At 33.9% G+C, this 70,260-nt stretch overlaps 9 protein-coding genes across 17 annotated transcripts in view; 4 read left to right on the top strand and 5 right to left on the bottom strand.

The window, feature by feature from the left end:
* The first annotated feature begins 4,213 nt into the window (after nt 1-4,213).
* On the top strand, nt 4,214-9,189 carry FIP37 (FKBP12 interacting protein 37). 3 transcript variants are annotated; one of them, XM_078292712.1, is made up of 14 exons: nt 4,214-4,439; nt 4,545-4,590; nt 5,225-5,286; nt 5,539-5,603; nt 5,707-5,743; nt 5,916-6,003; nt 6,099-6,163; nt 6,259-6,336; nt 6,467-6,514; nt 6,606-6,659; nt 6,780-6,941; nt 8,281-8,350; nt 8,552-8,607; nt 8,702-9,189. In XM_078292712.1, exons 1-14 carry the CDS (start codon nt 4,413-4,415, stop codon nt 8,873-8,875), a joined length of 1,032 nt encoding a protein of 343 aa, XP_078148838.1. In that variant the 5' UTR covers nt 4,214-4,412; the 3' UTR covers nt 8,876-9,189. The 3 variants fall into 3 exon arrangements, with proteins under 3 accessions (XP_078148838.1, XP_078148840.1, XP_078148841.1); XM_078292714.1 differs by lacking the exon at nt 4,545-4,590 and having other exon boundaries at nt 4,325-4,439; XM_078292715.1 differs by lacking the exons at nt 4,214-4,439; nt 4,545-4,590 and adding an exon at nt 4,657-4,679.
* A 378-nt stretch (nt 9,190-9,567) lies between these two features.
* LOC144544536 (Thioredoxin superfamily protein) lies at nt 9,568-12,159 on the bottom strand. 3 transcript variants are annotated; one of them, XM_078293061.1, is made up of 7 exons: nt 12,116-12,159; nt 11,189-11,278; nt 10,984-11,103; nt 10,786-10,864; nt 10,440-10,526; nt 10,281-10,343; nt 9,568-9,892 (listed from the first exon to the last, which is right to left on the bottom strand). In XM_078293061.1, exons 2-7 carry the CDS (start codon nt 11,242-11,244, stop codon nt 9,815-9,817), a joined length of 483 nt encoding a protein of 160 aa, XP_078149187.1. In that variant the 5' UTR covers nt 11,245-11,278; nt 12,116-12,159; the 3' UTR covers nt 9,568-9,814. The 3 variants fall into 3 exon arrangements, with proteins under 3 accessions (XP_078149187.1, XP_078149185.1, XP_078149186.1); XM_078293059.1 differs by having other exon boundaries at nt 11,189-11,290; nt 12,116-12,155; XM_078293060.1 differs by lacking the exon at nt 12,116-12,159 and adding an exon at nt 11,914-12,040 and having other exon boundaries at nt 11,189-11,290.
* Nucleotides 12,160-13,798: 1,639 nt separating this feature from the next.
* On the top strand, nt 13,799-14,203 carry LOC144544142 (oleosin H2-like). The gene has a single exon (XM_078292545.1). The coding sequence runs from the start codon at nt 13,799-13,801 to the stop codon at nt 14,201-14,203; it is 405 nt and encodes a 134-aa protein (XP_078148671.1).
* A 12,812-nt stretch (nt 14,204-27,015) lies between these two features.
* Nucleotides 27,016-33,854, top strand: MKK3 (mitogen-activated protein kinase kinase 3). Of its 5 annotated transcripts, none has more exons than XM_078292793.1 (11): nt 27,016-27,299; nt 27,370-27,572; nt 28,020-28,271; nt 28,969-29,187; nt 30,366-30,503; nt 30,793-30,960; nt 32,137-32,250; nt 32,347-32,454; nt 32,724-32,815; nt 32,977-33,368; nt 33,566-33,854. In XM_078292793.1, exons 2-10 carry the CDS (start codon nt 27,471-27,473, stop codon nt 33,347-33,349), a joined length of 1,566 nt encoding a protein of 521 aa, XP_078148919.1. In that variant the 5' UTR covers nt 27,016-27,299; nt 27,370-27,470; the 3' UTR covers nt 33,350-33,368; nt 33,566-33,854. The 5 variants fall into 5 exon arrangements, with proteins under 5 accessions (XP_078148919.1, XP_078148917.1, XP_078148915.1 ...); XM_078292791.1 differs by having other exon boundaries at nt 27,104-27,299; nt 33,563-33,854; XM_078292789.1 differs by having other exon boundaries at nt 27,104-27,299; nt 32,977-33,363; nt 33,566-33,693.
* Nucleotides 33,855-35,824: 1,970 nt separating this feature from the next.
* On the top strand, nt 35,825-37,500 carry LOC144544517 (peroxidase 5-like). The gene is made up of 3 exons (XM_078293039.1): nt 35,825-36,300; nt 36,407-36,916; nt 37,038-37,500. Exons 1-3 carry the CDS (start codon nt 35,890-35,892, stop codon nt 37,365-37,367), a joined length of 1,251 nt encoding a protein of 416 aa, XP_078149165.1. The 5' UTR covers nt 35,825-35,889; the 3' UTR covers nt 37,368-37,500.
* Nucleotides 37,501-37,602: 102 nt separating this feature from the next.
* Nucleotides 37,603-39,434, bottom strand: LOC144544551 (protein POOR HOMOLOGOUS SYNAPSIS 1-like). The gene is made up of 8 exons (XM_078293078.1): nt 39,320-39,434; nt 39,087-39,196; nt 38,770-39,002; nt 38,583-38,647; nt 38,421-38,457; nt 38,250-38,311; nt 38,113-38,140; nt 37,603-37,869 (listed from the first exon to the last, which is right to left on the bottom strand). The coding sequence occupies exons 2-8, from the start codon at nt 39,179-39,181 to the stop codon at nt 37,808-37,810; spliced, it is 582 nt and encodes a 193-aa protein (XP_078149204.1). The 5' UTR covers nt 39,182-39,196; nt 39,320-39,434; the 3' UTR covers nt 37,603-37,807.
* Nucleotides 39,435-39,525: 91 nt separating this feature from the next.
* Nucleotides 39,526-41,061, bottom strand: LOC144544552 (protein POOR HOMOLOGOUS SYNAPSIS 1-like). The gene is made up of 2 exons (XM_078293079.1): nt 40,664-41,061; nt 39,526-39,690 (listed from the first exon to the last, which is right to left on the bottom strand). The coding sequence occupies exons 1-2, from the start codon at nt 40,973-40,975 to the stop codon at nt 39,538-39,540; spliced, it is 465 nt and encodes a 154-aa protein (XP_078149205.1). The 5' UTR covers nt 40,976-41,061; the 3' UTR covers nt 39,526-39,537.
* A 21,431-nt stretch (nt 41,062-62,492) lies between these two features.
* On the bottom strand, nt 62,493-65,806 carry LOC144544432 (uncharacterized). The gene is made up of 4 exons (XM_078292942.1): nt 65,492-65,806; nt 64,435-64,965; nt 63,264-63,714; nt 62,493-62,931 (listed from the first exon to the last, which is right to left on the bottom strand). Exons 1-4 carry the CDS (start codon nt 65,739-65,741, stop codon nt 62,736-62,738), a joined length of 1,428 nt encoding a protein of 475 aa, XP_078149068.1. The 5' UTR covers nt 65,742-65,806; the 3' UTR covers nt 62,493-62,735.
* Nucleotides 65,807-69,314: 3,508 nt separating this feature from the next.
* LOC144544323 (uncharacterized) overlaps nt 69,315-70,260 on the bottom strand; it is a 3,226-nt gene continuing 2,280 nt past the window's right edge. Inside the window, exon 4 of the mRNA XM_078292797.1 lies at nt 69,315-70,260. This exon is cut by the window's right edge and continues 237 nt beyond it. Coding sequence (XP_078148923.1) covers nt 69,727-70,260 — 534 coding nt within the window. The 3' untranslated portion in view covers nt 69,315-69,726.

The raw sequence follows: 70,260 nt of genomic DNA on the forward strand, positions 1-70,260 counted from the left end.
CGATCTAAACCATTCAGCATCATATCTATATTAAAATGTGCCTAGAGATCAAATTTTATATTTTTTTTTACTATTTATTAAGTATTTTACAAAACCGTTGTTTTTCAATGGTCCAAAATTGTCTAAAAACAATAGATTGTAAAATACTTAATAAATAGTAAAAAAAAATATAAAAAAAATATAAAATCTACTCTCCAGACACATTTTAATATAGATATCATGTTGAACAGTTTGGACTTTTAAAATCACAAAACTAAATTGTAATAAGATGTTGTAACTTACAAATTTATAAGTGGATCCCTTCTCTGTATATAATTGGATAAACTAAAATATTAGAAAAAAAAAAGCTCTGATCTATTAGAGATGTAGACTAAATTGATTCAGAGAATATAATGTTGAAACTATATTCATATTCATATTCATATTTGATTTAAAAAAAAATAGAATATAGATATTTAAATCAAAATTAAAATTCAAACTATATCTGCACTGGTGAGAATACGCATGGAACAATAATTTATCGTTGAATTTGAATACAGATACAGCAAAAAAATTGAGAGGTGTAATATTTGTACTTCTAGTAAATGTTTAAGTATAGTATTTAAATTTAAATTTGAGTATACTATTTAATTATAAATATTTAAGCATTTTAGAATTACGATATTAGAATTTAAATTTATAAAATTGATAACAAATTGCATATATTATTTGATATTATATTTGAAATTATATAAAATATTATAGCCTTTCAACAAATATATATACATCTTGGATTTGAGATGGACAAATAAAAATTTGAATAATTTGGATTTCCGCATCTTTCCAAAAGTCTAACAATATTTTATTTTTACTTGTATCTGTATTTAATATATCTTTTAAAGTTTTAAGCCTTAAATCATTATTACAAACATTGAATTTGAATTATGCGACCTCTTAGCATATAATAATGCGCTCTCTCTCTAACTACTAGACATGATATGATTTCATCTAATATTATAAGTATTCGCACAAATACATATACAAATATTTATGCAAATAAAGACAATTCTTTTTCACAGATAATAACCTTTCTATCTAAAATCCTAATTAAATTTGTTTCCACCTAACAACTAGTATTTGATCTAGTGGTAAAGGCATATGGTGTGAGAGGTAATGTGTTCGAAATCCGATTGAAAAAAATCCTTTGTTATAATAACAAAGGTATTAAATAATTTGATAGCTTGAGCTCCAATTTTTATTAAAAAAAAAAAAAAATTGTTTCCACCTTTCATAAAAATTTACCAAACCCCATCATTTATGAATCAAAAGGCTACGGCTGCAGAGCTCATCATATGTAGATTAGAAATGCACTTTTTTTTTTGAGAGAGAGAACTTTGAGGTAGCCTTAATTACCATCATAAATTGAGGTAGCCTTCTGACCCAAGGAAACATTTTATTTTTTCACATTTGTAGCAATTATTATGTTGGTCTATGTGACCATGTGAGGTCATATGAAAACCCAATCCACCTTTTGATTGGTGGAGAATCCTACATAGCAAATAGGAACCAATATTAAATCATTGGCAAGATATATATATATAGCTCTAGAATAGCAGTTATGTATGTGCAGCTCCAAAAGTTTGGTCCAGGATTGGATTAGTTAGGTGGCAACTGGTAAAATTTATGATCAGTAACCTAATTTTGGATTCTATCCAAATTGGTAATGGGATATTATTATTGTTTCATTTAAAATTGGAATTAATATTAGAAGTGGATTCGTTCAACCTTTTCTTTTTTTAAACAAGAATAAGAGAAACACAAAACATAAGGATCCAAGTTTCAATTGCAATCTAATTTTTTGTTTTTGTTTTTGTTTTCTTGACTGTGGGCCCGTAGGCATCCATGTGAATTTTCATATTTGTTATATGATTTAGAAGCTGTGGTGAATCTAATAAGAATACAACAAAACTAGAGAGCATAGTCACAAGATTCGCGAATTAAATATGAATAATTTGTTTTTTTGGTGATGTTGAACCGAACGTTGAATTATTCGGTTGACCGAATTAAACCCGAATAATTCGCAAATTTTATGAATTATACGAATTATTCGCGAATTTTTCCAGAAACTTTCCTAGAATATTTTTTTTTGCTCTTTTGTAGAACTGAGATCTCTAATCCGGATAACTTCGAATCAATCTCGAATTATACCTGAATTATTCTCGAATCACGAATTTTTGACCTCGCCAAACCGAACCCGAATAATTCATTTGTGAATGCTAGAGAGAGACCACATTCCTGCATATATAGGCACAGCATACAAATGTGGTCAAATTGTAAATTAGCCCATCTTTTTTATCAAATTGTTGGAGGTGAAAGGCAGATAGGAACAGGAGGCATGTGGGCTGAATTTGCAGAGGCAATGAACAGAACCCACCTTTTAACACACCATCACGCGCACTAACTTAGAGGGACCATTTTTTGTGGGTTGGCCGTTAGGCATTGCTACCCCATAAGAACCAGGAAGAAGCTACTGTTTTAATTTTATGTAGGTAGCTACTACAAAAAAGTGAAATGATGGATATACATGTTGTTATTATCATGGTCAACACATTTTAAGGAATCCCAACATGAACAGTAAATCCATGATAACATGATGCTAGCTAGATATTTGGAATTAATTTGGAAAAGAAAAAATATTATGGAGATTACAAATGCTTCATGTCTTTCATGTCTCGTTGTGCCTCATACACTTTATGTACTTGGAGACCAATTTTTTTATATTTTTTAGATAGGTACAAAATCATTATTTTAAGATCGTTTAATTAATCATGACCAAGAGATAATAAAGGAAAAAAATATATATAACGTGACGTGAGTAACATGCTGTGATTTTACATGACGTGACTAAATTGGTAGGGGACAATTATGTCAAGCGTGGTCGTGCCGTGATCACACGTGACGTGACTAATCACATTTAAATATTGTTTTTAAACTTTAAGTTAGTTTAAAAAACAATAATAAACAAAAAGTAAGAAATTATTACAAAATAAATTATAATGTTGAACAAATTAGTCATGTAATGTGTCATATGATGTGACGTGACCGGATCAATTTGCATGACATGATGTGACATAACTAAGATGGTAGAGAACAATCATGTCACATAAATAGTCACACCACACAATACACAAATCACGTCACATAATCAACACACGTAACGTAACATGACATGACATCACTAATAACAGCATTACTAATTTCCTTCCCTACAAGAGACCATGAACCCTTATTTTCATTAGGCATTTCAAAATCCTCCCATATACTATGAGTCTATGACTCACTTCTCTTCCCTGTACAACCCAAAAAAAAAAAAAAAAAAACTACTTTGACGGTGTTTGACAAATAATTGGGATCATCCATCCATCCCACACCAAATTTTTGATGCCATATCTGAAAAATTTTTTCCTATAAAAGCCGACAGTCAAATCTGGTAAAACCCAAAAGTATCCTCGAACCATTCACTGATCATTTTTTTTTTTTCAAAAAAAAAAAAAAAAGTTGGTTCAACTCTTGTCCATATCTTAGACACCATCTCTTTAGAGGGGCAGTAAGGTATATTGGACCACCCCCCAATGGCCCATGTAAAATTGTAAAGCAAACCCAATTCTACACTAACCCTTACCCTGCTAATGACCAGCATCCAACAACAGTACAACACCCACAGACAATTCTGAAAGACAAACAGAATTAACCCTAATCGTACAACACAACCCATGACCCATCAACCATATATCTCTCAAGAGTTCTTAAGTTGTAGTCAAACAGTAATACAAATGCTAATTCCAAAACAGTTGCTTTCTGTAATCATACAATTGACCTTACAACATATGCTATTATTATTATTATTTTATTTTTTATTTTTACCAAGAAAGAAAGACAGTACCTTGAACAAAAAGAAAATATTTTCTGAGCTAGACTTTATACCGTTCACGATATCAAATGGCATCAAAAATAGGCCCAACCCAAAATTTCATATAATAATCCACTCGAATTTGGGCCTTTTTGTTGGGTCCAAATTAATATCTAAAGTATAAGAAAAGCCCATTAGAGAAGGCCCATATTATCCTGAATTGGTCTTTGATTCGCTGAAGAAAATTGAAAATTGACTTCAAGATTCGTGTGTAGTGCTTCAATATTCGTGCAGATCAAGCCGGTGCAAAGCGGATCGTCTGCGTCGCACCTGTCCTTTTCCAATTGTTTTAGGGTTTCTGGCTAGAGCTTGGAAATATAGTTTAGTTTCTACTGTTCTTCTCCTTTTCAAGAATTCGAAAGAGCTCGTCTATGCTCTAGTTCTTCGTTTTGTTTTGCATAGGAGTGGCACTGGTATTTTGCGAAGGAAAGTTCAAGTGCTGCCTCCTGATTAGATCCGAGCAATGTCGTCTTCTCCTCGGCTTGACGATGTAATAATCCCTTTCTTGTTTTTAAATTTTGCTGTTTTGCTCGTATCAAATTTATTACTAAATAAATTATTGTATTGTTATTATTTTTTTTTTTGGGGGGAACAGGAAGATGTTTTTGGCAGTGATTTACCTGGAGGTGCCAGGCGAACAGGTTATATTCTGTTCAATTTTCATTTCTTGGCACCCTTTCTAGTTTATTAAAGTAAATACAAAGATAAAAGCAGCATCATAAACTGCAAGGTAATCAAAATGGTATATTATTTTTTATGCCATTAAGATTTAGTGTTGTTGCTTATATGTCAATCACTTAATGCTAATGTATTCTGTATTTGTAAACAGCACCAATCATCTTTTAGAATGAAAATTATGTCAACTGAAAAATTGCCAAGTTGCCCTTGGATTTTCGTACTGCTTAATTTAGTTTTTACTTGTTTAGTTTTGTTTCTATTGTAGCTTAATCTCTTATTTCCTTCAATTTCATTTTACATCACCTCAAGTAATACAATATGGTGTCACTAATTTGTCAAAATAATGTACCTTTTCATTGTGATGTTCCATTCCATAAACCAAAGCTACCTATTATTATAGCAAATGGCTTTAGAAATGCTTATACTGATATGTTAAAAAATGTTGGGGTTATATTCATATAGACTTAAATCATGGGTCCGATTTCTGAAGTTCTATCATTATATATTGCATACAATACTGACTAATGTTCTTTGACACTTTACATAGAGTTCTTATTTGATGTCGTGTGATTATTTTATTTTTATTGGACTTTGTAGGTGGAAAAAGGGGCTTTGGAGATATAGATGATGAGGAGGATGATATGTTTGGTTCTAAGAAGGTATGGCTTCCTCTTATATTTTGGATGATTGTTTTAGATTGGTTCAAATCATACAACTCAAATTGTGTAATTAAAACCACTGACTATGCTATGAAACCCAAATCAGAGGTAACTTTTGTATCAATTTACTTCAAACCTTGCTTTATAAACCTGCAAGATGCTGAAATGTGATCAAACCCACAGTAAGGAACACCTTTATTGTTCCTAATTTTGCTAATTGAAAAGAGAATTGATTTTTACTAATTAACACAGGGAAAGGCAAATGCCGAGGAAGGTCCTGGTGTGGCCACTGGCATGATCCTGTCTCTACGTGAAAGGTTCCTTCGAACTTTTGTCATAATCTCTAATAATTAATCAATGGTTTATTACTTGAAATATTTTGTAATTTGTGTTTAATCATTGCCCTTCCTTTTGTTTTAGTCTGCAGAACTGCAAGGAGAGTCTTGAGAAATGCCAGGTAAAAACTTTTTTTTAAAAAAAAATTCTCTCTTTCTTTGTTTTGACAATTAGCATTTGGCTTTTCAATTGAAGGAAAAGGAGTGGTACTTAATTGTTTTTTTACATGATTCATTACTCTTTTTCTAATAAACCATTAACTGTTTGTAATGACAAGTTTCAATCCTGTGCAGGAAGAGCTGCAAGGGGCAAAATCTGAAATTCACAAGTGGCATTCTGCATTTGACTTCAGTCCTGCTACGCCTTCTGGTGCCACCCCAGGTTTGCACTTGAACTTGAAAATAAGTTTGCCAAATTATAAAATGTTTAGATTACCAGTAAGTGTTCTTTAATTTATATTCTTGGTAATATGATAGAGCCGGGATTGGTGTTAGCATATGTACAAAACCTCAAGTCATCTGAGGAGTCCTTGAAGGAGCAGGTTAGTTTTACTTCACACTTGAAGCATGAATGGAATTAGCTGATTGCTGTCAATTTGGTTAGATTTTAGTTCTTATTTATTGGTTTACATGACAGCTAGAGAAAGCAAAGAAAAGGGAAGCGGCATTTATAGTCACATTTGCCAAGAAAGAGCAGGAAATTGCTGAACTTAAGGTTATTTTCTTTTCGTTGTAGAAACATTTTTATATTTCTATTGTACCTCTATATTTTTTTATCTTCTAATTTTTTCTGCAATTTCACATGGCCTCATTATTATTTTCTGAAATTTATTTTGTACTTCTAGTCAGCGGTGCGTGATTTGAAGACACAACTGAGGCCTCCTTCAATGCAGGTACCTTTTAGTATTCTTGTTTAAATCAATTAATTAATTGCTATTGTAGACGTGCATCTGTTACATGTTGTTTTTGCAATGGATTGAATAGACAAGGAGGTTGCTGCTTGACCCAGCAATTCATGAAGAGTTTACACGCTTGAAGGTAATTCTACTTTTGCTCATTGACTTGTCATTTGGACAAATAGCTCTTTTCTTTTGTCTCCTTTCCTTTGTTGTGTTTTTTTTTTTTCCTTTTAGTTTTTAATTTTTAATTTTCGAACAGACGCTGGTAGAAGAAAAGGAGAAAAAAATAAAGGAGCTGCAGGATAATGTAGCGGCTGTAAATTTCACGGCATCAAGCAAGCTTGGCAAGATGCTGATGGCCAAGTGCCGCACTCTTCAAGCTGAGAATGAAGAAATTGGTGAAATGGCCTCTGAAGGAAAAGTGCGCTTTCTCTTTCTATGCTTTTGGCTTTCTAGTTCTCTCTTTTTCTTGTTTTATATGTCAAAGAGTGTAGATGCCTATGTATATGTAAATTATAATACAAGATTATGTGCCAATAGTCTCTTGCAATATCAATAGATTGCAGAAAATAGAGGTGCCAAACAGGTTAGGTTAGTTTTTGGATCTTTCATCATTTCTTTATTCTAGTTTTCAGGTTTTATTTTACTGGTCAAATCTTTTGTGGGCTGATTGGATTAGGGTCTGTTTTGGGTTTAAGTAGGTTGGGTATAATTCTTGTATCGGGTGAGCTTGTGCCAGTATCCCTAAGTGGTTAAAAAAACCCTAAGATAAGACCACTTTGTATTTGCTCTTATATACAAAAGAGCCCTAATCTATTTATTTGGAAAAGAACCCCAAACTAGTTAAAGAAAGTTAATATTGCCCTTGCACACGCTTTGCTTTAAACAACTCTGGTATTGATGCAGAGTAAAAATATAATGTATTTTTCATTTTGTTGATGTATCGATCTCGTCTGATTGGTACTAATTGGATATTGTATGATTTTCTGTTATATGAAAATCGGTGGCTAAGCCACTTCTTTCAAAAATAAAAAATATAATGTATTTCCAATTGGAAGAATGCTGTCCTCATCTTGTAAGTATCCTTATTGATAAGAAAAAATACAAAATGGTCCTTAAGAGTGCCACATTTTACCCGTTTTGGTCCCTAAAGTTTCGTAGTTCCCTTGTCGGGACATTCTTTAAAGAAATGGATAGAATTTCGTATTGTCGTGTCGGTGTCGGCTTTGATGATATAAACACTAACAGCAGCATCCGTGTCATCATACAATTACATGATGTTTTTTTAAATATATCAACAATAGGAGTAATTTGGTACCAAGTAGAAAATTATAGGGACCGATATAGAATTTCTGGAACTTGAAGGACCAAATGGAGAAAGAGTAACTCTTTATGGACTATCCGTGCAATACGCTAATTTACTCTGCTGATAACTGCTTTTCTTCAGCAATATTGGGTTGCTTTTGCAAATACTGGAAACTGTAGGGGCACTTTGGAATTTCTTGAAAATTTTGGAACTTTCTATTGCAGATATCTGTATTACATTGTTCCATCAATCCAAATTAAATATAGCATATGCTATTTTTAATCAATTGATGATGTTCATGTGAAGTTGATTTTTATTGTAGTTGTGTATACGAGTATTAAACTAAATGTATTGTGCTAATTTTGAAAAACATAATTGTTGCAAAGATTTCTAATGGTTCATCGTCTGTTTGACAATCAAATTGTCCACTAATGAGTGAAGTGCTGACATACAGATTCATGAACTGGCAATGAAGATTGCTATGCTTAAATCCCAAAACACTGAACTGAGGAACCAATTTGACTGTAAGTTTAATATTACTTTCCTGCCTTTTTCTTTTACCTTCTATCAACAGAAACAATCTTTTTGGAACATTATATCTGAATTGTAATAAAAGAAACTGGTGTTGTACTATTGAAATATTTTTCTTAGATTTGGTTTAGCACGGGAACTGAGAAAAATATGTAAGTTCTATAATTTTGTTAATTATTTTTTTAAATTTACAGCATTGTACAAGCACATGGATTTGCTGAGCAATGATGTGGAGAGATCTAATGATATGGTATTACCAATGTTTCTTGTACATTCTTTGTTTAAAAAACAAATTCAATTTGTCATCTGTTTAATAAATAATAATGATTGTCTTCTTGTCAAAGGTGTATATGATGCAAGAGAAGCTAGCAGCTAAGGACTATGAGATAAATAGGCTCAAGCAATTGCTTGTGCAGAAAGAAGGGATGGACTTTGAAGAAAGAGATGAACCAGGAGAGGATGAAAAAGGCGATAACATTGATTCCGCTGCTGCTGATTTGGTGCAAGCTGAGGCTTAATTCTACTTTTTCCCTACATTTTTTTCTTGAGAACTAATATAGATATTAGAAACAGGCCAAATGTTTCGTCTCTGAGCCGCATTTTCTGTTTTAGGTCCTGTTTTGTATGCTTTAAAGGAAGTTTCAGCGGATTAATTTTGCTCTTATTTTATTGATTTATTGTTGTGCATTTGTTTGAAGACAATTTTTGGAAAGCCCATTAAATCAAACATGGATTATGTATATTCTTTGTGAACAATTTCAGGCTTATAGGTATAACATGGAGTTGATTGAGATGGGTTATTAATAATATCCATGAGTTAAAAAAATAAAAATGGAAGCTGGAAAGGTCTTAGTATTGAATTTGATTTGCTACAGACGCCAATCTCTTTGTACCACACTTTGTTGCTTACAGTGAAAATATGTCCATTCTGATGGGGATTCAGTTCTTGAATATTACGAGATGTATTCCGAGCTCAATTTTTTTCTTCCATTATTGTGAATTCAGTTGAATGAAAAATTCCTGAGATGGATTACGAGCTTGAGTTTATATGTATTTAATAAAGTTTTCTTTGGCGTGATTTTTATCTTCAAACTTTTTGGAGCTACAATACTCTAGTAGATGAAAGACAAAGTTGGTACATAGTTTTTGCAACTATTACATAGCTTATTATAGTTCAATTTGCAACTATTACATAGTTTTTCTGGGAAGCTGGATTTGCAACCGTGAATACGTTTTTGTATTTCAAAAACTGCCCTAAGAAGTAAGAACCACTCAGAGGAAAGAACAATACTTGCATTTACAGTAAATAATTCACAAAGGATAGAACAAAGAAAAAAAAATCTGGTTAAAGAGCAAAATACAATACATGGATCATCAAGTACTAAATTCCAGACCAATGACCACAGAGAGAATGGTTGAAACTATCAACACATTGTGCTACTGCTATATTCAATGCCTCAGTTGGTCTCAGGAAACTTCAAATTGTGCTTCTTGAAATATTCTCGAAAGCCATATACACTCTGATCATAGTTGAACTGCAAGGGAATCAATAAAACAAGGAATTAATTGAGATAACTAAACAGGAACAAATTATTTATCAGCATCCAATTTCAGTTTTCTTTTTTTCTTTTACTGTTCAACTCGGGATCCAAATGAACCAGTTGGAACCAATCCATGCATAGCACAAAACCACTTTTCTTTTTCTGTTTGCTTAGTAGATTAGGGAAGAATTGAGCATCTGAGCGGCAATTAAACATAGGTTCTAAATTGTTATTAATCAAGCTCCTTTTTCTCCTTTCACTAGGCAATAAGAGTTAGGGTTAAAAACTCAGGATTCTTCGAACTTCAAGCAACTTGAGTATTAATTGTTACAAACTCAAATAGTATTTTGATATTTTACTAATGAAAGAAAGAGGAACTTACAGGTAACACCTTGACTGAGTATTTAGTAATATTAGGATCCACAGCTTTTCCCTGATTCTTTGTCTGATCAAACATAATGCACAATTATGGAAAAAATATGGATATACTAAGGCTATAAGCATATTGTAGGAAATAAAACCGTACAAAAAGTTAAGCTACCTGCTCAGGACTGGTAAACACCTCAATGAAGGGGTACTCATTTCTTGACCTTGATATGCAAAATCCAGGATATTTTGGGCACTCTACCTGTCATCATAAAATCCAAAAGAAGTCAGTTTCAGATATCAGTAAACAATATCAAAATCCTTTAAGACAAAATAAATTACATAAGAAAAATATAATTGAAGAGACCTCGTTATATCTGATTACTCAGATAAAAACTTTTCCAGGGCACTCCTTCAGCCTTTTAAAATATATAACTTAAAAAGACTTCAATAAAAGTACAACAAATATCAAGAATCCCAAGTATCTCAAAAAAGAATAACAAAAAAAGGAGCAAATTTACGCGAACAAACTTAATGTCAGGGTAAAATGTGGCAGCAGCTTCCTCCAGCACACTGTCAAGATGTTTCGTGTACGTGCACCTACAAAATACATTTTATCATATACAATTTTCATAACTTCTTTTACTCCATGTGAAGCTCTTAAACATTTTCTCCTTTTCAGGAGATAAAGAAATAACAAAGAGTAAAGAAAGCTATACTTGATAGTAAATGCAACAACAACAGGACGGCCTTCGTGTAGAAGTTGAACGAACTGGCGCTCTGACGTGAAGGGAATTATGCGAGATGGCCCCAAATCCTTTGGATATCCAGTGTAGTACCTAACATAATATTTGATACATTTACTCTGCACATCACATATTTGTTAAGTATCAAAAAAATTGAAGAACTAAAAAAGAAGTGCACCTGCAAGTGGACCTGAGATGTGAAAGCATCTGATCAAGAAATGAATGCTCTGCCATTATCAAAACAGACGCCTCTTCCTCAAATCCTTGACTATAAGTGTTCCTATTGTTCAAAACTTTATTAGATGGGAAAAAAGGATCAATTCATCCAATCTAGACATTGACCCACTAGCAAGTATAAGTTTGCTTGTTTTTGTGTGAGAGAGATCTGCAAATTGATGTCATAATCAGCGACATTGAAATAGTCTCCATTATATACTCATACAGGACCTAAGATAACCCGGTCAGTGTTTAGTTCACCCAATGTGGTTTGTCTAAAGAATTAAATAAGGTTCAGAGTTCAGACATTAGCAAGTGTACCTGCTCAGTGATCAGTGCAGAAACATTAGCAAGTATTACTAAATAAGGTTCAGACAGGATTATGGAAGCATATCAGAAATTAAAAGAAGCTAGTTTAGAGGGGGTAAACTCGTGTAGTTTCTACACAACCTGTCCCAAGCTAGAAAAAGGAGGAGGGTTCGTGACAGGCTTGGCGAGCCAGCGGTAAAAAAAAACAGCTTCTTTATGGAAATGAAACCCTCACGAATTGGGTAGGAGTAGTACTAGGATGGGTGACCTCCTGAGAAGTCCCTGTGTTGTTGATTCCGGTTGGGTTTCATTTCTAGCCTACCCCAACTTGTTTGGGAATAAAGGCTTTGAAGAAGAAGAAGTTTAGAGGGTTTAGACCTGACTCAGGCATTTCATCGAACACCTTAGGTACATACTTTCAGTGTTATTAATCTTATCATTCAGGACTAAACTCCTCAGAGGCACTAATAGACATGCCTGTCCATGAGTGCGAAGTGTGTGTGCGCGCACACACTCGCGTAATTATGTGTGTAAGTGGGGAGGTTGGATTGAGAGAAGAAAGTGAATAGTAGGGGCTGACCTGATCTGACCTGTGCAGTTCTTGAAGAACAAAATGAGAGAGAGGACTCAGAGAAGAGCCTAATAGATGTACTGTATTGGGTTGATTTATTGGGCCTTGAAAGTATTTATTGGGCCTTCCAAGTTTATGCACTTTATAAATGATGAGAGGCTGTTTCCATTTACTGGTAAGCGGAAGCAAAGAGAAGATTGTCAGATACAAACTGGTTTGAATTAATTTCAAATCGAATCTATTTCGAATCGAATTTTTTTCAAATTTTTTTCGAATTAAACTCGAATCGAATCACAAACTACGAATTTTTTGTGCACCCCTACAAGAAGTCAATAAATATTAAATAATTAATTAAGCTTGATCAATTTCTTGGTTTTTATTTATTTTTAAATCAATAACTCACAACACTCGATCTTTAAATAAGTGCTATTAACATCTCTTTTTCAATGTTCTAAATAGCCTATAGCGCATCTATAGCGGTTTCGGACCTAAAAAACTAAGCTACGAAGTAAAACTGCACTAATCAAGCTACGGCCACTATAGCGGTAATAACGGTCTGCCTTAGCGGGTGGCACATAGCAGCAATAGCGGTCCGCTATGCTACACGGGCTTATTATTATTATTTGGCAATTTAAATGAGTTTTTTAACGTCCAAACCGAAATTAAATTATATGGGCTTTTTTTTATTTAAGAAGCTATATCAATAAATTTGAATATTGTGTGTTGGTCTAGCTATATCAATTAAATTATTTGTATTATGCATTGTGTGTTGGGCTCTCCAGAAATTAAAACAATATCTAGTCTCTGAGATAATATTATAATTTCTTAATCAATTTGATATATTTTTTTCTATGGGACATGTACTTTAGATAATATTTATTATTAGTAGAAATATAAAATATAATTTTTGAAAAGGAAAAAATACTTTGTATAATAACTTCGTTATAGTTGCGATATTCGCTAATTTTTTTTTTTGCTATGATCCTATAAATGCTATTTAGAACCTTTATCCTTTCTGATTATTTTTTTTCAGAAAAAGGAATCCGAATCAACCAAATATGAGAAGTTGATGTTATATGCAATAAAAAAAAGAAAAGAAAAAAGAAAGAAAGAAGTTGATGCCGATTTCATTTTGTTGTAAAAAAGAGGTCACTCAAATTAACAAGTTTTCACACAGCTCCTGTATGAGTAAACAATTTATTAAATTGTTAAGAATGTGATCAAATTATAAAATTTTCTTTTTTAAAAAAAAAATCCGGTGAGTTTTTAACCGATTGTATTTATTCAAAATCGGTGAATTTTTAACCGAAAAGATTATTCAATATTCGCAATATTTTGACCGATTTAATCATTTCTGAAAATCGTATCGGACAGTATATAATTTAGAATTAATTAAATATTTTAGATATTAATAAAAATTTCGGTGCAATATCAATTTAATGCGAAGCCATCAGAACACAACATACTCGCAAACATATATATGAATTGCCACGCGTGACCTCTTAAGACATCGCCACGTGCCCCTACACTCCCACGCGTCCCTCCTTTTCCTGCCTATATCATCCCCTTCCTCCTCATACATTAAAGAATTCAAAAACACAGAACTATATTCTGTTACAGTGACACCACACCACCACGAAAAATAAATAAACAAGAAGAGAAGAATAAATTAACACTAGTGAGCAAGCGACAATGACAGACATCAGAGATCACCAAACTCTACAACACATGAAGGCGGTGGCACCACCAAAGGGTCCCTCACGTGCTTCTCACGTGACTGCACTGGTTACGCTGGTACCCTTAGGCGGCACCTTGCTTGGTTTCTCTGGTGTCACGCTTGCATGCACCGCTGTCGGTCTGGCTGTTGTGACACCGCTCTTCATACTGTTCAGCCCGATACTCGTACCAGCTGCTCTTACAGTCGGGCTTGCTGTGACTGGGTTTCTGGTAGCCGGTGCACTGGGGCTGGCTGCTCTCTCGGCCTTTGCATGGATATTTAGTTTTTTTAGAGGGAGGAGAAGCGGACCAGGGTTGGCCATGGAGCCATTGGAGCAGGCAAGAAAACAGGCCCGGTACCGGGCTGGAGGCACTGATTAATTAATTGTGTTTTATGCAAGTACATATATATCATGCTAATAAGCATTCAGTTTGTGTTGTTGTGTTTATGCATGGGGAAGTGGATGCATGTAATGCGTTTGTTCCTGTGGTGTTTATGTTTTTAAGTTAATACTAGTGAAGTGCACATGGGGCATGTACTTGAGTTGTTTTATACTTTTATCGTTTGTTTACTCCAATAATTTTAGCCATTTTTGCTGTTGGTGTGTGTATATACAGGACGGCTCTAGAATTTTCATTAGGGGGCAAACAAAAAAATATCGAATCGTATTTTTTAAAACAGAATTTTCATCAGGGGGCAAACAAAAAAAATATCAAATTGTATTTTTTAATGTTTTAATTTGTAATTTTTAATGTTTTAATTTATAATTCTAATTACTAATTATAATTCATGAAATTTATTTTGATTTTAATATTAAATACAATTTTTTAATGTTTTAATCTTTAATTTATAATTCTAATTACTAATTATAATTCATGAAATTTATTTTGATTTTAATATTAAATTTAATCTAAATTATAAATCAAACAAAATATTCAGAGGGGCAAAAATAATTTCATAGGGAGACAAAGTCGATCAATACTAATAGATCAATATTAAAACTCAAAATTGATAGATCACTACTAAAACTCAAAAACAACGACTGTCTCCCCCTATCACTACTAAAACTCAAAAACGATGTCTCCCCCTTTACTTGTTGGGTCTATCCCTTTGTATATATTTGCTTTTGAATTTTGATGAGCAAAACTGACAATCATGAGTTCACAACAAATGATCGAACTTACTGAAACTCAAAATCTAAGGGAAATGCGGTTGAAACTCAAAATCTAATGGGAATGCGACTGTACTCTTTACATGCTGAGTTTGCCCTTGTATATTGTATATATTTGCTTTTGAGCAAAATTGACAATCATGAGTTCACAACAAATGATAGAACTTACTGAAACTCAAAATCTAAGGGAAATGCGGCTGAAACTCAAAATCTAATGAGAATGCGACTGTACTCTTTACATACTGAGTCTGCCCCTGTATATTGTATATATTTGCTTTTGAGCAAAACTGACAATCATGAGTTCACAACAAATGATCGAACTTACTGAAACTCAAAATCTAAGGGAAATGCGGCTGAAACTCAAAATCTAATGAGAATGCGACTGTACTCTTTACATGCTGAGTTTGCCCCTGTATATTGTATATATTTGCTTTTGAGCAAAATTGACAATCATGAGTTCACAACAAATGATCGAACTTACTGAAACTCAAAATCTAAGGGAAATGCGGCTGAAACTCAAAATCTAATGAGAATGCGACTGTACTCTTTACATACTGAGTCTGCCCCTGTATATTGTATATATTTGCTTTTGAGCAAAACTGACAATCATGAGTTCACAACAAATGATCGAACTTACTGAAACTCAAAATCTAAGGAAAATGCGGCTGAAACTCAAAATCTAATGGGAATGCGACTGTACTCTTTACATGCTGAGTTTGCCCTTGTATATTGTATATATTTGCTTTTGAGCAAAATTGACAATCATGAGTTCACAACAAATGATCGAACTTATTGAAACTCAAAATCTAAGGGAAATGCGGCTGAAACTCAAAATCTAATGAGAATGCGACTGTACTCTTTACATACTGAGTCTGCCCCTGTATATTGTATATATTTGCTTTTGAGCAAAACTGACAATCATGAGTTCACAACAAATGATCGAACTTACTGAAACTCAAAATCTAAGGGAAATGCGGCTGAAACTCAAAATCTAATGAGAATGCGACTGTACTCTTTACATGCTGAGTTTGCCCCTGTATATTGTATATATTTGCTTTTGAGCAAAATTGACAATCACGAGTTCACAACAAATGATCGAACTTACTGAAACTCAAAATCTAAGGGAAATGCGGCTGAAACTCAAAATCTAATGGGAATGCGACTGTACCCTTTACATGCTAGGTTCGCCCCTGTATATTGTATATATTTGCTTTTGAGTTTTGATGAGCAAAACTGATAATCGCGACTTCACAACAAATGAACTTTTAATCCAATGCGCCTTTCCAATTGAGTTTTGATGAGCAAAACTGACAATCGCGAGTTCACAACAAATAAACATTTAACCCAATGCGCCTTAATTTCCAATTATATGAGGCTGTATTCTACAACAAAAAAAATATATAAGAAAAGAAAAATCACATGAGTGTACAAGACTTGATGAAAAAAAGATTATATATATGAGATTGTAATTAAGGCTTAATATATACATGCAGTATGTCAGTAGCTTTTGAATTTTTTTTAAAAGCGATGATCAATTGGCCTATATATTTTCAGTCTCGGGTTAATTACAGTCATTATAATTTTTACATCTGATTCTCATATCCACACACGGTACCATGAGGAAAGAACCTATCTTGCAAATCAAAAGAGAAGCACTTAATTTGAGATAATTCCAATTTCCGTCATTGACAATTTTTGGGAAAGTTACCTTGGTACGTAGCTACTACCAAGTTTTCAAAAAGACAATTTTCGGAAAAGTTTCTTTCTTCCGTTAGTCCACTGGTACTGACGGAGTTAATTTGGAGATCGAGGCGGCACCATTTGAAGAGAGATGTAATTCAGATTTTTATCAGTAGGAAAAAAATAGTATTAATTTATTATTAGTTTTCTATTAATTATATATTATTTTGTTTTCACCGGAAATATAATCCGTAAGAATCGGTCGCATTGGTAAGAATTGGTCAAATTGGTAAGAATCGATCGAATCAGAGATAATCGGTAAGAATCGGTCGAATAAGATCGTAAGATTTAGTCGAATTGGTAAGAATGGGTCAAATTGGTAAAGAATCGATCGAATTAGAGATAATAGGTAAGAATCGGTCGAATAAAATCGAATATTTAAATTTTTGTTGAAAAATAAGTTCAGTTAATTTTTTTAATATAAAGTACTAAAATATTAAAATTTATTTTTGAAGTTCAGTTTATTTTTGAATAGTTGAACTCGAAAAATAATTTAGTAATGTACATTCAAGTTTGTGCCATACTGCCATTATTTTAGTAAAAGAATTTCATCTCTTTAAAAATTCGGTCAAATTTGTAGCGACTTCATATGTTGATTTTACTAATGCCGAAACTTAGTCAAAAATAGATAAAATCTATATTCAGGAGTAGATAAAATTCAAATTAATTCAAATCAATTTGTGATATTTTTTTAAAATCTAAAAATAGACAACTGCCTATGTAATTTAATGATATTTTTCAAAATCTAAACTTAGATAATTATTTATTTCTATGTGGTTGTAGCACCAGCATTGTTATATTCAATATTTAATATTAAAAATAATTAAAAAAAATATTCTCAAAGTGTAAACTGTTATGTCATTTCCATATTATCCAACAAAATGCACTGTTAAAATTAGTTTGCAACGAGAGATCAAGCCAAAATATATTCCGACCGTTCGAGCATATGGGCAAAGAAATAAGTAGGTCCACTGGTTCATTTAATTTGCATCACAAAATTCACAGTTTAGTCAGTATTATTCTTTAGTGTATTATAATAAAGTATATCTTTAGTCAGTATTATTCTTTTATGCTAAAGCAAAACAAGGAAAATTAATTCTTTTGTATAATTTCAATTTTCATGTCCAACCATTGACAAGAATTTTAAATTCCAATGTTTTATAAAGCCAACCATAAATAAAATGACTTGAAATAACTGTCATATCGTGTGTCCCTCATCTAACATATTTCGTTACCGGTATCAATTTGCAGTTGGGATGTCATTGATATTCTTATAATCATTTACCGGACTAGTACCATATTCAATAAGAAGAATATGGGTAAATTTGTTTTTCGTTAGCATATCGGATACGGATATGAATAAAAAAAAATCGTTAACTTATTGGATAATTAAGGGTATAAGTAAAATCTATTTCGTACTCGTAATCCTATATGTTAATTAATAAATATTAAATTATATATGATAATATTTCTATTTATACATAAATATATATAATTTTATTATTATAATTAGATTATATTTTTTATGTTATTTAATTCTTTATTTTTATTTTTTAAAGTATGTGACTTGAAAAAATACTTCATTTTTCTTAATGACTGGTAATAGTGAGGTGATGTGCTGCGTTGACATCTTTTCATTATTTTTTTATAATGTATTTTATTATAAAAAAAATGTAAGCATTTTTTAGCTTAACAAAGAATAATATTACTTGATAAGAGTTGATTTATATTTCAAAACATCAAAATATATATGTGATATGAATATTATCGTTGTTACCTCTTATCTCCAACCACCATTACCTTTCATGTCTTAAGAATGAAATTGAAAAACGTTTGACAGCTCATAGTTTGTTACTCACAATTTTGATAAGTAAAAAAAGAAATAGATTATTTGGTACCAACTACCCAACATCATAAAAACACGCAAACACTATTTTTATCTCATTCTGTTTATCATCTTATTCTTATATCTTTTTCACATCACCTCTTTATAAAGAAGCCTACATACAAAGTACCCTCATTCCCTCCTATGAAAGTAAATAAAGTTTCTTATACAAAAGTTCAAAAAATAAAAATGACATCACTGGTTTTCCTCAAAAACCGTGGATACTCTTTGGTTATTACAGTGTTATTAATGTTGTGCTCTTCTTCTACCTCTACACGGCCTCTAGGTACAACCACAATAAATAGTGCATCTTTCCCCATGTTGCCGAAGGGTCTAGTCCCACCGTCACAGTCGGGTCTCGCTCCTCTACCTCCCAGATCATCACCAGGTACAATATTTGTCAATGACAACAGTCATAGCAACAGGGAAAACAAATTTAGGTTCCCCATGTTGCCCAAGGGTATGGTGCCACCATCACAGTCGGGTCTTGCTCCTTTACCTCCAAGATCACCACCAAGTGCAACCTTAGTCAAAGACAACAGTCATAGTCACGGGAAAAAAGAATTTAGATTACCCATGCTCCCAAAGGGTATGGTGTCACCATCACTGCCAGGTCTCGCTCCCCTACCTCCAAGATTGCCACCTAGTAAAACCCTTGTCAACGACCACAATCATAGTCACGGGAAGAAAGAATTTAGGTTACCAATGCTACCGAAGGGTATGGTGCCACCATCACAGTCGGGTCTCGCTCCTGTACCTCCAAGATCGCCACCAAGAGCAACCTTAGTCAATGCCAACAGTCATAGTCACAGGAAAAAAGAATTTACATTACCCATGCTCCCAAAGGGTGTGGTGCCACCATCACTGCCGGGTCTCGCTTCTCTGCTCCCAAGATCGCCACCAAGTACAACCTTACTGAATGATAACAATCATAATGATGGAAAAAAAGACTTCAGGTTACCCATGCTACCAAAGGGTATGGTGCCACCATCACTGCCCGGTCTCGCTCCTCTACCCCCAAGGTCGCCACCAAGTACAACCTTAGTCAGTGACAACAGTCATAGTCACAGAAAATAAGAGTTTAGGTTACCCATGTTACCAAAAGGCATGGTGCCACCATCACAGGCAGGTCTCGCTCCTCTACCTCCAAGATCGTCACCAAGTTTAAATGAAAACAATCATAGTCATTGAGAAAAACATTTATGTTACCTATGCTACCAAAGAGTACAATGCCGCCATCATAAACGAGTCTCGATTATTTACTTCAAAAACCCTCCACAATGATAGCACTCATATTTTGAAGAATGACTCCATGAATTTGTTTCTTCTAATTGAGGAAGAAAATATTTTTTTTTTACTGTATAATGTCTATGATAAACAAATAAGTTTGTGTAATCGTGATGAGAAATATTTGATATTTTTTAAATTTGAAGAGATATTTGTTTTGTTTGTTGGTTTTTCATTAATTTATTTCTTCGCTATAATTTGCGATTTCTTTATTTGAGCGCAATGCTCACTAGCTATTAGTTCATTCAGTTAATTTACAAACACCAATAAAAATTGACAATGATAAAAATGAAGATGGTATACAAAAAATATAAAAGGAGTCATACAAAAAAAAAAAATTCCACCAAAATTACTGTCTAATACATTCTAATTATGATTCCCATATCATTATTTTAATTTACTATCCTTTTTCAGACTCAGTTTACAACTCTTATTTATTCATCAAATATTGACAAATTGACTACTTACAATTTTTTCTAGTATTGTTGTGCCAATCTTTTTGTCATTATCTACCGTTAGAATAATCTTATAGCTAGATCCATCCAGACGAACTTGATCAACTATGATAGTTCAACATTATTTATATACATAATAATATATGAAAATTTAATTTTGTTTTATATTATTTAATTCTTGATTATTATTTTTTTCAAAGTATGCGACAAGCAAAAATACTTCATTTCTCTAAATGACCGGTTCTTTTCAGATGATGTGTTGTGTTGACGTCTTTTAATTATATTCTTACAATGTGTTTTATTGTTAAAAAATATAAGTATTTCTTTTGTCATAGCAAGAAATAATATTACTTTATGAGAGTTGATTTGTATTTCAAAAATTCAAAATGCATATGTGACATCATAAAAACACAACAAACACTATTTTTATCTCATTCTGTTTATCATCACATTCTTATCTCAATTCTTAACATGCCTATATAGAAAAGTAAATAAAGTTTTTTATACGAAAGTAAAAAAAAAAATGGACTCACTAGTTTCATATAATTTTTTATTTAATAATTTATGATCAATAAATTTATCTAACATTTTATATATACTTTATTAAGGTAATTTGTGATAAAATTGATGTATATAATGTTTTATTAATTCAATTAATAATTTATATCTTTTAAAATAATGATATACAAATTATAAATGGGATAAAAAGTTAATATATATTTTTTTTTTAAATTTGTGATATTATGTGCAAGATGGACCATAAATAATCAGTGAATTAAAAAATTCAAAAAAAATAGTCTAAAAATTTTGTTGAAAAAGAATAAGTTCAGATAAAAAGTTTAATACAAAGTACTAAAATATTAAATTTTACTTTCGAAGTTCAGTTTATTTTTGAAGAGTTGAACTTTCAAAAATAATTTATAATTTACTTTCAAGTTTGTGCTATTATTTCAATAAAATAATTTCACATCTTTGAAAAGAAAATAACAAAGTTCATTGTAGTTACATTATCATATTTTTTTATTTGGTCTCTTTTCGTTCTATTTTTGTAACAAATTGAAGAAAACTTCGATCAAATTTGTGGCGACTGCATTTGTTGATTTTACTGAGGCTGAAACTTAGTCAGAAATAGATAAAATCTATATTCAGGAGTAGATAAATTTGAAATACAAATCAATTTATCTAGATTTAAAAATATTTCTTAAAATGTAAAAATGAACAATTGTCTATGTAATTTATTGATATTTTTCACAATCTGAACTAAGATAATTATTTATTTCTATGTGGTCGTGGCACCAGTACTGTTTCTATTCAATATTTAATATTAAAAATAAAATAAAATTATTCCCAAAGTATAAACTGTGATGTCATTTCCATATTATCCAACAAAACGCATTGTTAAAATTAGTTTGCAACGAGAGATCAAGCCAAAATATATTCCGATCGTTCGAGCATATGGGCAAAGAAATAGGGGTGTTCAAACGGTTCGGTTTATTTGGTTTTAAACCGAACCGAGAAAATTCGGTTTAAATGGTTCGGTTTTTCGGTTTAAATGGATCGGTTCGGTTCGTTTTTTCATGTAATTCGGTTTATCTTGTTCGGTTCGGTTCTTAAAATTTTGAAATCGGTTGAACCGAACCGACCGGTTCTCTTTAATAAAGCTGCATATTCTTTTCCCATCTCCCAACCCTCTTTTTTTTTTCTTTTTCCTGTCTCCCGACTCCTCTCTTTCTTTCTTTCTTTCTCCCCATCTTTCTTCTTCAAACCTAATAAATGTCTACTCCACTATTCTATCCTCTCTTCGACGGAAAACTCTTCTAGCAGCGTAGAGATCGTCGGATGACTTCGCTTGTTTCCACAAAGTCGTTATCTCGTCTGGAAATACCTCCGCCTATTCTCTGATTTCGACTAAGAAGTTGATTTTGAGGGCTCGTCGTTCTAATTAATACTAAAATTGAGCTATGGAGCTCATTCTTCTCCTATTCCCCATGATCTGTACTAAATCTGATTCAAATTTGTTGTTGATTTTCTTGCTTGAGTCATTTAATTTGGGAGTGGCTCGAATTAATTTCCTTTTGAGGTTTTTTGCCGCATTTCTTAGTTGTATACTTTGAATTACTGTCAAATGCATTGTCAAATGCCTTGTAAAGCAAAATTTTCTAATTATAAGGTTTTTGATTGGTGTATTGGGTTTTGATTTTTGAGAAAATTCGGTTCAACCGATCAAACCGAAGTTTAAATCGGTTTAAATGGTTCGGTTTTAATTCGGTTTGTTATTTTAGTTCGGTCGGTTCGGTTGGATTTTCAAACTTCGGTTTTAAGTTCGGTTTGATTATTTTAGTTCGGTTTAAACCGAACCGACCGTTTGAACACCCCTACAAAGAAATGAGTAGGTCCATTATTTCATTTAATTTGCATCACAAAATTGACAATTTTGATCACGTATCCAACCTATTTTAATAAAGTACATCTTTAGTCAGTATTATTCTTTTATGCTAAAGCAAAACAAGGAAAACTTAACTCTTTTGTATAATTTCAATTTTCATGTCAAACCAATGACAAGAATTTTAAATTCCAATGTTTTCTAAAGATAAGCATAAAGAAAATGACTTGAAATAACACAGTATGCCCTCATTTAACAGATTTGGTCACCGGTATCAATTTGTAGTAAAGATGTCAATGATATTCCTATAATCATTTACTAGACTTGTACCGTATTCGATAAGAAGAATATGGATAATGGTTTTTTTCGTTAGCTTATCGGATATGGATATGGATATGGATATGAATATGGATAGGAAAAAAATTATTAACATATTGGATAATTAAGGGTATGAGTAAAACCTATTTTGTACTCGTAATCCTATATGGTAATTAATCAATATTAAATTATATATGATAACTTTTTTATTTATACATAAAACTATATAGTTTTATTATTATAATTCAATTATATTTTTTGTTTTATAATATTCAATTCTTGATTTTTTTTTAAAGCATGTGACTTGAAAAAATACTTCATTTTTCTTAAAGACTGATAATAGTGAGGTGATGTGTTGCATTGACATCTTCTCATTATTTTCTTATAATGTATTTTATTGTAAAAAATATAAGCATTTTTTGGCATAGCAAAGAATCATATTACTTGATAAGGGTTGATTTGCATTTCAAAACATCAAAATACATATGTGATATGAACATTATCGTTGTTACCTCTTATCTCCAACCACCATTTCCTTTCATGTCTTAAGAATGAAATTGAAAAACGTTTGACAGCTCATAGTTTGTTACTCACAATTTTTACAAGTAAAAAAATAAATAAATTATCTGGTAGTAACTACACAACATCATAAAAACACGCAAACACTATTTTTGTCTCATTCTGTTTATCATCTTATTCTTATATCTTTTTCACATCACCTCTTTATAAAGAAGTCTACATACAAAAGTACCCTCATTCCCTCCTTTGAAAGTAAATAAAGTTTCTTATACAAAAGTTCAAAAATAAAAATGACATCATTGGTTTCCCTCAAAAACCGTGGATACTATTTGGTTATTACAGTGTTATTAATGTTGTGCTCTTCTTCTACCTCTACACGACCTCTAGGTACAACCATAGTAAATCATGCATCTTTCCCCATGTTGCCGAAGGGTCTCGTCCCACCGTCACAGTCGGGTCTCGCTCCTCTACCTCCCAGATCATCACCAGGTACAATATTTGTCAATGACAACAGTCATAGCAACAGGGAAAACAAATTTAGGTTCCCCATGTTGCCCAAGGGTATGGTGCCACCATCACAGTCGGGTCTTGCTCCTTTACCTCCAAGATCACCACCAAGTGCAACCTTAGTCAAAGACAACAGTCATAGTCACGGGAAAAACAAATTTAGATTACCCATGCTCCCAAAGGGTATGGTGCCACCATCACTGCCAGGTCTCGCTCCCCTACCTCCAAGATTGCCACCTAGTAAAACCCTTGTCAACGACCACAATCATAGTCACGGGAAGAAAGAATTTAGGTTACCAATGCTACCGAAGGGTATGGTGCCACCATCACAGTCGGGTCTCGCTCCTTTACCTCCAAGATCGCCACCAAGAGCAACCTTAGTCAATGCCAACAGTCATAGTCACAGGAAAAAAGAATTTAGATTACCCATGCTCCCAAAGGGTGTGGTGCCACCATCACTGCCGGGTCTCGCTTCTCTGCTCCCAAGATCGCCACCAAGTACAACCTTACTGAATGATAACAATCATAATGATGGGAAAAAAGACTTCAGGTTACCTATGCTGCCAAAGGGTATGGTGCCACCATCACTGCCCGGTCTCGCTCCTCTACCCCCAAGGTCGCCATCAAGTACAACCTTAGTCAGTGACAACAGTCATAGTCACGGAAAAGAAGAGTTTAGGTTACCCATGTTACCAAAAGGCATGGTGCCACCATCACAGGCAGGTCTTGCTCCTCTACCTCCAAGATCGTCACCAAGTTTAAATGAAAACAATCATAGTCATTGAGAAAAATATTTATGCTACCTATGCTACCAAAGGGTACAATGCCGCCATCATAGACGAGTCTCGATTCCTTACTTCAAAAACCCTCCACAATGATAGCATTCATATTTTGAAGAATGACTCCATGAATTTGTTTCTTCTAATTGAGGAAGAAAATATTTTTTTTACTGTATAATGTCTATGATAAACAAATAAGTTTGTGTAATAGTGATGAGAAATATTTGGTATTTTTTAAATTCTAAGAGATATTTGTTTTGTTTGTTGGTTTTTCATTAATTTATGTCTTCGTTATAATTTGTGATTTCTTTATTTGAGCGCAATGCTCACCAGCTATTAGTTGTTCATTCAGTTAATTTACAAACACACCAATAAAAATTGACAATGATAAGAGTATATATTTGAGCGCAATGCTCACTAGCTATTAGTTGTTCACTGGCTCATCTCTCTCTCTCTAGACACACACACACACACATGTATGTACATATGCGCATATATACATGTATGTTACATATGTGCATATATACATGTATGTATATATATGTATGCTATCAATTTATTCGTTAATTATTGTTATTTGTTTTGTTATCCGTTATCTTAATGAATAAGAATAGAGTATGAATAAACTAATTATTAATTGACAAAAATAAAATATAAATAATATTAATTTTAAATAAATATGGGTATGAGAATGTCTCCACTCAACCATTCCGTATGTATTGACATCTTTAGTTTGGGTCCGGATCCCCTAAAGTAATTCAAATTTTGAGTTTTGAATCATGACCGTCCAATTCTAATTTGTCGCTCGGAATTGCTTTGGAATTCGATTCCGTAACTTGATGTGTACACTCCACTTCGACATAGATTATCGTGGATTCAAATCAAACGTCTTAATCTAAAACCCAAAAATTGAGTTCGCTGAATTTGAATTCCTTTAGTTTGCGGCTCCTTTTGCGGTTTGACAGGCTCAAAAATGTACAGCGAGGCCCAAAAGGCTTTATTTTCATTCAGCCCATAATCGGGCCTACTTATTTATGGGCCCCTCTAACCCGACGTACAGATCCATCTTCTTCTTTTTTTAGTTGAGAGGTAATATTACGGGAATTCCTCAATTTTTTTTATTCGTGATAAAAATACCCTTAAATTTTTATTTATGACAAATAACCTACCAAATTTAAATCAGTGACAATGAAGCTTCTAGCTTGTAATGTAATGGAAATGCATTATTTTTTATGTGAAAATGACCAGAGAAATAAATTATCCTTATTCAAATATTTTTTATAAATGTTAATACTCAGTATGGACATTAAACTAATAATTTATCACTTCCCATCGTTTTCTTATTTTTCATGTACAAATTATAAAAAAAATTCTACAAAAATAAAACAAATTATATAAAATATAAAATAAAATAGTGAACATTAATGTATTTTGAATATCCAATTCAAGTACCTACATTTTTTAAAAAGAAAATTCTACAGACTTTATAGTTTATACAAATTTAAAAGTTATGAACCTATTATATATTGTAAATATTTGAGTGTATTATTATCAATTTCATATCAAAATAAAATATTAAATATTATATTAACTGTTAGGACCGGCATCTATATATATTAAATTAGACTGAAGTTAGAATAGAAATAACTGAAATTAATTTAAAGTTAATTTTTAAATTTTATAAGCATCGTGTTCATGCAAAATAATAATTAAAATTTTTGTCAAGATAACGTGTCGGAAATTACAAATAAAATTATCATCTAGAATTTAAAATTAAAATAAAATTACCAGTATAGATGGTATGTTCAAATGATATAATTTAAAGAGTCATTATCGAAATAAATAAATAAAATTTAAAGGCCTATTTTTCTCCATCACTCGTGGAACTCACGTGACATTACACTTCCCACTGGCAGTCTGGATCGTCTGCATTAACTCAAAAGAGCATCTTTTGAGTTAATACATATGGGCCGTCCGATTGTAAACGGAGCCCATCCGGCCTCCGCTTAAAACATAGGGAGGTCTTTAATATTAGTGTGGATCTAATTCACACGAATCTTAAAGCTAATCGGACGGTCTATATGTACTAACTCAAAAAATTCCTTTTTAAGTTAATGCAGAGGATACGCATTCCTTCTGACTGTCCCCAATTTGTCAAATTGTCTTCCGATCCATCACCACCTGCTTGGCCTTTCGAGTATTCATTCAGTCACTGAGAAACCCCAAAAAGAATCAGCTTTCTTCCCCAAAAGGCCAAAACGAGTCCAGTCGTTGGGAAAACCGCACAAAGAATCCTCGGCTGATCATGGATAGATTCCTAACCGACTTAAATGCTCCTAAATTTAAAAATACTTGACAAACTATAGAATCCGCGCTGGATTGCAGAGAGTCTTTTCTCCGTTATTCAAAAAAGGAAGCTTCATCTAAAATAGGTAGTGTCTGTTAGAGAATTGGAAGGGGAAACTTCCAATTCGGAAAGCAGGGTTTCTAATTTTCTAACAGGTCGTGGTAAAGCTGTGCCTAAGTAGCTACAGGTACTTGATTCTGGTAATTGATTTGTACTTTGGGGGAGCTTTTTTTAACTGAGAGAGCTGCTATGTGTAATGGCTGGTTTGGAGGAGTTGAAAAAGAAACTGGTGCCGTTATTTGCTGCTGAGAATGGGTTTTCTAGTGCATCCTCATCTGATCCCTGTGAATCATATGTGGTAATGTTCTTTGAAGATTTTGGGTGTTTCGTAAATTGGTTCAACAATGGTTAAGGAAGAACCCTAAATTTGATCATTTGTGGGGCAAAAGAACACAACTTTCATCTTCCCTTGACCAATTTGTTTTCTTATCAGTACAGAAAAACTCAGAACCCAAAATGCAAATTTCATTTATTTCTCTTTTTAGCTAGGTTTTGATCTTTTTCTGGATCACTAGTAGTAGGGGCAAAATCATCAACTTCAATAGAACTTAGCTTTCATGGATCTGAGCATTGGTTCTTTTTGCAATACCTCAAAAAAGTTGTATATATTCTGTATAAGACAAATATTGGTTTTTTCTGAAATTTTGGGAAACGTTCGTTGTGGTTTGCAAAATGATATTTGAATTTAATTTACCGTTGCCATAACGCCATTAGATTTGCATGCAATTTTGTTTCTGATACTCAGGCATCAGATGATACCGTGAACCTCCTGAGCCAATCTCTGGGGGTATACAACATAAATGAGCAAGGGTTGCATAAGCGGTCTGCGGGTATAACAGACGATATCAACACAGATGAGAAGACATTTAGGTGTTCCTCTCATGAAATGCACGTGTTTGGCGCAATTGGTAATGGCGCTAGCAGTATTGTGCACAAGGCTATTTTTATACCCACTCACCGAGTCCTTGCTCTTAAAAGGATAAATGTCTTTGAGAAGGTATCTCTCCCTCCCTCCCCCCCTCTTTCATTCACTCACTCTCTCTCACTGTCACACACACGCGCGCGCGTACACACAAACATGCTGAATTGTGCATTCTTTATCTCAACTCGATTACATTAACTAGGTATAAAAATACCACCTTTTTCTCTACTTTAACATTGCAAAATTCATGGGTCTATATGGCTGCAGGTTTTTCATTTTCTTTGACAACTTTCCCCTTCTTAATATTATGTACAAAATATTTCTTATTTTCATGTTTTCTTCATTTAGGTCTAGGGTTTTGAGAAATGAAAAATAATTAAAGGGATTTCTTTGTAAAGGTTTTGGTACAGACTATCATTTTGTGGCCCATATATAGGATTTAAACAAGTTAAAAAGTATCAAATAGGTATTATTGGCTTAGAAGGGGGAGTAGTTGGACACTTGGACATCATTTCTTCTGATTTTGAGTTAATATTTACGTGTTAATTGTGGTGTGGTTTATGTAATAACAATAAAAGTTGGGTGCTTTTGGCAAATGATGGTAATGGTGGCTCTTGTTTATTTTATAGACTCATGCAGACTCATGCTAAAACAAGTACATTTTACTGGATAATATTTGCATAATGCACACCAATTTGGACTGTTATGGTACCCTTGTGATAGTCAAGTAGCACATTATACTTGGATATTTCATTTATTTATAAAACAAAAGGAGAAGAGACAGCAATTGTTAAACGAGATAAGGACGCTATGTGAGGCCCCATGTTTTCCCGCCCTGGTGGAGTTCCACGGTGCTTTTTACACTGCCGGGTCAGGCCAGATCAGCATCGCACTAGAGTACATGGATGGTGGTTCCCTTGCGGATGTGCTCAAAGTCAAGAAGGCGATACCTGAGCCGGTTCTCTCTTCTCTCGTCAAGAAGCTCTTACTTGTAAGCATCTTTAACATTGTAATTTGACTTTTTTATTGTAGAAAATTTTATATTAGTTCCTGCAAAACCTCAAGATATCACGTTTCTCACACCAAAATGGGAAATGCCATACATTCCCTTTTAAAATGAGAAGAGTCGCATGCATCCTTCCTCTTCTATCTTCTTAATATAAATTTCTAAACCGCTCATCATGTTTCTGCCAGTTAATAGACATAAGTTTTTTATTAGTGGGTTTTTTGGGCATTTTCTGACGCAAATGGGATGTATCCTGTGCTGGTATGTTGAATTTTGTGGGAACATATTTGGTATTCCATATTGTTGTAGTTGCACGATTAAACATAGTGCCAGATCCACATGAGGCCCAGTGGGGTCAATTCATCCCACATGTTTTTCAGGAAGGCCCATTATACCATATTTTTCAATTTCATTTAGAGAACTTCTTAAAATATCTCCTTAATTCACACTAAAATCTAAAATGTTGGCTGTGCCACTAGTTGACCAGCTTTCTCTTGAAGGATACCAAAGTATTAACCTTTTTCCTGTTTTGCTCCTGCAGTTTCAAAGTCTCTATTCTTATTTCTGCCTAATAGTTTTCTTTTTCATATAATTCTGTTTCTCAATGTTCTTCGAAAGGTAGGAAAATTTCTATTTAGTACTAACCTGGATAGAGTCATATTTGATGTGGTAGAATTGTTGCATCATAGGATTTCAGCCCTGCTTTTTTCTATTCTGACTAAAAGATACTTGCATGGACCCAGCAAGCAAAATGAAAATTTCAAACTTCAGGGACCTTTTTATAATGAGGGCTCGAATGCCTCAACTTTGGGTGCCTCCATTTTGAAATTTTTAATAACTCAAATCTAAACTAAATATATGGTAAAACTGTTAGATGTGATGTACCTTGTCTTTTTCTATGCACACATAAAATAATTGGACATTTCAACTTTGTTTTGATTGGCATGAACAGCTTGTAAAAATCCACTAATGTAGTTCAGGTTCTTTGTTCTCACCAAAGTCAAAATATCATAATTTGAGGGTTTTTTTTTTTTTTTAGTTTTTTATTAAAGATCTGAAAAAATGGAGGATTTAATCCTCCTCTTTTATGATTTACTTGCTCCTTAAAATACTTTTGGAAATTTATCCTATTAATATAATTGCTTGTACCCATTGACTGAAAGGGACTTCAATATTTGCATGGCACAAGACATCTGGTACATAGAGACATAAAGCCAGCAAACTTGCTAGTCAATCTTAAAGGTGAGCCGAAGATCACTGACTTTGGAATCAGTGCTGAATTGGAGAACACCATGGCCTTGGTATGTACGTCAGTGCCCTCTATTTCTAGTGACTTCTCATGGATTCTTTAATTTTTCTAAATAGTAAAAGAGATTCTATTGTATCATCGAAAGTGACCCAACATTTCTTATATTTGCAACTAATGCACAATGCATTTGGTATACTTCTGAGAAACACCAAGACTGTTAATACATAAGAGTGCCCCTGTGTTTTGTGTACTGGATGTTATAAGAAAATAAAATACTGGATCCAATATGAGTGCCGCCATGTTTTAATTTGATATATGGTTTACAACTTTATTATTTCTAGTGTGCTACATTTGTGGGAACAGTGACTTACATGTCACCAGAGAGGATAAGAAATGAGGGCTATTCATACTCTGCTGATATATGGAGCTTTGGATTAGCTATCTTGGAGTGTGCCACCGGCAAATTTCCTTATTCAGCAAATGAAGGTGCTGCCAATCTTATGCTACAGGTGAGAGATTTTTCTCTCTTGCAAAAAATATACACCTGCAGAATGTTTAAAAATTAAAGATGGGGGTCAAGCCTCGCAATTTAAATATCTACTAGGGATCTCTCAACCGAGTTTCAAACCTACGATATCGCACACGGAGAGCATTGTCTTTGCCACTAGACCAAACGTTGCTTCTTATACCTCTGTAACATGTTAAATTCATATCTAATTGCCATGCAAAATTAGAAAGATCATGTGTGCTCATGCAAAACAAAGGATTCACCGCACTAATTCCTTACCACCCGATTATATTTCTTTAAAATTCTCACCGATTAATGCTCCAAGGAGGCCACGTGGAAAAAAAATAAAAAATAAAAGGTAGCTCAAGAGTCTCCGGATAACTTTCCATTTTTAACTTTAGTTATTTTCCTTATTAATCCTTTTCTATAACTTCCATTCGAAGAAAAGGTTCCAAATAAAATTAGACCATATTTTCGGAAATCCACTAATATTGTCTTTTAATAGAAAAGGACATTTAGAAAAGAAAAAAACTTTTTGAGAAACGGGAAGAGTGAACAAGTCGGAGCTGGAATCACTATGAGGTGTTCTCTGCATTTTGATATTTCTTACCAATTTTTATACATTAATTTTAGGTGACATGCAATAAGTACGACAAAAATTAAAAACATGTCCGTCATAATTGAGATGTCTGATTTTATTATAGCACAAGATGCAGAACTAATATTATTTTAGTAATTTTGAACCTTAAAAAGGTAGATAATTAGATATTTTATATCCCCCCACACCCCAAACCAGAATTTGGTATTTCAAAAGAAGATGGGAAATAAAAATATAATATTTTCCATGTTTGAGAGGGACATCAGAATATATTTTTATATGTATGGTGTATCAAACTATGCCTTAATACAAGATATCTTTCTAAGCAAGATATGAATTGATTCTGTATATTTCTTTTCATATCATCTTACTGTTGCATAATTATTATTTATTTTGCTTTTGCTTTTGGTTTATGTTACAAAACTTGACTTTTCATATCATCTTACTGTTGCATAATTATTATTTATTTTGCTTTTGGTTTTGGTTTATGTTACAAAACTTGACTTTTCATATCATCTTACTGTTGCATAATTATTATTTATTTTGCTTTTGGTTTATGTTATAAAACTTGACTTGCAGATCTTGTATGATCCATCACCGACTCCACCAAAAGACAAATTTTCACCTGAATTCTGCTCACTTATTGATGCTTGCTTGCAGAAAGATGCCGATAAAAGACCCACAGCTGATGAGGTTTTTTATTCTTTTTAATACCATTTTCTTCCCACTCGAGAAAGATAGTACGAGAACATATTGACTAACAATATTTTCTTATGAAAAATCGTGCAGCTTATATGCCACCCTTTTATAAAGAAGTATGAGACAGTCATTGTGGATTTGTCAGAGTATATTAGGAGCGTTGTTGATTTTACGCAAAGATTAAAGGACATAGCAGATGTCAGTAGCTTCTTTTATTTTTTCTTTCTAACTAAATTTCTCATTTCATCTGTACTCACTTTTCTCTTGCATTTTTCTTTTGTTTTCTTGGGTGGGAGCCTCCTGGGCTGCGGTATACTTTTATATATTGATGTTTGTTTGTAAGTTTCTTTGACTAACCTCATGATGATAGTTATGTTATATTAGCAGCCAGTATTAGATTGTAATTTAGACGCCAGTGCTGAGTAATTCTCAAATTTTAATTTATCTTCTTCTTTTTCCCGTTATAGATGCTTGCTGTACACTATTATCTTATGTTTGATGGCACTGACATGCACTGGCGTCACATGAGAACTTTTTACACAGAGGCTTCTACCTTAAGGTTCGGCCATCTCCACCATCAAGTCACATTTTCTTCTCCTAGTGCCTTTATTGTTACCTTCTTAATTATGTGATTCCTTTTTAGGGATTTTCATTGTGTTTTCTTTTTAAATTATTTCGAAGATCGACATGTCTACAAAATAATTTTCTTCATTTTTTCAGTTTTTCGGGTACCAAGTACAAAGGGCAGGATGAAATCTTTTCGAAATTGACTGATATAAGAAGAAAACTACATGGAGAACAGCCAGGTGAAAAGATCGTACATGTTGTAGAAAAGCTCCAGTGCAAGCCAAACGGGCAAGATGGGGTTAAGATACGTGCATCCGGTTCATTTATATGTGGGACCCACTTTTTGATATGTGGGGAAGGGGTTCAAGCTGAAGGGATGCCCCACATAGAAGATCTTTCGGTGGACATATCTGGGAGGCGTGTAGGAAATTTTTGGGAGCAGTTTGTGATGGAACCAGGGACTATAATTGGTTCGTATGTCATAGCTCAGCAAGAGTTGTACATAATGCAATCAAAAGAGAACTAACACTGAGCTTGTTTGTCAGGTGCGCAACTTTAGCTTTGAATTTCATTTTTTTTCTTTTTTGGGCCAAAAAATGCTGCCCCCCTCTTTAATCATACATGTTTTGTCCAGTTCAAGCCCATTAATACTAAAATCAATCAAAATGGAAAACTCGAGGATCCAGATCGAGTTCTCTGATACATTATTTTGTGAGCCATTTTTTGTTCTAATTTTTAGTAGGTCAGGTCAGTTCAGTTATGCGCATCTAACTTGGATTTGGAGGGTTAACCGTAAGTAAACCCGAAGAATATTGAAAGTTTGGTTATAAATTAAATATGGGTTTTGGTGAATCATGCGCGCTACATCCAACCGATATGAAGATACGATGTACTGTTCAAGTTCTTATTGGTTCTCCTCCTGTACTATTTAGCTAGGTATTTTAATATTTGATGCACTGCCCAATATTATTGTTGGTTATTGTAATGGTTGTATCTGTTTGAATGTTCAAGTTTGAACATTTTGTTCCTCATTTTTTTGTTTTGTTTTATTTGGTAATATAATGTTAATGATGATCATGATGATCTATTTATTTTGTTATTGGGTTTTGTTGAATGACTTAATTTCAACTTTGGTGAGAATGTCTTTCTTCAAAGAAACAACATTGATGAGAAAATCTCATCTACTTTGTTTAATAGAAAAATATTACATTCACAGAAGATCAAGTACCACAAAGATTTAACGACTTTATTTTAACATTCAAATTTTAAATTTTGTAGTCATGAAAATTTAAAAATGATGGCATTTGATTTGAATCCTAAATTACTTGTATATTGAATTTGACAAGTCGTTTATTGCCTTGTATATTCTGAAAATTAATATCTTCTATATGTTTCTAGGGTCACTTTTGATGGTCGAAAATTAGTGCAAATTAGTGCGAACTACACTTCCAAATTCGAATCAACAATATATCAATAATTATTTTTAATTACTGGTATGGTATTACAACTGTTCACTGTAGTTTGAAACTCGGATGAGAAAAATCATTTGTTATAATAACATGGGTATTAAATAGTTGAGGAGGGTTCAAATGCACTCAAATGCACCCTATCATTTTTCTTCGTTTTCAAAGTCCGAATAGTCAATCCGAACCGTTAGATGCGATCTATATATTAAGATGTGCTTGGAGACCAAATTTTACATTTTTTAGAATTTTTTTACTATTTATTAAGCCACTTTGAAAATCGCTGATCTAATGGTTCAGAAAATGTAAAATCAGCGATTTTCAAAGTGACTTAATAAATAGTAAAAAAATTCTAAAAAATATAAAATTTGGTCTCCAAGCACATCTTAATATATAGATCGCAACTAACGGTTCGGATTGACTATTCGGACTTTGAAAACAGAGAAAAAGAATTTGAAAGATAGGGTTCATTTGGGTGCACAAAAATTTGGGTGCATTTCAACTCTCCTCTAAATAGTTAGGCGACTTGATCTCCAACCATTACTTAAAAAGAAAAAATATCTAATAGTTATGAATTGAGGTATGTATTGGTAAAAAAAAATTAATATTTAGATTTCAAGAATTAATTCTGATGAATGAAAAGATTAAATCCTTATCATGTTCTCAATTTGCATTATGTTTTATCATTTTGTACATAATTGTAGCCAAAGTTAGTAAGAACTAGAACACATTTCAGTTTCTTGTAATTTTTCAATACAAGATTTATGTTATGTATTAAGAACTTGTAATTTCTAACAGTTCTGATATAATATACACTTTAAATCATTATGAAGAATATATATTTTAATAAAAACTGTCTTATAGGATATATTAATATGAGGAGGGATTCAATTACACTCTTTTTTGGTGATACCGAATTACACTCTACATTTTCAAAGTTCAAACAATCGATATGTTAAAATGTGTTTGCAGATTAAATTTTACATTTTTTTAAATTTTTTTTTACTATTTATTAAGATGGGTACAAAAATTTAATGGTCTGAATATAGCGATTTTGTTAAATAGTAAAAAAATTTCAAAAAATGTAAAATTTGACCTGCAAATACATTTTAATATATTCATTATGTTGAACAGTTTAGACCGACTATTTAAACTTTGAAAACTTTGAAAATCAAAAGTGTAATTCGATATGTCAAAAAGAGTGTAAATATTGATCCCTACTCTATTAATATTCCGTTATAGCTTTCCTTATGACTTAATTTTACCATATATTACCTCGTTGACCTTATTGCCAGTCTCTAGTCAATAGAAACTAGCGGTTCATGGAATTGTACATCGATTTATTACCTCCAATTTCTGTTATTAGCAAGATACTCGTTCATACATTTTCTTGGTTCTTATGGCATTTACTTATTTTAGTTCTGTTTCTAACTAACTATACCGAACAACCGTACGAGCACCTCGAGATTGTAGCAAACCTCCTCCCTCTCCTGATTTTAAGCACAAAGATATATAAAAGGAGAAGCAAACTTGAAGGAACAAATTCAAGACAGGAAAGAGTAATTCCTCTCCACCAAAATTTAAGAAAGGAGCCTCGGCTAACATGAGAAATTATCAAGTACTTGTTGGATTGCTGTTTTTTGTGATTGCCGAGCAATCCGTAAGTGCTACGTGGAATTTTAACAATAATGGAGGTGGAGGTGGAGGTGGAGGTGGAGGTGGTTTTTTTGGCGGTCAGAGTGGGAATAATTTTGCTGGTCTAGGTGCTTTTCTCAGGGGCGGTTTGGGCGGTTGGATCGGTAGTACCAGTCCAACAATAGGCGTATTTCCTGGATGGAACCTGAATACTCTTAAGCCAGGCAAGTTTGAGAATGGACTCAAGCAGGGATTTTATAGCACCACATGCCCAAATGCCGAGACAATTGTGCGTGACACAGTCCGAGCACACTATAAAAAAGACCCGACAATAGCTGCCGGCTTCCTCCGCTTATTTTTCCACGATTGCTTCATTCGGGTAAGCCGCGTATGAATAACTCAATGATTATTCAGGGGTAAACGTTAATCATATCACTCCCTTGCATGCATGACATACTTTTTCCTTTTTACTGAGAAAATTTCAGGGGTGTGATGCATCGATCCTACTTGACAAGACACCTTCTGGTGAAACTACTGAGAAGTTTGCACCTGCCAATGGCTTCACCTTGCATGGTATAGATGTCATTGATGCTGCCAAGGCAGCTTTAGAGGCTGCATGCCCCGGCATTGTCTCTTGTGCAGATATCCTTTCCTTCGCCACGAGGGATGCTTCTGTCCTGGCAGGTATTCAACACTTCCCTATGGTTGCAGGCCGTCGGGACGGTACAGTTTCCCTGGCATCCGAAGTTCCCGGAAAGCTCCCTGATCCGATCTCAACTGTAGAAAAGATGACACAAATGTTCAACCAAAAGGGCTTTTCACAGGCCGAGTTAGTAACCCTTCTCGGTGCACACTCCGTTGGTGGGGCGCATTGCTTCACATTCACCAACCGCCTTTACAACGAAACTGATCCCGCACTTGAAGTGAACCTGGCCCAGAAACTCAAGAACGCCTGCCCACAAACACAAGATCCGGACGTCACGAAAGACGCAAAGGTTCTTTCACAACTAGAGCCTTTCATCTATTAGTAAAATCATCATATTTGACACTAATCTGTTATAATTAATATATTCCCTTTCCATTCCTTGTGCTAATGCATTCGATACGGCATTACAGGTGGACTTTGACCCACCCTCGTCATTGGCGCTAGACACATCGTACTACACCCATGTACAGACTGGAAGGGGTTTGCTGACGTCTGATAATGCACTCATGAACAACCCCGCGACCAAGGAGATGGTTGGTAAGATAATAGCCGATCCGGAAAAATGGAAGAGAGAGTTTGCACAAGCTTTGGTCAAGCTTAGCAAACTTGATGTTTTAGTAGGGCAGAACGGTCAGATCCGTAAGCAGTGCGGAGCTGTTAACACTGAACCCTCACAAAACTCCCAGACACCCACACAAAACTTTCAGAGATTCCCAATGTTCGGAGCTCGTGGTTTCTAAGGAAATATGACGGTTAATTTATTTTTGCTTTAATTTAAGTTCAGCACTCCCTTGATGTGGTGTAATTATCTTTGTATTTTTCAAATTGTTGTTTCTTCCTTTAAGGACATATTAGTAAAATTGTATATATATATATATACCACAAAATGAATACACATGAATAATAAATTGACTCCATGATTTGAGGAGATATTCTAGCTTTGCGATCCCCATTTCAATTGCTTGGTTCAAGAAGAAATCACTAAAGAACCATAAGTTGTATTTAATATCTCCTTTTAGTTCATATAGCTAGAACAGAAGTCTCTCACTCTCTCCTAACCAGACTAGAAACATAAAAGAAAAGGTGCTTGTGTCTTTTGCCTGAAGCGAAATGCTATCTGAAAATTCAGGATAAACAGCAAGAGGAAACTAAAAATGCCTAAAGATTCTAGTAAAAGCACCTAAAACAGTGCCGAATCTCCACCAAGTCCACCAATCAGCTTCTCAATCCTAAAAAGCATATCTGTTACATGCAAGATTTGGTAAACATTAGTTTCACATGGTACAAAATGGATTTAGTTGCCTACAATCAGAACTACAGTTGAATAATATTTTTCTCTAAGGCCAAATGGATTTTAGAACTTTCAATTCATGTTGGTTATAATCTAACTAATTTTATTTTTATGCTACGAATTCAATCAGGTTACTATTGTAGTTTTTTGTTTGAAACCATGCACATACGGGAATAGACCAAGTATTTACATACCTTGGAAATTGTCATCATTCATATATTTCTGCAATCAATGAAAAAATTAACAATAAATATAGAAGAGTTAGAATCAATAAGTATATAGTTTGGAAAGAAGATAAAAATACAGCAAGTAAATAAAAAAGAAAATGTACCGAAATCTGGGCCATTAGATCTGATTCATCACTATCCAGAATTTCAGTTTTTGGAACTACACCTGCAATACAATAAGAAACCACGTTATGCTGTAGAAAAACGGTTCGAGCAGTACATTCACCAAGAGAATGTGCAATCGTATACTTCATTGGATTAAATTGAAAAATTACCTTGAGGGCAAGGATTAGATGGTCCTGCCTGGTACCCCTGAAACAAATTGCAGAAATAATGAATATGACTCATAAAAGCTTACCCATTTTTCCTAGTTCCCTTTCCATTTTCAACTATTTGCTTTCATAGAGAAAAGAAAAAGAAAAAATAATTATACATACAGATGGAACAGTCATAAAGCCATTCTGATAAGCACTACAGCTCTCGCCAGCTGGGATAATTTGCCCTGCATATTAAACATAACGTAAAAGAAAAAAACATTAGTGTACACTTAAAACTTGTATAATAGTAGCTAGAATAGTATATGAACAATTAATTAGATTGAAAGAAAGGCTTAAATAATGATACCTTGATCAAAGTTGGAAGAACAGTTGGCAAGGAAATCTGTGAAGCTAGGAGGAAATTCAGCGAAAAGAGACTCTATGTTATCACAAGTCATGAGCGGCTCGAGTGGCCTGATATTGTCTTCCATTTCCTGGAGATTGGTGTAGCTGTAGTTGGTATAGCCCCCTGGTTGTGGGGCATCTTCCTCCTCTCTGCATATGGCTTCAGGATCTTCACTACTCATCTCATCACTTGCTCTGTATTTTAGTGTTCATTATTGTAATAATCATACAATTGATGAGAATAGAAGGTGAGGGGAATTAAATTGTTTCAAAAGGTACCTTTTCTTCTTTCGTACGTAGTGAAATTTGCAAGGGACATCTTGGGAGGCTGACGAATTAAATGTTAAACCTTTCCCAGATGGCATTCCCGACATTTCCCTGGAGCAATCCTGTTTGCAGATCAAGAGTTTATTTAGACGGAGAGAATTCGCTTTTACTAATATGATAATAGAATGATGAAATCATGATTTGAAATTAAAACAAAATATGTTCAAGATAAATTGTAAGGCTACCTTGACACATTTCAAGAATTCCTCTGCAACGCTTGACTGGGAAAATCTTACTGCAAACTTCTGAATCTGCACGTTAGTGGTTTGAAATGCTCATCTTAGTTAGAGATTCTTTCAATTGTCTAAATAGAATAAAATTAGAACTATCTTGACTTGTCATAATTGTTTATAGTCACAATTCTATGATAACCTTACAGAGAACTTCTGAATCTGCACATAAGTTATATAAAGAGACTAAGAGAGTAATTAAAAAGTGCCTGTGCAGATGTGTCCTTGAAGCTGATGAAAACAGCTCGGCTTCCTCTGATCGGGCACTCTGGCACACATGCCACCTGAGGCCATGAGAATAGGAGGTTGTACAGTACATGTTCTTCCTACAGAGAAACATACATATGTAACAATTTACTTTCATCTATTGCAAAAAGGCTACGAGGCAAGATCTGAAAATCCCATTCTATGTTGCTTCTATATAACTCGACTAGGATCTAAAGAGCAATTGAACTCAATTCATCTTAACTCCTGGCACTATTCTGTTGAGTTTTACTCTATCTCCTGTCCATCTTACCTTTTTCGGAGAAATGCTTGGATCTTCAGCTAGCAAGGACAAAGTGTGCTGATCAATTTTACCACTAGATTGCATTGTCTATCTTACTATTCTGTTGAGTTTGAAAAATAAAATATAGACTATATTGCACTAAAAACGCTACAAAACACAGAGATCTGATTTGTATATTTTATATACAAAGATGACAAAAGGTGAGAAAATAATATATGAACTTTGAAAACAATTATTGCAATGAAAAGTACCTAATATCATCGCAAACATTCACTAAAATAAGAGAGATGAAACTACAGAAGCTAGTGGATACTAAATTAAGTTAATAAAAAAGTAATAGAAGTAAATATTGCACTAAATCGTATGCCCCTAGTCCCCTAGAATTTCCATTTTAAATCATTCGATACAAGTTCAAAAATAAAACCAAAGAAGAACTAAAAGAAATAAAACCAAAATTGAACTTAAAAATCAACAACAGGCAACTATTAGATCACAGAAGTCCTTTCGGAGATTTTTTTTAAAAAAAGGTAGATCTTCATAAAAATCTAGCTACGTGAATGCTCTCTGTTTTAGAAACAAAGAAAGATCGATTAAAGCCAAAATACAACTTAGAAAATCAACTAAACAGGAATAATATATTAATGCTCATAAGGGAGGAGAACTATAAACCGATTTTATAATACAAGAATCGGATGACAAAATAAATACTAAACAGTAAATCAAAATACACAGACAGATGAATAATCTAATACAAAGTTTCAGAAGAAACTAAGAGAGAAAAGTGTACGGACAATGAGATCATCCCCGAGGGAGAGGGAGAGGACATGTACGGCCGATCCGCCAGGGATAAGCGCCAGTGAGATGGAGAGAGAAGCGGTGGTGTGACAAGGGAGCCAGGTGCCTTTCGATCTCTTGCTCCTGTGCAATGGCTGTGACCGTATGACTGGCGCCTGGACAGATGGCACAGTGAAGAAGCGCGAGTACTCGACCTTCCAGTTCCCCTTCATGTTGCTTCTCATGCTGGGATTTGACTTGGGAGAGAACGACACCTTGACCTTGGCGGCGGTAGATGAAATTCTCTGTTTTCTTTTTGTTTTCGCCATTTTTGCTGTTTTTGAAGATTTTTGGAAGTAGTGTACAGTGTAGAGAGGAGAAATGGAAACTGTCAAAACTCAAAAGGAGTGAGCTCAAAGTTTGTTTGAGCTACTTATAGCGTGATCAGAGCGCTCAGCTGCTTCAAAATTATAAAGTATATAGACCTGTTTTATCACTCAACAACTCCCTGGAAGAAGGGCCCAGTTCTGATCAAAGGTAGAAAATAATCCGGTGTTTCAAAATAACACTAGACCAGGTACACGGAACAAATTGTGAGACGAGGGTCCCTGTCATTCATCTCAGAGAAGAGACAAGATTCTCTCCGTTTGATAACAAACTGGACATGCCCCTTGATACCAGGTTTTTGTCCTGTTGCCAAGCTCCAAACTGAAACGGATATTCATTGACTGCCACGTGGGCTGTTTGACTTCTAAAGAAATCATAGCGCTTTCTTTCGAAATTAGCATTTTGTTAGCTGTTTAGGGTTATTAAAAGCGTAGTGGACATATGTTAAAAAAGATAACACAAACTAAAGTGCGGCCCAACGAGGCCCATAATTAAATTCACAAGTAAAAGAAATCCCATTTGTTCAACTGTGTTATCAGAAATAATATCAACTAAAATACGGACCAATAAGGGTCGTAATTAAAACAATATTTAAGTAAATTTGGATTTATCTTTAATTTGTGTTTGGAACTTTGGAATCCATCATCAATACTTGGATTTGGAGGAGCACTAATGAACGAATTCGCATCCTCTGAGATATCTCATATTTTGCGTGACTTTTTGGAGAATCTCAACCGTTAAAATACATTCTGCACGAATCTCAAGGCTTAAATAATACTGTCCCGTTGCGCTATACTGAATAGGCACCGGACACGTTGATCACGCAAAAGAGGAGATATCTCAGAGGATACGCACTCCTAATGAACCAACCACACTGGCATGACGGCCTTGACACGGGACGGGACCCTAAGAGATTAATTCCATCCATATCCAATTCAATCCGGTCGCTATTATGACTGCAGGAGTACAGGGGGTCTGTTTTGAGATTTATGCCTCTAAAAGAAGGGTCCGGATCGGATTTTCTGCTTGCATCTCAGGAAGTGATACGGATTCACCCTTAGAAGACTTATCGGTTATCTATCGCTATGTTATCGGACAGGTCCCATTCGTTCCTGCACCCGTAACCATATCCATATGCAAACCTTGTGGTATTCCTTCCTTTGAAGTTTGAACTATATATATTAAATAAATAAATAATTGTATGTAGGAGTCTGATACCCATCGGATCCAAATCGGTCGTTACCTATTCAGAACCGTTGATTTGTTTTCCTGATATATTTTGTGTATTTGATTCTCACAAATATTGAAGAGGAGTACACGTACAAATATTAAATCGAAAAGCACAGAGTATGAAATCAATCAGATAGTTCTAAACGGACATCGAACTAATTTGGGTTTGATGCTGACTATCAACAGTCGAGCGAGCTGGATTCATGGCATCCGAGCTAAAATCTCAGTTTGAAATCGTGACAAGCCAATTCGAGCTAGTTTGTTGATTCTGACTGAATCTTGTTTCAAGAAAAAAATGAATTATACAAACTTTTTGGATCGAGTTGGACCAAACTATACAATATAAAATGCACACAAATTTATACAAATTTTTGAACTGAGCTGGACTTTTTGAACTGAGTTTGGACCTAGAACTCGTTAACAGCTTAATCCAGTAACGAATGAACTGTTAACGAGCGAGACAAGTACGAATCACGATCGAGCTATGAAATATGAGCTTTTTTTCCACCCCTAAATCCAACAACTATCAACACATAATTGTAAATACAACCCTACAAATGAAATATATATGTTTGATTGCAAAGTTAGATAAGAACACAGTATGCCACAGCATCCCCTCTTTCTTTAGTGATGATTTTTATGTAAAGAGTTGGGATTTAACTTCAAAATTTTGTCAATATTTTTTGAATCAAGTTAAGTAAAATTATTTACGTATTGTATTGTCGACAATAAATTGACTGTGTGTATCAATTTTCATATATTTTGTTTTTTATTCTATTTATTAAATATGGATCTTTATATAAAAATAAATTGTTTCCATTACTCTTTTGTTCATGCATATCACATACATATTTTATAAGTTATGTCTAAAATGTCGGTTCTAAAATTATAAGTTATGTTTGACGACATTAAAATTAATGGTTCAAATCAATTTTTAAACAATCGGAAATGTCGTAAAATAGATTGATTTCAACCGTTTGGATTTATAATTTGAAATCAATTTAATAATTTTGAAATTATGTTCACCAATTATCTTGATGAGCGTGTTACACTAACTTTACTCCGGATTTTCAAATCACGATCTTCTGCACAAAGAGTGCCAATTTTTTTTACTAGATCAAAAAATAATTCTTTATAAATAATGAAACTTATTTTAACCAAATTGCATCAAACAGCTAACTTTATAATGAAAACCAGCTAATTTTACAACACTTCCTAATTGAAGAATGCGAGTTCGAACGGTTAAAAAAACTTTGTAGATATTTAAAATTAAGAAACTTAATCACTTCTTTATTAAAAAAAAAAAAAACTAAGTATTGTACTTCAAATGATTTATATCTTTTTGTTTTGATGAAAAATTATGACTTTCATTATAGAAAAAGAAAAGAAGAAAACTGATAATTTTTTATTCTTTTGTAAACTCAGCTGCCTATATATTAATTATATATTAGCATATATCTATGTTGTACAGATAGACAAATAGAAATAAATATATCATTATTAATTCTAATCATATATGTCAAATATTTTTATCAATACATGAATTTCGCTATCGATACAAACATTATATAATGTCGAATACAGATCCAAGATGACTCTAAATGAATCCGTACTAGTAGATGGCAGTGTTGTTAAATACGGTCGCGCGCATATGTGTATGCAGTCAGAAACTGTATGAAAATCTTCATGCAATTTCATATATGCAGTTTTGTATATACAGTCACATATGCAGCTCTATATATATAGACCGTATTATACCATGCGAGGTGGGATTATGTCGGAAGTCTTTTGAACTATATATATCACGGTCCAAAGTATCTTTTATCCATCTGATTAGGTTTACTGTTTTAACTATTTGAGATTGTAAATGGTCCCCTAAACTTACAAGGAAATAGTTTTTATTCCTTATTTACTATATATGTAAGCCAAACAGAAGAAAATAGGAAATAGAAAAAAATAAATGCCGTGCTATATATACTACTATTTCCTAGCTACTTGTATGTGCATGACGCTATGAGAATTGAGAACAAAACAAAGAAAGAGATAAAGATCACAAATGAGAATTGAAGAGGGGTTTTTTTTTTCTCAAGATTAGAAATTTTGGATCTCCTTTGAAACAGATATATAAAAGACTAATAATGATTTAAGGTCATGTTTGGTTGTGGACTAAAAAGTGAAATAAGGGCTTTAGGTCTCACTTAATTATTCCACCAAATGTGGTTTAATTGAGCTGGACTAAGACGGAATAAGCCGATCTTTAGGCCGGACTAAATTGGACTAAACTAAACCACCTCTCTAGGTTGTTTAATTTTAATTGAGTATGAGGTCTAACTTTTCATTATTTTTATTATTTTTAATCACTTTTTAACAAATATAAAATAAGCAATTAATTTTTTTTTTCATTTACTTATAAGGAAACTTATAACTTTATCAATTATAGAATCAATATTTTTTTTAAATGGCATAACTTTTTAAATCAACAAAATATGCAATCTAAAAAATAATTAAATAAAATATTTTTTAAATTGTACTACAAAATAAGAAAAATTTTGTTCATCAACCTAACATATTTTTGACAAATAAATTAGTACACATATAACTTTAATTAAATAAGATTCATTAAATACAATGTGTTTCTCTAAGATATAGAATTAATTTATACATAACTCATTTTCTTGTACAATTTCTTTCAATCAAAATGAAAAGAAAAAAATATGAAGAATAGTTTTATTATTGTTATAATAAATTTTGTAGGACAAAATAATTTGTAATATCAAATCATGCCTTAAGTCATCAAATTCTTATCAAACAAGGAATAATTTAAGTCAAAGTATAATTTTAGATATCAACCAAACATGAATAATTTAAATCGACCTAAGTTGAAATAACCAAGTTAGGTCTCATTAACATTAGTTCACAACCAAACATGATCTAAATGTTCTTTTGAATTTGGTCAAGAAATACATCAAGCAATAGCACAGTGGCCAAATAATAAGAGTTCGGGGCCAGATGGATTCTCGGGGGAGTTTTACAAATTCTTCGCATCAATGTTAGTGACGGACCTACATGAGGTTTTTAAAGGGGTAATGAAAAATGGTGACAGCCTCAAACCAATGAATTCGTCTTACATAGTGTTAATACCCAAGAAAGACTCGCCAACCAAACCGTCAGACTTCCGCCCGATTAGCTTGCTGCACGGAGTTCAGAAAATATTCTCAAAAATTCTAGCGAACCGGCTTCAACCAAGAATGGACCAACTGATTATGGATGTACAAACTGGATTCCAAAAGGGACGTCAGATATCGGAAAGTTACATATATGCGCAACACTTACTTCACATTGCAAGAAAAAACAAGATGCCATTTGCAATGCTGAAGCTGGATATCAAAAAAGCTTTCGACACCATTAATTGGGATTTTGTTCTGAGAATAATGGAGAATCTGGGGTTCCAAGGTAATTGGATAATTTGGATAAAGAATGCGGTATTTCAGGGATCATCACAAGTTCTAATTAATGGTTTACTTGGGAAAAAAATTCAACTCAAGCATGGAGTACGACAAGGTGACCCGTTGTCACCCTCTCTGTTTATCATGGCCATGGATTTCTTTGCAAGATACCTACAAAAGCTCACAGAATTGGGGGCGATTAGATTGCCATTCACGGGCATGAGGCCGTGCTTGCTTTATGCGAACGATGCATTACTGTTCCTTAAACCCGACCCTAACCAGGCACGGGCAATCAAATTGACACTTTTAGTATTTCAACAAGTCTCAGGTTTAGCAACAAATTTGGAAAAATATGAGCTTCTGACCATGAACACTACTCAGGAAATAAAAACAGAAACTGCGGCAGTGCTGAATTGCAGGCTGACAGAACTGCCACTGATATATTTAGGTATACCTTTGTCGAACAAAAGGTTACCTAAATCTGCGTACATGGACCTATTGCATAGGCTGAACAGAAGGTTGGGGGGTTGGGCGGCAAGGTTTTTATCAATTGCAGGAAGGCTTACACTACTGAATTCAATCTTATCGTCCCTGCCTATACACTTCGTGTCAGTCCTCAAGTTACCGGAATGGGTAATACAAAAGATAGACAAAATTCAGCGTAAATTTTTATGGCATGGAGTCACAGATCAAAAGAAAGGCTTCAATCTAGTAGACTGGGAAGTGGTGTGTACACCAAAACACGTAGGGGGTTTAGGAGTATTGGACTTAAGAGATTTCAACAAAGCAATGCTACTTAAATGGTTTTGGTGGTGGTTTAAACCGGAACAAAAACTATGGAAACCTTTGCTAGCAGCAACATCAAGAAGAAGAGGGTATGTACCAGAAGCAGCCATATTCATGCAGTTGAAAGGGGATACAATAGACTTCTTCTATGTGCACACCAGATTTAAAGCCGGCAAAGGAACAACTATTTCATTATGGGATCACGATTGGGGAAAAGGAATACTAAGAGACCAATTACCAGTTCTGTACTCATTCTCCAAGGCTCCAGAAATTTCCCTTCAACAAGGGGCATTGTCAGAGCAGCAGCTCAGTGAATCCTTTAGGCCAAACTTATCTGAACAAGCACAAGAGGAATTACAGGAACTATGGTATCATATTGAACAACTGCAGCTTACTCATACAGCAATGGATGACATAACTTGGAAGGTTACTAGTACAGGGGTATTTTCGGTACAGTCAGCATACAAAGCAATGAAAGGGGGGCCGAGTTTGTCATCCGACCTTAGGCATATCTGGAAGCTTAAGGCGCCGCCAAGGATGATCATCTTTGAATGGCTGGCAATAAGGAACCGCATTCTAACACATGACAATTTGAGAAAGAAAGGATGCATCATAATAACAAGATGTCCAATGTGTAAGGCAGCTGCAGAATCGGTACATCACTTATTTCACATCTGCAATTACACTAGAGAAGTGTATAGAAGGCTAACCTCGGCACAACCATCACCAAATTGGCCGGCAAGACCAATACTAAACATTACTAACAGCAATCAGATAGGGTCGCTGTCAGCGGCACAGAGAGCACTACTTCTGATCATGCATTTCATAGTTTGGCGAGAGAGGTGTACCAGGTCTTTTAGGGAGTCTGCAAAAGAACCGGAGGAATTGCTTAGTGAGATTTTGTGGCAAGCAAAATTCTTCCAATTAAATGGAAGTCAATGAAAACGAAGAAAATAGACAGAGAATCAAAATGAGATGGCCGTAAGCGGTACAGGAAAATAGGTACTGGTACAAGCCAAGGGTTGTCAGAGAACAAAGAAAACCAGTACCTACTGGGAGAGATTTCGGTTTTTGCAATCTACTAAGTTTTACTTTTTTTTTAGTTAATTTGCTTTATTCTAGACTTTCTTCAGCTCAACTGTTTTGAGCCTTCGCTTTTTGTTTTTTTAAAAAAAATTCTATAAACTGGTTACAAAAGTTTTGTAACTAATTAAATGAAATCAAATGTGGACTTGATCCACGTTTTTTCTCAAAAAAAAAAACAAAGTTGAGGGGAGAAGATTATTATGAAAAGTTGTAAAATGCTTTTGGAAAGAAATAATTAATGTAGATCTCTGTTTGCTTAGGTACTGGATCCAGTAGCCATATCCCATATGTATTTAATGTACTTCCATTTTTAATTTGAACAGTTTTAATACGATTTGATGAGATCAGAAATGAAAATAGTATCATACGGTGAGTAGTCCAAAGCCATTTGGACTAATTCTGCCCCATATATACCATGCAGTACTGCCCATACAAATGTTTATTTTAATTAATTAAAAAAAAAATCCAAGTTATGATGAAACATTTATTAATAAAAAAAAGAAACCCGAACCCAATTCTTTATACTCATAAAGTTTCTTTCTTTTGTTTTTTAGAGTTGGGATTAAAGTAGTGCTATTATACCTGTTACTCCAGACGGATGTTCTGGGTGAAATTCACGTGAATTTCGTGTTTACATTATTTTATTACTAATTTGGGCCGAAGGAATTTTTTTTTTTTTTTGACTGCATGCAGGCCGAAGGATTTGAGCAGCTAAATCCGAACTTGTAATTTATTAGTCACTATCACTACAAATTAAATAAGGAAATTCCTGAAGATAATTCTGTACAAGTCAATGCGGGCCTAGCTATTACGTAATTTACAAGAACGAACATTTATTGAAGCCAATATTGGTGGAACTACAGCTAGAACATTGCTTTATCATCACTTGCCAACGAGATCACGTCTTAGAGATTACACATGCATGGCAAAGGAAAAAAAAAATGTAATTCACCTACGGGTTTCTAAAGCAAAATATATATTAAACATCTAACGGTTCGGATTGATCGTTTGAACATTGAAAACGTAAAAATGAGTTATAAATATATGTGGACATATGCTTATGGAAGTAGAATAGCCAACCTCTAAGAGAGAGAGATTGAATTGTGATTTAATTTTGAAAATTGTACCAGTAAAATATATGTGTCTTTAGTTTGTATTAAAAAAGAGAAGAAAAATACTTTATTGATACTTTTATACGAGGGGATAAATATATGTCTTTGGTAATTATTTATACGAGAGGATTTTATTTTTACGATAATTATAAAGTTGAAAGTAGGCCAACTCTAGGCTAGCTAGTCTGAAAATTAGATAGAGGTGTTGTTATTGTTGTATACTTGTATATAAATTTATATGATGAGTACAAAAGAATAAGTTGAGAATGTCAATGATGTCCTGTCAAATTTGTCTCCATGCATTAAACAACTTGCAAGCGGATAATGTTGACCAAAATGCCAAGCTTTAAGCACTTTATCCGGAAATGCAAATAAATAAAAAATAAATAAATATATAAGAAATTGACATTTTCTTTGGACTTCAGTACGGTGGTCACAGTATGTTTCAAAAGGCGCCATTTACTATAGAGCACTGTTTTTCCTCTACTGTTATACTTCAAAGGTAGTGCTGTTAAAAAAAAAAAAAAAAAAAAAAAAAAAAAAAACTCGTAGTTCGTGATTTGATTGATTTCGATTAGAAAAAAAGTTTGAAATTAATTTATTCGATTGAAGTTTGTTCTAAAAAAAATTAAATCAGTTCAGTTCGAATCTTATTCAAACTAAATATAGTTCATTAGAAATTGGTTTGCGAACTATTGAGATTCAAATCTCAAATTAACATGTATTGTTTAAATTAGAACAACGCCAGTGGCTTATTGCAAAATCAAGGTTTCATTTCAAATAAGTTCAAATAGGTATTTGATATGATCAGATAAGATCCAATACAATGCTTAGTTTAAGCTATCCAATTTTCAAAAAATAACTAAAGTCAGTAGGGTTGCCAAAAAAAGCTCGTAGTTCGTGATTTGATTGACTTCGATTTGAAAAAAAAATCGCAATTAACTCGTTCGATTGAAGTTCGTTCCGAAACAAATCAAACTAGTTCAATTCGAATCATATTCAAACTCAAACTCAAACTAGAATAAGTTTGATTTAATTTGATTCGATCATTTGCAACCCTACTTCAAAGTGAATTATGAACAATACTATGCATGCATCACTCAATAGTCAACATTACATACTGAGTTTTGTTAACTAAAGCGTAATTAACTCATGAAATCGGATAAACATATTTACAGAGCTATTTTAACTTTACGTAACGCACAGTTAACAAAGAAAAAATATATATATATGACTGATGAATTGTATGAAGTCAAAGCAACTGTGTTAATATCTTTGTCCGTTAAATCTTTGTCTTTCTCAAATTTTATAAAGAACATAATTTCTCTATTTAGCTATAATTTCACAAGTTTCTCTAAAACTGGAATATTGTGTTAATCATTTCTGTTTTTTTTTTTTTTTTGAATTTTTCAAAAATTTAATCCTTATCAAGATTTCTTCATCCATTGACTTGAGCAATAAAAAAGCAACCATATTGGCTATTAAAAGTGTAATAAAGAAGCCAAAAAAGGGAAAAGACAAACTTAAGCATAATAAACATTTGTTAATTAATTAAAGTTAAACAAACTTAAATCCAGCTCAACAAGTCCCTTAATTAAATAAAACATTATTCAGCAAATTCGGATTTATATCTTTTGTGTTTCGGATCCATTAAGCAATACTTGGAGGAGGAGCATTCCTAGCAGGCACATCTGCGTACCGCGACCTCCCCGGAATGGGAGAAGGTGGCACCGGATTCCCCAGACGACCCCCCTGAGCGTACCCGCGACCCGGTATGTCATCGGGTGGATCCCGTTGGTTGTTACACCCGTAACCGGCTCCATATGCAAACTTTGAGGCAGCAACCATTTTCCTTGGAACTGCATGCATTAATTAAACACAACAGCTAAAAAAATGTTAAAAGCAGATTGTTAACAAAATTTTAAAGAAATTAAGAAGAGGAACAAAGAGACTAACTGTTGCAATTAATAGAATGAGAAGGGCCAAAGCAGCTTAGTAGAATGAGACAAGAAAGAAATAAAGCAATGGAATTGGATCTAATTAGCGGACTCATTTCTTCTCTCTTCTCTCTTCTCTCTTCTCTCTTCTCTCTTCTCTCTTCTTCTCTGTTGTTGACATGAACAAAACCAAGGCCGTTTTATAGGCGCAGAGCGAGTTGAGTTGATCCAACCAACCACCAGCATGGATAATTGTAAATATGACCCTACAAAAACAATGTATTTCATTGTAAAAGTGTCATGTCACGACATTAAAACAATCGTGTTACACAGATGGATACACAAAATTCAAGTTTGTAAATGTATACGCGCAATTGAACAATCAAAGTGCGTACATATTGACTTGGTGAGTCTAAGTCAACGAGTAGAGTGATTATCTACCAAACTTTCTTTTTTACTTCTCGAGATTCCAGACAAGTTTCTTATTCTTCCACAAAAAATCCACATTTCTTTACTATATCCAAAATTCTGTAATGAAAACTTTTAAATTTTCTAAAAAAAGATTAAAAAAAAAAAAACCTTCAGGACAGTACGTATAGGTACACTGCCTCTCTGATTTTTAAAAAATTTCTAAAAATAATTGTCCTAATCAAGGAAACTTAGCTGTGATAAGTGTAGAGTTTCTAATTATTTTTTTTCCCTATAACATGATTTTCCTTTTTATTTTAAAATAGAGAGCATCTAGCTACCCCCGTAACAATCCTCCATTTATTCCCCAGCTATTAATTATTTAAATAACTACTAACTACCTAGGGGGACTACTTACTATTTGAGGACCACCTAATATTTAAAAGATTTTACAACTGGCGCGCGCAAGTATTCATCTGTAACACATCAATTATTCATATTTAAGATATCAAGTATTTAAAAAAAAAAAAAACTGGACATGTTTTTAAAGGTGGTTTTTTTTTCTCTGTTCAATCTAATCAATATTTTTGACGATCGGTGAGGAATTTTGCAAATCTAAAACCACGAATGTTTTGTACATAATTTTATCTTTCAAATAAGATCCATGATTATATACTTTCGAGTTGTTCGTTTCACAAGTATTCATCCTCATCGAGAAAGTATTTATCCTCATCGTGCAATGACAAATATAAAAACTGGACACATCACTCATTCATTTTTTACACACTTTTAGAGGTGGATTTTTTTTTCTCCGTTCAATCTAATCAATATTTTTGACGATCTGTGAGAAATTTTGCAAATCTAAAATCACGAACGTTTTCTACACAATTTTATCTTTCAAATGAGATCCATGATGACATACTTTCGAGTTTTCTGTTGCACAAGTATTAATATCTTATCACGCAAGTATTCATACCTAAGATATTAAGTATTCATCATTCACGTTGAAATATTCATATCTAAGACATCAAGTATTCATTCATATGCCTCTATTTTTTGATTTTTTTTTTTTACTACTTCAATAACTACTAACTATCTAGAGGAACCACTTACTATTTGGGGACCACCTATATATTTGAAAGAATTTACAACTGGCACGCGCAAGTATTCAAATATAATGCATGAAGTATTCATCTATAACACATTAAGTATTCATACCTAATATATCAAGTATTTAAAAAAAATTGACACATTTTTAGAGGTGAGTTTTTTTTTCTCCGTTCAATATAACCAATATTTCTGACAATCTGTAAGAAATTTTGCAAATCTAAAATCACGAACGTTTTCTATACAATTTTTTCTTTCAAATGAGATCAATGATGACATACTTTTGAGTTGTCCGTTGCACAAGTATTCATCCCTTATCAAGAAAGTATTCATAATTTGTCGTGCAAGTGCAAATATAAAAACTTGAAACATCACTTATCCATCTTTTATACGTTTTTAGAGGTGAATTTTTTTATTTGTTTAATCTAACCAATATTTCTGACAATCTATAAGGAATTTTGCAAACCTAAAACCACGAACGTTTTCTACACAATTTTATCTTTCAAATGAGATCCATGATTACATGCTTTTGAGTTGTCTATTGCACAAGTATTCATCTCTCGTCACCCAAGTATTCATCCATAAGATATCAAGTATTATTAATACACGTTAAAGTATTCATTCATATACATCTATTTTTTTTTCAAAATTTGTTTTTATGTCAGTTCTTTGTAATAAAAAATAGTTGCGATGTGTTTCACTATCAAAACAAAAATAACCTATCAAATTTTACAGATCATTGAATTGAAATGTTACAAAAAAAAACATAGAAATAATGTTTAAAAAAAACAAAACATACTTCATTGAAGTATTCATTCATATGAGTTGAAGTATTCATAAATAAGATATCAAGTATTCATACATATACGTTCAAGTATTCATAACTAAGATATTAAGTATTCATCCATACAAGTTCAAGTATTCATTCCTAAGACATCAAGTATTCATTCATACACCTCTATTTTTTTCAAAATTTGTTTTTTCTGTCATTTCTTAGTATTTAGTATGCACTACCCTAATTCATGAACCCAACTCATAATCATAATAATTAAAGTTTTGATAACTACATCTCTAAGTATTGATATATATGCAAAAGAAATGTTATTATGTAAAAAACTAATTCTTCCTGATATAATTATTTCACATTGCACCAGTTTTGTAAGTGTTCAAGTGTTCATACATATATTTATAAAGAAAAATATACATACATATAATATGTAAAGTATTCACACCATCTAAATAATCACGAAAACATTATACATTATTCAAATTAACAACCAAAATTATTAATAACAAATAATTGTTAATTCGGTATCATTGATGCAATAGAGGCTATTACAATCACAAAATAACAAATAACCAAAAAAAATTAACACACGCCTTCAAATTCTAGAACAAATCATATAAAACAAACCAACATTAAAATCTTCATACAAATGATTCTAGTCTAAACTGTGGAGGCACAAAAGATCCCTGTTAATTTTCTTCTCCTTCGAGTTCAGAGGTCTGAATCTTACACAATCCGTTACATTTGACATTTTCACTTTCCGATTTCTTTGCAATTTAAATATCTGATAGTGAAAAATGATAAGCTGAAATTGTATCTATTGAAACCTAGGGTTTGTTATGTAAATTAAGCCAAGTTTTGTTGAAATTAGGTTTGATTAGGTTAGAAATGTCCAAAAGTTCAAGTTACTGCCCTAATTATGTTTATTTTGCAGGTAATCAAGTGTTTGGAGCTTAAAGGAGCAAAACATATGATTTGTAGCATGCTAGCATGAAGTTTGGAGCAGCTTTCACTTTCATTGCGGCCCGCAACAAAACAGACAGAGCCCTCTTCATTTCCTGCACTTTCATTGCGGCCCGAAATGATTTTTACAGTTTCCTGCACTTTCATTGCGGCCCGCAACTAAATCCATTGCGGCCCGAAATGAGTTTACAGTTTTCTGCACAACAAATTCTTAACTGCCTCCATCATTGTGGCCCGTAATAGATGTTATTACGGCCCGCAATAAGGCGGTTCAGAGCCCGAATTTGCTATTTTTAGGGATTTATTTCTAGGTTTCGCTAGGGGGTATAAAAGGAGACCTGTAGAATAGATTAAGGACGTTTTTTAGGGAGAATTTCTGGTTTTGAACAAGGAAAAGCAAGGAAGAGAGAAGAAGGGAGAAGAGAACATCATTGATCAACCGGTTTTATTATTTTCTTTCCTTTGGAACTCTTTTACTCTTTTGATTTCATTTGTGTTTTAGCCATGACTGGCTAAAGGCTTTTCTAGGGTTGATTAGGGATGTACTTGAAACTTTTGTTATGATTTAGTTTGTTTTATTTCATATGTTCTTGTTCTTTGTTATGATCTATTCCTTATTTTAATTGATTGTGAAGACTTAATCGAAATCACATGAAATCCTAGGATTTGGTATTTGCAATTGAGAAATTGAATATTAGGTCCAGACCATAAGGAATAGGGTATTTGATAGGCTAAGTACTGATAGGTGATGCTTGTCTTATACGGGCTTTACCTAATAGTTTAGAAAATTGTGCCAAGTACCGAGAGGTGAAAGATAGTTTTCTAGATCAATTGGGACAGTAAGAACCTAATGACTTTAGATTAGAGTAGCCAAGTACCGAGAGGTGACGTTTATTCTAATTTAAAGATGGTATTAATATAGAGATATCACTTTGTACCTACAACATCCAACTGTGCCTTCATAAATATAAGAACAGAATCTACATACCAATTAGTCGTAACACTATTGGATAGGAATCCTAAGAAACCCTAATTTCTCATACTTGTTAAAAATCATATTTTGCCTTAAAGACTTTAGTTTAATTCAGTTTAATCGCAATCAAACCAACCTTTGAACAAACAAAAACTTTTTTACTTTCTTTTACTAAATTAAATTGTTAAGTTAGACTTTGATATTCCAACTTGTCCCTGTGGAGACGATCCCTAAGTACTACTCGACAAGGTTGTACACTTGCAACCGAATTGAGCGTAAATTAGGATTTATTGCTTGTATTGCAAACAACACATCAAAAAACTGAAGCAATTACTAACAAGCGCCCAAAGAGAGAATAAGGATAATGGTAACTTTACAAGTAAACTGGTTTATACGTGAGTTTAAACTAGTACCAAATTGTAATTACCAGATTTTGTGAAGTAACTTTAGAAGGTGAAATTAGGATAATAGTAAAAAATAGCAAGTCACAATATATATGCAATTTTTTCAATCAAGGCATTGCTAGCTTTAATTAGAACTCACCACACCGAATCAGGTATACTGACCTTTTTAATTGGATGATAACAGGTAATTGTCTTGATTCGATCTGCTTTCGTGGATTCGAATTAGGAAGGTAGCTAGTGTAAGCTGCTGTCACGTCAAAGCTGGCGCGCCTATTGTGATCTGACGGTGCCACTGGATGAGGTTGAGAAGGGAAGCTGTTTCGTTAGACTGGAGGCACAGGAGCGGAGAGCCTCGATTCTATTTGTTACCTTTAGCTTTGGTCTTCTTTGTTTAAATATGAACGATTACTTCTCTGAGGCGGGGGTCTGGCGTCGTTTCTCGTCAAAACTTGCACCATGCGCTTCTTCAGATCAAAACTTAATTTTGAATAACCTGATGGGACCTCACTCATATAAAAACCAGAATCAAAGAATTAATCCAGTGAATAATACTAGTGTCTAGACTGGCGCATGAAATCAGAGAAACTTCACATGAATCTTAGTGTGAGATGAATCATTTAAGCAAACCTCATACCACAAAATAAAAAGTGTGAAATTGAAATAAGGTAAATAAAAAACATTAACTTGTAGTATCATCATGAATTAAGAGAAATAAACAATAGACGATCGATTATAATGTCATGAATCACTTCTCTCTAAGTTTCTATTTTTGTAGACGAGTAAACAGGGAATACTTTGTTTGCTTTTTAAGATCAGAAACTAAGGATCTCAGGTACATTATGTTTGAAGCTATTTAAGTTGAAATTGACCCCTTGAATTTCTAATCTCAAATCAATCCAAAGTTATAACATCAGTTAATCCTAGTAGAACTTTGCTACATGAAAGCCGGTAATACTAATCGTCAATCGCCATAATTAAGCCAAAATAGTAAAACAAGTAGTAAATTACTAGTGGTTTGACTGAAATCGCCATATGCAATCCAATTTCTCGTCAGTTCAATTGATCCAATTTTAATTTTCTAAGTCGATTTATCATAGGGAACTAACCTTGACCTGCTAGAGAAAGAGGACAACGGAGGAGTGTGCCTGAAACCCACTCGAAAGCTTAAAGCTACGATCAATGAGACCGGCAGTAACAACGTCGCAACCAATGGCGATCTTGCCTCTACCGCTGGAGCAGCATTGGATCCTTCCGGTGATCTCGGCAAGGATCGCGGCCTTCCCATCGGATTTCTCCTCGAAGAACTCGAACTTGCGCCACTGATACTTTCCGATCTGTTTCTCTCCGTCGAGAAGCCTTCGCGTCCATTAGAGAGAGACGGAGGACAAATCGGAAGTGAAGTCGGAGAAGAGATCGAACACGTGGCGGTTGAAGGAAGAGAGATCGGAAGAATCGTGTTAGTTCTTTTGAGTTGTCAACGAACGAGAAAGGGGAAGGAAAAGGAGAAGGGATAAAAAAATTGGAGAGGAAGGAGAGAGAAGGCAAATGGAGATATTAGTTAAGTTGTTAAGTTGTTAAGTTGTTACTCGTTAGTATGGATAAGGAGTTCGGGGGATAAATGGGGGATGGGAGGACGGGGGATATTATAATTATCCTTTAAAATATCATTACTATACTAGAGTTGACTACTTGACTTAGAGAGATCTTTTTCTAAGAGTGGACCAATGTTAAGTTGTAAAGAAAGAAAAATAATATTACCAAACAATCTGAGCTATATGTGTAACTGGGGAGTAAGAAGGAATTCGCATCCTCTGAGATATCTCATATTTTGCGTGACTTTTTGGAAAATCTGAACCGTTCAAATACGATCTGCACAAATCTCGAAGCTCAAATAATACTGGGCCCCTGCATAACCCCCGAATAGGCACCGGACACGTCGGTCACACAAAAGTTGAGATATCTCAGAAGATACGCACTCAGTAAGAAGTAGGTCTGATGTCTATTGGACATACTTTTCGGTTTAATGGACTTCATAGCTGTTCATTTGGCTTTAAGATGTGTACATAAAAATTGATGCAAGAGTGTACAGAAAGTGAAACGCACAGATCTTAAAACGGATCGGATGATCTTGAAGTCCATTTAACCTAAAATAGATCTCATGGACATCGGAGCTACTCCGTAGTGTAAATGGAATTCATCTCCAAAGTCCATAGCACCTATAGTTCAAAGGTTGAACAATGTAATTGAGAAGGGTAAAGGTGATTATGAAATTGCCCATGGCGGTACCAAAACAAAATTAAAAAATTTTAGTATATATCTAAAATTTTAAAATTATAGGAATGGCTTAGCCACCTTTTGAATGGCTTTAGATCCGCCGCCCCTACGGATTTGTGTTTCAATTTTTGCTGAATAATATTAAATTTTTACATTTAATTTTTGCCACACAAATTCGTTTGACACTTTGACCCCATATTTTATGTTGAAAATTTCTACTTTAACATCCACTTGATTATAAACTGAGAATTATTAGTAAATTACTAACAGCACGATTTTTAACATCCACTTATCGTTGAATATTTGACATTTAATTAATTAATAATAAGATCCAAAGCACTCGAAAACTTCAGTTCTTTATGCACTTAAAAAAAAAACATTTGTTCAGCCATTGACTTGAGCAATAAAAAAGTAACCAGATTGGCGATTAAAAGTGTAATAAAGAAGCCAAGAAAGGGAAAAGATTAATTAAAGTTAAACAAACTTAAATCCGGCTAACAAGTCCCTTAATTAAATAAAACAGTAATTATTCAGCAAATGCGGATTTATATTGATCTTTTGTGTTTGGGATCCATTAAGCAATAGTTGGAGGAGGAGCATTCCTAACATCCGCGGACCGCTTCGTCCCCGGAATGGGAGAAGATGGTTTCACCGGTTTCCCCACACGACCCTGAGCGTACTCGTGACCCGATTTGTTATCGGGGGGATCCCGTTGGTTGTTACACCCGTAACTGGCTCCATATGCAAACTTTGAGGCAGCAACCATTTTCCTTGGAACTGCATGCATTAAACACAACAGCTAAAAAATTGTTAAAAGCAGATTGTTAACAAAATTTTAAAGAAATTAAGAAGAGGAACAAAGAGACTAACTGTTGCAATTAATAGAATGAGAAGGGCCAAAGCAGCTTAGTAGAATGAGACAAGAAAGAAATAAAGCAATGGAATTGGATCTAATTAGCGGACTCATTTCTTCTCTCTTCTCTCTTCTCTCTTCTCTCTTCTCTCTTCTCTCCTCTCTTCTCTGTTGTTGACATGAACAAAACCAAGGCCGTTTTATAGGCGCAGAGCGAGTTGAGTTGATCCAACCAACCACCAGCATGGATAATTGTAAATATGACCCTACAAAAACAATGTATTTCATTGTAAAAGTGTCATGCATATTGCACCTCCACTTGCTTCAGTGATGATTTGTATGTCAAAGGTGGTGACATAACTTGACAATTTTTTCAGTATTTTTCAAATCAAGTCAATAATATTTTTCAGATGGATGGATACACAAAATTCTAAGTTTGTAAATGTATACGCGCAAATGAACAATCAAAGTGCGTACATATTGACTTGGTGAGTCTAAGTCAACGAGTAGAGTGATTATCCACCAAACTTTCTTTTTGACTTCTCGAGATTCGAGACAAGTTTCTTATTCTTCCACAAAAAATCCACATTTCTTTACTATATCCAAAATTCTGTAATGAAAACTTTTAAATTTTGTAAAAAAGATTAAAAAAAAAAAAAAAACCTTCAGGACAGTACGTATAGGTACACTTAGGGGTGAAAACGGAGCGGATACGGAGCGGATAATGCTGATACCATATCCGCATCTGTCGGATAATGAGCGGATACGGATATGGATACGAATACGGATAGTAAACAGATATCAAAATTCAAAACCAAATCCGCCTTAAACGGATACGGATACGGAACGGATAGTCCACGGATACGGATTCGAATACGGATATAAAACGAATAATGGTCGGATAATTAAGATATACTTCTAAAATACAAATATTAATTAAAAAATTAAATATTAATATTAATGATAACTATGCAGCATACGGCCGCATATACGGATTTTTATACGGACTAATATATACGGATTCTTTCATTAATTATTAAATATAAGCCCCTCAATTAAATATTAAATATTAAATTTGTTTTTATCTTATCAATTATTTAATATAGACACACAAAATTCAGGTCTAACACAGTAACACTCCATTGGATATGCCACAAAAAAAAATATGAACATGTTTAAATATCTGTTTGAAAGTTGATAAATGTTGGGGGCCCAAAATTCTTTTTAATGGCCCAAATACAGGCTGCGTGAAGTAGAAGCTAAAAATTCAAACCGCGTAAAGGAAAAGTATTAAAAAATTCATACCGTGTAAAAGAAAAGAGAGAGTCCGGTATACACCTTTAGTCCCAACATTCTAAAACAAAAAATACAGAGCGCTCTAGAGCTTATATAACAAGATGGAAACAACCTTGAAACCTACTCGACTGGCTTATTCCGGATGAGTGATGGGGATTGGATTTTGGTAACTACTGAGCATCCGATTCACATTTTAAATAATATATACATTTATTCGGATCCGAATTAATTTGGATTTGTTGAGTTTCGGATAGTTCGGATATCCGTTCCGTCTAGGATTTCGTATCCGTATCCGAATCCGTATCTGGATTTTTTATGGATATCTAAAAATTATCCGAGTCCGTATTCGGAAATTATCTGAATCCGAACTATCCGGATTCGGATTATATGCGGATACGGAGCGGATATCCGCCGGATAATCCGGCTCCGTTTTCACCACGCGATTCAAATAGTAAAGGTCAACGAATTTGCTGACCTGTGCCAACCTGGCCGGAAAATATCAAATAGTTCGTGTCAATTATGAATCGTGCATTTAAAAAGGGTAAATTTCGCTGTAGGTCACTAAACTTTGTTATTTGTCACGATTACTCAAGTTTAATTTGTCTCTTTTGAGTCACTCAACTTTGTTATTTGTCCCAATTAAGTCTCTCTACACTTTTCTATCCAAAATTTTAACGGAATATACTAATTCTGTTAGTATTTTGGATGGAATATGCTCATTTCGTTAATATTTTGGATGTAATAAGTATATTCCATTAATTTTTTGGACAGAATAGGAATATATTACATTAAAATTTTGAATGGAGAAGTGTAGAGGGACTTGATTGGGACAAATAACAAAGTTGAGTGACTCAAAAGAGACAAATCAAACTTGAGTAATCAATTCGTGACAAATAACAAAGTTTAGTGACCTACAGCGAAATTTACCCATTTAAAACGATCAAATTTTAAATTAATTAAATTAATGATGTGTTATAACTGAGGAGGGTTCAAATTTTTCATTTGCTTTATGCCTCCATCATACCTCAACATTTTTATCTTCAATTTCAAAGTTTAAACAAATGATCTGAACTGCTCAACACGATATCCATGTTAAAATATGAATGAAGTCCAAATTTTATATTTTTTGAAATTCTTTTACTATTTTTAAGATAGATACAAAATTATTGTTTTTCAAAAAATTTGGTTCATCTAAAAATAATAATTTTATATTTATCTTAAAAAATAGTAAAAAAAATTCAAAAAAAAATATAAAATTTGATCTCCAATCATATTTTAACGTAAATATCATATTTAGCGTTTAGAATCGTCTACTTAAACTTTAAAATCGAAAATAAGTAAACTTTAAAATCGCAAATAAAAATATTAGAGTACTTATGAAGCACTGCCGTACACTGCCTCTCTGATTTTTAAAATTTTTCTAAAAATAATTGTTCTAATCAAGGAAACTTAGCTGTGATAAGTGGAGAGTTTCTATTTTTTTTTTCCCTATAACATGATTTCCCTTTTTATTTTAAAATATCATTACTATACTAGAGTTGACTACTTAACTTAGAGAGATCTTTATCTAAGAGTGGACCAACGTTAAGTAGTAAAGAAAGAAAAATAATATTACCAAACAATCTGAGCTATATGTGTAACTGGGAAGTAAGAAGGAATTCGCATCCTCTGAGATATCTCATATTTTGCGTGACTTTTTGGAAAATCTGAACCGTTCAAATACGATCTGCACAAATCTCGAAGCTCAAATAATACCGGGCCCCTGCGTAACCCCCGAATAGGCACTGGACACGTCGGTCTCGCAAAAGTTGAGATATCTCCGTCTTTCATGCTCTCCCTCCTTCAAGTCTGTCTCTCTTCTCTCTATCTGCTTCTTCTCTATCCCTCTTTCTCTAATAATACAGGATTGATTGGGTGTGTCACTTCTGGATACCCCAGACTTACTTTATTTTTCTCCCAACATATTTTGCTGCGGGCAAGGATGATTGTTGACTCACTCATCTCCATCAAAGCACGAACAACTGTTAGCTTGTACTGGCATGTATCAGTTCTTTGTTTTTTCCTTATGTAATAGTGTCTAGTTTATGTACTGTTAAGAGCGAATAAGCTTAGGTTCACTGATACACCATGGTATACAATTTAGGCACATATCAAATTTATTTTATGTGCACACATGCTGCTACTGGTACTGCAGCTCTCATGTAATGTATTTTTTTGTTTAATGATATGTCTATGGGTTTTTAACAAAAATAAAATAAAATAAATCATTGAACAACATCTAACAATGTCAATGAATACAAAATGGGTTAGGTATAAGCATTTCCATGCCCTTATCCATTATATCCATTATGTTAACATAAAAAACTTAACCTTTATCCCAACCCGATAAGTTAAATGAAAAAAAAAAAAAAAAATTACCCACAGTACGAATCGTATAAATAATATAATTTTATAATTTTATTTTTAATTATTACTTTACGGAATAACAGGTAAGAAATAACTTTTACCCATAATCTTACCCGTTATGTAAATGAAAAAAAAAAAATTACCTTATTCGTACTCATCTTACTCAATAAGCTAAAAGACACAAAAACCTTACTGACACTCATCTTATCAAATACGGTAAGGGTCGAAGAAACAGTTAAAAGGGTACCATTGATGCCCCTAACAACAGCAATTATTAGTACTTGCTAGATTCCACCAGATCCAAATCCCTCAAAAGGTCAAACCATATATAATATTTGTTCAATGAGAAAAACTAAGCTGGACAGCACTAACAAGTAACAATTCATAGTAGAAAGGTAAATTTATAACTTGGCAAGACTAAACAATTACAAGTAGACAATTGACTACAAATCCCTGGAGCAAAATTTTACTTTTGGTGCTTGAATTTAATAAAAGAAAACATAAATCAATTACCAGCAATGGTCAAAGGCAAAATTCTTTTATAATAATTATTGAACAATTTCTAAAGGACATGAAACAAAGAGGGGAAAAAAGAAGAGAGCTCAATTTGTAAAGGTAAATTGAGGGGATTCTCCTAGGCAGCTTGAGCTTGCTTCAATTTAGCAGCTTTTGATTTCAGTCTCTCCATGAAAAGCATGTTTTTCTTCAGGCGTTCTTTGACGTATGTAATCCGTGCCTCCTCCACCAGTTTATCGGCTTTCACAGCATCTTCTATTAACCCATACAAGGTTTTCAGACAATCCTTCCTGTTCTCTTCCCTATGCTCATACCTGCAAGAATTTTACAATTAATTATTACAATTTTGACCTTCCCCGTGTTTCTGACAAATTTGTATGACTATGTCAGATTAATGTTTTTGTTTTCCACATGTGAATTATATGACTTGAGTTAGTGTTCTCTTACACTAGGTGTTATTTCCAAAAAAAAAAAAAAAAAAGGAAACAAACAGAATTATGTCTTTCTTGTTGGGGGTATCAACTTTTTTTATCATTGTTCTATATTGTATAACATCCTTATAGCATAAACAAGCACTATTCAGTGTTATAAAACGATCTTTTGTCCTCAAAAAGTTAAGAAATTGCACAACAAACAATCAGCATACCTCTCACTGGTAATAGTGAGCTCATCCCGGCCAGAGTTATACCTCTTACCAACTACCTCTCTAAGTCTCGTACATGCATACTTAGAAAGCCCCAATTCCTTGACAGTAACTGACAGCTTGACCTTTCTGTTTTTCGGATGCCACGCATCGCCACCTGGTGCAAAAACAACCCTAGATTCCCATCTTAAAATTGGCCCCTCACCAGGTGGGTCATCTAACTCAACCTTTTTCTTTCCTTCTTTGGCAAGGTTCTTTTTTTCGCCAACATTTCCTATTTCTTCAGGTAGGTCTTCAGAGGCTTTTTCAGAATGCATAATTTGCATACATTCTGAAACCATTTTATCTTCGAATTCTTTGAATAGTTCATAGGCCTTTTCGGCCTCTAATTCACCTCTATCACACATTCCTTCTAGCTCGTTATATTTGGCCTGGACCTTTTGCTTTATCTCATCTACACTTTTAATCAAAACTCTTTAGTCAAAGATATAAACAAAACTTCTGCAGATGCAAAAAAGAAACATAAAACTCTCCATCAACTTTGTCGAGGCAAAGAATTACACTGCTTGGATGTTGGAATTTGGAACTCAACCAGTGAGATGCCTTAGTGTTAATAAGCCAGATCATTGTTAGTGTGTGTGTGTGTGTGTGTGTGTGTGTGTGTGTGTGTGGTGGTTGGGGGTGGTAATTCGTCAAATTTAAAGGATCTCATTTGTATTTCTAATTTAAAAGTATCCATGATGTTTCTAATTTTTTAGGGATAAATGTAGATATGGCAAATCTGAGTTAGCACGAATAACCTTCCCAACGAGAGTTTCTTTGAAAGGTTGATGACCCAAATTCAAATTAATTCCAACCAGCAATAAATTTTGACCTGAACATGTCTAATCTGACAGAAAACCTGGTAAAATGTGACCCCTTACCTGATCCGAAATCTGAACCAACGTGAACCTAAAAAGGCCTAAGTCGGTTGACAAGGTCCATAATTGACCTGAACCTGAACCTGAACCTTTACATAAATGACCCAACCTGAACCTTTGCATAAATGACCCAACCTGAAAGCCAAGTTAGCCTACCCAACAACTCTATCCAAGACGCCAAGTGGCCACCTCAAGACAGATCATAATATTTTGAACACGTGAATCCATGCAAAATATAACATACTATCACATACCAGGAAGGAGCTTGTCATAATTGAGCATATCCTCCAAGATCCCCTCACACTCCTTGGTGCTCTGCAGATACCCCTCCTCGGTCGCCTCCTGTATCATCTCGTCCCACTTCTTATCATCCATGTTGAAGAACTCATCTTTTGTCATTTTTTTCTCCACATACTCCCTCGCATTGTACAGGTTGTCCATCTCCTCGTCAGACTCGTCGTCACTCATCTTCATCTCCCGTAACTTCTTCTCCCTCTCCCTCTCCTGTATCCTCTTCTCTGCCAGCTCCTCGTCAGCGTCATCCACCTCCTCCTCTTTGTCAGCGTCATCCACCTCCTCGTGAGTGGTGAAAAGCTCGTCCATGTCTGACTCAACCTCATGGTCCCGAGAATCTGGCAAAGGCTGGTTTCGCAGCTCTATTAGCAAGTCCTCGTCTGTGTCTTCATGTTTCCCTGACAGCTTGCGCTTAAGCACTGCCTCAGCTACATTTGGCAGTTCTGATTCCGCCTTTACTTGAAAGTAATTCTCCAGGCGTCTCTCGAAATCTGCATTTTTAAACAAAGAACACATCTCAAGGATTTAGCAAGGGCAAAATATTTATCTTCTTTTTTTTATTTAAAACACCCAATATTCCCCCACCCCCACCAAACAATCTATACTGAATACATGAATGGCAGGGGACAGGGGGCAAATATATAGTTATTTGAAGATTTCTGTGGAAAACTACAAAACATGTTCCCTCTTTTCTTATTTTGTACAGTACCAGACACCTCTTTTTTTTTAAAGCCTGACAATGGCCCAAATTATATTAACTAGCATTAAGACTTACATTTACCAGTTTCTACTGCTTATCCCAAACAAAACAACCCATTCTAAAAACCCCAACATGGCCTATACTTGCCTCAGGTACACACACCCGTACAACCTCATGAAATTTGAAATTTCTTTTCCAATTTAGCGTTGTGCAGACAATATTGCATTCATACCCGCACAATACCAGTAAAAGTCTTGGAATGTATTATTAACAATTGAGCTCAAAAAAAGAAATGAGATCAAGAGAGACAAATTAACCTGAGTCACTGACGTCCACTGCGGGAGGATCGGGACTGGAAGCATCAGAGGCTGCGGGTGGATCAGAGCTGGAAGCATCGTCGGAGAAGGACCGAGAGAAAAAGGGAAAGAATGACGGTTTGCTACTACTGGACGGGAGCGACGAGATAGGACGCAGTGTAATGGAGTCAACACCGTGCTGCTTTACTAGAAGGTGACGCTGGTGAGGAGTAACAGTTCGTCGGAGCTGAGACAGAGCTCGCCTGATCATGGCGATTCGCGGGTGGAACTGAGGTCACGAGGCGAGAGAAGAAGGCCCCAAGGGGTTTTTACTGAAACCCCGAATTCGTATCCCCTCAGGTTACCTTACTGAATAGAATTGAATCGGACGGTCCGAAAATGGATTGGCACACATCTCAAAGCAAAAATAATCCTACCTCCTCTGGTATCCCGAATCCCGACCGGATGAGAGTAATCTTAACCGTCCATTTCAATTGTAATGAGTCAGGTACCTGGGAGGATACGGATCCCTGAAACCCCTAGGTTTCAGTTGAAAAGAGGGAGACGAATATGGATCTGGGCCGAGATATTTTGCATTAGAATAATTCTTGTATTGTCGGCCCTTTAGAGAAATATAAAGCCCAACTCAATCCACACTGTATATAATAACCTGATATATCTAATGATAATTGGTTCTGACTTCTGAGCTTGCCATGTGGCATCGATTTTTTTTTTTTAAAAAAAAGAGAACCAAACTTAAATATTTCAACGAAAAAAATAAATTGGACTTGGTTTTTATGAAAAACAGCTCTCTTGATTATGTGGATCGGTGGAGACAGTTTACTATGCTTACTTTGTATGCAGTGGAGCAAATATTTTTTTGCCTCCATCGATCCACAGAATCAGTGGAGCTGTTTTTCATAAAAACAAAATTCAACGTGTTTGATTCGTTGAAATATTTAAGTGTGATTTTATTTTTAAAAAAAATCGGTGGCATCAATAGGCGGTTCTAAATTCTGATACCAGCTAGTACCGGTAAATATGTGCCTTTTTGCAATATTTTTCATGTACAGGTATCTTTTTTCTGGTAAGTGTTAGGATATGTGATAAGGACAAGCCTGTAAATAAATTTGGGCTTTTTTTCAGGCCAGCAATTATTGTTAAGGTGAATATCGGCCCATATTATTGCTCATGAGATATACATGCGGAAAGAGAAAATACGAAGTTTAACCAACTCATCTGCAGAATGCTTTAATTCATGTATGGCTCTCTGAAATGCTGCAAATCACGCTTAGTTTCTAAAGATTCTCATCATTTCGGTTAATCTGTATTTTTAAAATAACTATATGAATATATACGTATTAATATATTATGAGGAGGGATCAAGTTACAACACTTGAAAGTTACAACAAAGTTACAACATCATTTTTTTTCATTTTCAAAGTCCAAATCGTCGATCCAAACCGTTAGATATTCAATCTATATTAAAATGTTCTTACAGACCAAATTTTACATTTTTTGAAATTTTTTTGCTATTTATTAAGATGGGTACAAAATCGCTGTTTTTATTAAAATTCTGCACCATTAAAAAACAGCAATTTTGTACCCATCTTAATAAATAGCAAAAAAATTTCAAAAAATGTAAAATTTGGTCTGTAAGCACATTTTAATATAGATTGAATATCTAACGGTTTGGATCGACGATTTGGACTTTGAAAATGAAAAAAAATGATGTTGTAACTTTGTTGTAACTTGATCCCTCCTCATATATTATACACATACCATATACGCTTTGAAAATAGAGTGAGTCTATGGTACTATGCATATTACGATTTGTTACCGTGTTACAGCTCTATATTCGAGTTTTCAAATCCTAACGGTCAATTCGAACTGTTCATCTTGTTCTCCATTAATATGTGTTTGGAGACCAAATTTTACATTTTTTGAAATTTTTTTACTGTTTTTTTAGATTTATTGAAAATCACTGTTTTTGGATGGTCCAGAATTTTCAGATCAAGTGATTTTCTAAATATCTAAAAAAAATAGTAAAAAAGTTTCAAAAAATGTAAAATTTGATCTCCAAACACATTAATACGGAGAACAAGATAAACGGTTCGGATCGACCGTTTGAATTTGAAAACTCGAATATAGAGCCGTAACACGGTAACAACCCGTGATATGCATAGTACCATAGACTCACTCTTGAAAATAAACGCATGAGAGAATTCCATATCCCCCTTCCGGACAAAGGAACCTTTTATAATTAGTCGATCCGAACCGTTCTTTTTTAACCTTTGCACGAATCTCAAAAGCACAACTAGTACTGGCCCGGTAGTATTCCGAATAGCCACCGAATCGAGTTAATCTGAGTCGTAAAGTAGTGGCCCCATCCACTACATGAGAGTATACTCATCCCGCATTAGAATGGTATATATATATATAGGCTGTGGCTAATTTGCTGCCGGCAGCATTTCTGCCGGCGGTGCTGCCACTGTTTTTTCTATCTTTTGATGTTCAAACGACAAATCTAAACCATTAGATGTTTAATCTATATTATAATCTACTTGGAGACCAAATTTTACATTTTTTGGAATTTTTTTACTATATATTAAGCTGGTTTGAAAACCGCTGATTTCAATGCTGCAGAAATTTACTGAAATCAGCGGTTTTCAAACCAGCTTAATATATAGTAAAAAAATTCCAAAAAATGTAAAATTTGGTCTCCAAGTAGATTATAATATAGATTAAACATCTAACGGTTTGAATTTGTTGTTTGGACATCACACGGCTAAATATAGCCCCGGCAGCACCTCTGCCGAAATACTGCCAGCAGCAATTTAGACAGACCCTATATATATATATATATTCCAGCATGTACTAATATAAAATATGGAGTAGAACAGTAGAACTAGGGTGTTCTTAAGCTCACCAAAGTATTTGAATTAACTCCAACATTTATTAAATTAGCTTTAAACAATAAATTCAAACCATTGAAACCAATTTACTTAACGAGTGGTGATAAGTGGCTGAGATCTATAGAATGAACGGCTCAGATTTTCTCTTGACAGATAGAGAATTGAAACAAATATAAATATGCGTGGTATTATAGTAGTCCTGAAGTGTTTGAATTAACTCCAAAACCTATTAAATTAACTTTAAACAATAAATCCAAACTATTGAAACCAATTTACTTAACGAGTGATGAATTTAGATGTAAATTTTTTAGAATTTTAAATTAAAAAAGTGTTAAAAAAATGAATGCACTAAAATTAATTTGTAAATATTGTAATTTTAACCGCTTGACTTTATACTAAAATAATTCGAAGCATGAATTCATCGTTTGAAACAAATATAATATATTTTGGAGTTAAAAACTCACCAAACACCTCGGTGAGCACTCTATAATATGAACCAAGATACAAATTCGCATCCGTAAAGCATCTCAAATCAAACCATAGGTCAAGCACTGATGTTGATCAATTTTATTTCTCTAGAGAGAGAGGCAAGGAACAAGTTTTTGCCTGTGAAAAATAACTACAAACAAATGGATGCTGATGTTAACAGCTCAAGTTGTCTTGTCTTAAACAAAATTCTCATTTTTAAAAAATACCCACCACTACAATAAGCTCAATTACAAACAAGCAAACATCACAAAGAAAAAATATCCAGAGAAAGGAGAAAAGAATTGTACCAGCAAACAAAAGCCAAATTAGCTTTACATATCATCATCAACCAATAAGCTCAATTACAAGCAACAAGCAACCATGTTGGTATCTCATATTAGACTTTTCACGTACATCACAAAGAAAAAATATCCAGAGTACGGACTAAGGAGAGAAAAGAATTGTACCAGCAAACAAAGGCCAAATTAGCTTTACCTTATCATCATCAACCAAAACAAATGGAATAAATAGACAAAAAATTGTAAACTAATATACCAAGTCGAAACATTCGACCCTTATCATGAATTACATTTCCTAAAATCTTGATCCTTATGAAACCGAATCGCCTTTTCTAAATATTGATATGCTGAAACCAATTACCTAGTTAAAAACTATTATGGCCTCACCGGAGAGACCCGAGAGCATGTCGGAGTGCCCTGGATTTAGGTAAAAGCGGATAGTATAAACCAGAAGTTTTTAAGACCATTTACTCATCTCTTTCCCTAACTAATTATAAACCAGGTCATATTCACTACTGCAAAACATGCCCCTTCCAGTTGACCAAGAAGACTTAAGTACCATGCAATAGGCCACTCAATCCCTAAACCTGGCAAAGAACCCCTTCTTTCTAGAAGATTCTCCTTCTGAGAGGTGCCGTTTCAAAAACGGCGATTTGGCAAACGAACCCTTCGCACTGTTACTTCTCAACTTATCGACATGCTTCTTTGATGATTTATTTATCTTATTATCATTTCCTAGGTTCAATATCAATTTGTTTAAATCTTTGTTCCCGTGAGTACACCGGGGGCACTCAGGGTCATACTTGTCAACATCAGATGTCAATTTTTCAAGACAATCTGCATGGAAGACATGGCCACAATCTAAAACAGCTGCCACTGAGAAAGGTGTAAATGATTTCATGCAGATATTACAAAGCTGCCCCTGAGAGGAGGTCCTGCTCACGTCAGAGTTGGACATCCTGGTGTCGGCACGAATAAAGTTGAACTTCTCAGAATCAAATGAAGGCTTTGTCTTTTGGGATGAGGCAACAAGCTCGGTGAAGGTGTGGAAGGTCCAGTGGTTTGTGTCGTGGTTAAAAGAGGCAGGATGAGATTGACTATTACCAGA

This window comes from Carex rostrata, chromosome 26, assembly GCF_964058835.1.
Source record: "Carex rostrata chromosome 26, lpCarRost1.2, whole genome shotgun sequence".
In the NCBI taxonomy this organism is placed as follows: Eukaryota; Viridiplantae; Streptophyta; class Magnoliopsida; order Poales; family Cyperaceae; genus Carex; species Carex rostrata.

Bases quoted from the DNA above. Each gene is read 5' to 3' on its own strand.
- FIP37 (XM_078292712.1), top strand. From the start codon at position 4,413: ATGTCGTCTTCTCCTCGGCTTGACGAT. The intron at 4,440-4,544 runs GTAATAATCCCT...TGGGGGGAACAG, and splicing joins CTTCTCCTCGGCTTGACGAT to GAAGATGTTTTTGGCAGTGA. The intron at 5,287-5,538 runs GTATGGCTTCCT...TAATTAACACAG, and splicing joins ATATGTTTGGTTCTAAGAAG to GGAAAGGCAAATGCCGAGGA.
- LOC144544552 (XM_078293079.1), bottom strand. From the start codon at position 40,975: ATGGCGAAAACAAAAAGAAAACAGAGAATTTCATCTACCGCCGCCAAG. The intron at 39,691-40,663 runs GTCCGTACACTT...GTTTCTCTGTAG, and splicing joins CCCTCGGGGATGATCTCATT to GAAGAACATGTACTGTACAA.
- LOC144544551 (XM_078293078.1), bottom strand. From the start codon at position 39,181: ATGTCGGGAATGCCATCTGGGAAAGGTTTAACATTTAATTCGTCAGCC. The intron at 39,003-39,086 runs GTACCTTTTGAA...ACTAAAATACAG, and splicing joins TACGTACGAAAGAAGAAAAG to AGCAAGTGATGAGATGAGTA. The intron at 38,458-38,582 runs GTATGTATAATT...AATTTGTTTCAG, and splicing joins GCTTTATGACTGTTCCATCT to GGGTACCAGGCAGGACCATC.
- LOC144544432 (XM_078292942.1), bottom strand. From the start codon at position 65,741: ATGATCAGGCGAGCTCTGTCTCAGCTCCGACGAACTGTTACTCCTCAC. The intron at 63,715-64,434 runs GTATGTGATAGT...TTAAAAGTGTAG, and splicing joins TTATGACAAGCTCCTTCCTG to ATGAGATAAAGCAAAAGGTC. The intron at 62,932-63,263 runs GTATGCTGATTG...AAATTCTTGCAG, and splicing joins CTCACTATTACCAGTGAGAG to GTATGAGCATAGGGAAGAGA.
- LOC144544517 (XM_078293039.1), top strand. From the start codon at position 35,890: ATGAGAAATTATCAAGTACTTGTTGGATTGCTGTTTTTTGTGATTGCC. The intron at 36,301-36,406 runs GTAAGCCGCGTA...AGAAAATTTCAG, and splicing joins TCCACGATTGCTTCATTCGG to GGGTGTGATGCATCGATCCT. The intron at 36,917-37,037 runs GTTCTTTCACAA...ACGGCATTACAG, and splicing joins ACGTCACGAAAGACGCAAAG to GTGGACTTTGACCCACCCTC.
- LOC144544536 (XM_078293061.1), bottom strand. From the start codon at position 11,244: ATGGCAGAGCATTCATTTCTTGATCAGATGCTTTCACATCTCAGGTCC. The intron at 10,865-10,983 runs GTATAGCTTTCT...TGTATTTTGTAG, and splicing joins GTTGTTGCATTTACTATCAA to GTGCACGTACACGAAACATC. The intron at 10,344-10,439 runs GTAGCTTAACTT...ATGTTTGATCAG, and splicing joins TGTTTACCAGTCCTGAGCAG to ACAAAGAATCAGGGAAAAGC.
- LOC144544142 (XM_078292545.1), top strand. From the start codon at position 13,799: ATGACAGACATCAGAGATCACCAAACTCTACAACACATGAAGGCGGTG.
- MKK3 (XM_078292793.1), top strand. From the start codon at position 27,471: ATGGCTGGTTTGGAGGAGTTGAAAAAGAAACTGGTGCCGTTATTTGCT. The intron at 29,188-30,365 runs GTAAGCATCTTT...ATTGACTGAAAG, and splicing joins TCGTCAAGAAGCTCTTACTT to GGACTTCAATATTTGCATGG. The intron at 32,816-32,976 runs GTTCGGCCATCT...TCATTTTTTCAG, and splicing joins ACAGAGGCTTCTACCTTAAG to TTTTTCGGGTACCAAGTACA.